The 72089-nt window shown below is 31.4% G+C and overlaps 6 protein-coding genes across 7 annotated transcripts; 4 read left to right on the forward strand and 2 right to left on the reverse strand.

Moving 5' to 3' along the window:
• Positions 1-11166: 11166 nt before the first annotated feature.
• Positions 11167-14366, forward strand: LOC129311978 (metal transporter Nramp3-like). Its single transcript, XM_054954509.1, has 4 exons — positions 11167-11933; positions 12327-12463; positions 12579-13231; positions 13850-14366. The coding sequence occupies exons 1-4, from the start codon at positions 11413-11415 to the stop codon at positions 14075-14077; spliced, it is 1539 nt and encodes a 512-aa protein (XP_054810484.1). The 5' UTR covers positions 11167-11412; the 3' UTR covers positions 14078-14366.
• Positions 14367-18981: 4615 nt separating this feature from the next.
• LOC129310442 (FRIGIDA-like protein 3) lies at positions 18982-22489 on the forward strand. Its single transcript, XM_054952281.1, has 4 exons — positions 18982-19170; positions 19959-20997; positions 21240-21409; positions 21529-22489. Exons 2-4 carry the CDS (start codon positions 19977-19979, stop codon positions 22021-22023), a joined length of 1686 nt encoding a protein of 561 aa, XP_054808256.1. The 5' UTR covers positions 18982-19170; positions 19959-19976; the 3' UTR covers positions 22024-22489.
• A 7339-nt stretch (positions 22490-29828) lies between these two features.
• Positions 29829-37634, forward strand: LOC129311305 (aspartic proteinase 36-like). The gene is made up of 12 exons (XM_054953525.1): positions 29829-30312; positions 30391-30511; positions 31290-31717; positions 31826-31982; positions 32881-32963; positions 33047-33143; positions 33255-33327; positions 33692-33901; positions 34101-34225; positions 34455-34556; positions 34627-34724; positions 37176-37634. The coding sequence occupies exons 1-12, from the start codon at positions 30026-30028 to the stop codon at positions 37345-37347; spliced, it is 1953 nt and encodes a 650-aa protein (XP_054809500.1). The 5' UTR covers positions 29829-30025; the 3' UTR covers positions 37348-37634.
• On the reverse strand, positions 37456-40888 carry LOC129311473 (zinc finger BED domain-containing protein RICESLEEPER 2-like). Its single transcript, XM_054953798.1, has 3 exons — positions 38704-40888; positions 38543-38580; positions 37456-37542 (listed from the first exon to the last, which is right to left on the reverse strand). The coding sequence occupies exons 1-3, from the start codon at positions 40886-40888 to the stop codon at positions 37456-37458; spliced, it is 2310 nt and encodes a 769-aa protein (XP_054809773.1).
• A 4762-nt stretch (positions 40889-45650) lies between these two features.
• LOC129311661 (lysine-rich arabinogalactan protein 18-like) lies at positions 45651-47008 on the reverse strand. Its single transcript, XM_054954056.1, has 2 exons — positions 46364-47008; positions 45651-45880 (listed from the first exon to the last, which is right to left on the reverse strand). Exons 1-2 carry the CDS (start codon positions 46949-46951, stop codon positions 45797-45799), a joined length of 672 nt encoding a protein of 223 aa, XP_054810031.1. The 5' UTR covers positions 46952-47008; the 3' UTR covers positions 45651-45796.
• Positions 47009-51304: 4296 nt separating this feature from the next.
• Positions 51305-54317, forward strand: LOC129311662 (uncharacterized). 2 transcript variants are annotated; one of them, XM_054954058.1, is made up of 2 exons: positions 51305-53765; positions 53961-54317. In XM_054954058.1, exons 1-2 carry the CDS (start codon positions 51971-51973, stop codon positions 54014-54016), a joined length of 1851 nt encoding a protein of 616 aa, XP_054810033.1. In that variant the 5' UTR covers positions 51305-51970; the 3' UTR covers positions 54017-54317. The 2 variants fall into 2 exon arrangements, with proteins under 2 accessions (XP_054810033.1, XP_054810032.1); XM_054954057.1 differs by having other exon boundaries at positions 51305-53761.
• The last annotated feature ends 17772 nt before the right edge of the window (positions 54318-72089 follow it).

Here is a 72089-nt window from a genome sequence, read left to right on the forward strand (position 1 = left end):
CACGGCAGCTGGAACTCGCGCGAGCAAGCATCAAAAGCCACAACGCGCATGGTGGTGTATGTTAATACTTAATATACCCCAACCATTGGTGGTCTGATGCCCACGACTATCATTGCTTCTTTTAATTATTATTATTATTCCAACTTATTTATTAGTTGTATTGTGCTTTTTTATAATTTATTTATTTATATTTTAATTATTTTTTCCTTTTTAAACTCTAAAATGAAATATAAGATGCTGCTTAAATTTATATATTTTTCTTAAATAAAAAAATTTCTAATATTTAAATAATAATTTAAATTGAAAATCTATTTTAAATGCTTATTTAATTCTACCTACTCTCATAATTTTATTTTTCAAAAAATTATATGTCCAATTTTTTTGAGTAAATTATCTTTAATCAAATAATTACACAGTAAATTCTAAGTACTATGAAATCTCATCTCAATATTATTAAAATTTTTAAAATAAAAAAGACTTGGATGTTGTATAGGCACCGATTAGTTTTCCTCTAACAATGACTAAAAAAAATGATAAATTTTGTTCTACAAATTTTTTAATCATTGATTCATTTCTTTTTATTATTTTAAGTTGGGACATTATAAACATTCCATAAAATATATTAATATCATAAAGGTCTTAAGAGACTTGACAATAATTATTAGATTTTTTGAGATTTTATTATTATTTGTATATTGTAGAAATATTTTTCTATTATTATAACTCAACTTTAATTGGTAAAAATAAACTTTTTTTTTTTTTAAAAAAAAAGGGCGAAGCGTGTCGAATTCTTTTACTGGGCCTGTCTTGTACAAGGATCCAGCGGTTCGTTAATAGACAGGGGCTCACAAGCATTAAAGAATCAGTTGAAGTTAAGGTGTTGGGCTTTTTTAAGTAGCTTCATGTGCTTGAGGCCTGCTACCTAATGGGCCATGCAAAGATGATCTGATGAATGATACATCAATACATTTTACGCTGCCAATCAACAATGAGAATGCAAGATAATGTCATCGTCGCAGGCTTGGTTAACTCAAGCAAGATAATCATCAAGAGAGTTGTCCTATTTTAACTTGAGATCCCGAGTCTGACCTTCGAGAATGTAATAACATTTGTGGGCAATTTTCTACCCGAAAGGATCTTGTTCTAACTCAATCGAGGTTAGCGACCCCCGTTAAAGTCCTATATTCGACTTAAGTGAATTTAAGATACTAGGTTTTTTTTTTTAACAAAAAAAAGATATATTATTAAGGGGGAATGACAGATAGGTGATCAATTAATTTAGATTAAGTTCTAAAGTATCAAACTTCATGAATTTGCAAATTCAATTTTTAATTTTACAACTTTATTATAATAAATTTGCAGCTTCTTTTTTAAATTTTAATATGGTTAAAAATTAAATAAATTTATTTTTTTTATTAAAATTAAGAATATAAAGTACAAATTTATCACAATGAAATTATAAAATTAAAATTCAAACTTATAAATTTTTAAAATTTAATATTTTAAAATTTAATTTAAATTAATTGATTATCGTATAACCTATTTGTTATTCTCTGTATTATTAATTTAGGGGAATAGATAATTAGCAAGAGATGGGAAGAAAGGCTTAGAAGCAGGAACGGATCAAGAAACAATTGTGGGAGGCCACAATGAAAAATTACATAACAGGGGGACCACAGATTAATTTAACATTTTTTGCATGCGAAAACCAAATAATTTGTGCAAAAATTTTGCGACATGTTTCTTAAAACCCCCCCCCCAAAAAAAAAAAAAACCCTAAATCCGTCCCTGTTTAGGAGGATTCTTCTTCATTCAAATGGGCCCCGCAATCACCACTAGCCGAACTTTTCCTGGGGTTTCTTTCAAAAGTAGCTGTATTTATCTCTTTTGAACGGTTTTCATTTTTCATAAAATTGAATTATCAAAATGAATTCCAAACAACTTAAAAGGACGGGCTATAAAAGAACAGGAGAGCATCTCGTCAATTGCTCCAAAAGTGAAAATGGGATTTTTTTTTATATTTATATTTTCCAAATTTTTTAAATTAGAAATAAAATAAGAATACCACAATATTAAAAATTAAATATTTAAAAAATTGTCAACTACAAGAATGGCATTACGGAGATGATTTTTTTTGTTTTTATTTACAAGTTACTTTTAACATATTTTATCATTATAAAAAAATTTAAATTTTATTAACTCTATCTAAACATTTAATAAATTTTTAATTTTATCCCTATTAAATATATATACTTTAACAACATATTTTTTCTGTCTTTATATATAAGTTATTTTTTAAAAGTTTATTTTGTTCAAAAAGAGTAAAAGATGTCTTGATAGATTTAAGTAATTAGATAATTTTATCATTATCTTAAAAATAAAAAAGAGATATAATTGAGTGTTTTATGTACCATCACTGTGATATTAATTAATATTATTAGGGAAAGAATTAGAAAATTATTGTAAATAAATGTAATTTTAACTAAATAACAAATTTCTATAAATATGTTGAATTTATTAAAAATAACTTATATATATAAAAATAGATAGAGTATTTGCTATCTCAAATAGTTAATAAAGAGTAAAAAAATGTAAAATAAAAATTTAATTATATAACTTATAAATAAAAATAAAAGAATTGTTCATTCTTTATCCTGTAAATACAGTTGAAAAGATAGATAATTAGATGTGGTGAGGGGACATGGGAAAGTGCGAGGAATCCTAGACATGTTGTCGCCAGGGACGTTTATATTTAACGTGCGTTGGATGCGAGGGTGTCGACAGAGTGTTGTCACTGTTTCCACATTCTCTTGCCGTGAAATTGTTGTGTTGTGTTTGGGCTGTTGCCATGGATGAGGCCTGACGCCGCCACCACTGTCCACTGCTGCGAAGCTACCCAAATTTGGATGTGTTCTTTCACAGGCTGGGATCAATTTTTTTTTTTTTAAATGATTATAACTCAAGAGTTCTATATCTTTTATCAAAGCCGAAGGTTATAGTTGATAAAAGTTTTCTTCGTTTTTTTTTTTGGTTGTTTTACTTTGTGCTTTGTACTGTTTATAGTTTTGATTGAATTTTCGTTTTCATTTTTACTACAAAAAACGACCATAATAATTTTATCAACACTTAGCAATGCATTTGAATTATTCTCTCCCTTATTTTTTAAGGAGTTGAATATTAAAAAATATAAAATATTTTTAATTTTTTAAAATATAATCATTATTTTTTTTGAAAAAAATACTTCTATTAAATAGATCACCTTATATTTTTTTAGGGGTGAAATATCTTATTAAATAAAAATAAATATGAAAAGATAAAGTTAATTTATAGATAAGTAATTATTTTATTAACTTATGTATTATATTTTTGAATGGAGCGAGTATATAATAACATTGACAAATAAAAATATAATTTGCAAATTAAATTTTAGTAGATAGATTCAGGATTTCAGTTTTGCATCACTTTTAAAATTTTGAAATCACCCCAATGAAATCCATTAGCTAGACAGGATTGTTTAATTAGTTAGCTAGGAGGCTATTTCATTGATTAGAGAATATCAACATTTAAAGAAAATTAATACTTTTAGTATATGATTTTACATTAGACACAACTAGAATTTTATTATAATAAAGATAGCATGGAACAACTTCTTAAATGGTATTTAAATTTTTAGAGGAATTACTTTTATGGCTGCTGGCTGTACAGATATCCTGAAGGAAAAAAAAAGATAGCATGGAACAAAAATGAAAAAAATATTATGTATATTTTTTATAATTTATTTTATTTTAATTGAACTTTTATATTTTAACCTGTTAAATTTGTTAATATCTGAATTTTATTCTTTAAAAAATGAAATTAAACACTTTTATATTTTAATTTTAGTAAAAGATTCTATAACTTTAGAATTAATTACGTAATTTTTATATTTCAAAACTAATTTTTTAAAAAAGAACATATTGAAAATAGGACTTCTATTCTTAAACCTTGCAATAATATTCCTTCACAGAGTTGCAAAAAAATAGACTGAAATGAAAAACTAAATAAATAAATAAATATCATATTCTCTAATTATAATGGGGGGAAGTAAGACAGAGTATTCATAAAAAGTTAATAACAAATGAAAAACATTGTATTGGATATAATTTCCCTTACTCTGTTTTGGTCAAAAGTATTAAATCAAAATTTTTATATACTTCAAAAGTACTTTTGTTTCGAAAAATTACTTTCATTAATGATTTTAACTTTCATGGATTAGCATATTAAACTATAAGAACTGAATTTAAATAAAATAAATTATAAAAACATAATTTAAAAATCAAGAAATAATAGGGACATGAAGGTTTATTTTTCCAAAAAATTATATGAAATTTGAAAGAGAAACATATGGCTCTATGGAAATATTCAATACTAACAAAATTCAACAAGATCATGGAAAGAATTTTTTTTTATAATTACTTTTGGGTATTCTGATATTAAAAGTAGTATTAATTGAAGTGTGATTGGACACTCAATGCAGGTACATCCTTCAATAAAAATTCAAATATTAATTTATCATATTGTGAAAGATTAATCCTTTACTAAACACAATTCTCATCGGTTATGAAAAAAATTTTAATTAGAGTTAAATGTGTAATAATAGCTAGGCTTGTACGTTTACGTTTTGCATTATTATGATGGGTGGTTTGGTTCAATTTAGTGGACTTTTATGAGGAGTGACTTGCACGAAATTAACTTCCCCATGAGTGCGGAAATGATTGTATATTTTATTTCATGAGGGGTCTAATGAATTGTTAAATGAATATAATATTTCTAATGTTAAAAGTTATAAAAAAAAACTTCAAAAATTATTTTAAAAAACAAGACCAATAAAATTTATTATGCGCTTGATGCGAGGGTGTCGGTAGAGTGTTGTCACTCTTTCCACATTCTCTTGCTGTGAAGTTGTTGTGTTGTGTTTCGGCGCTTTGCCATGGACGAGGCCTAATGCCGCCGCCACTGCCCACTGCCGCGAGGCTACCCCAATTTGGATGTGTTCTTTCATGGGCTGAGTTCATTTTTTCCAAAATGATTATATCAACTCTCGCCTCTTATTTTTGAAGACAATAGTTGATAAAAGTTTTTTTTTTATTGTTTTGCTTTATGCTTTAGTTATAACTTTGCTTGAATTTTAATTTTCATTTCTACTAAAAAAAATGATTATGACAATTTTCCCAACACTGGGATTGCATCTAAATTATTTTCTCCATTAAAAAATATAAGGTATTTTTTGATAAGTTAAATGTTAAAAAATATAAAATATTTTTAATTTTTTAAAGTGTAATTATTAATTTTTTTCAAAAGTATCTCAATTGAATATATCATTTTATATTTATTTAGGGTGAAAAATCCTATTAAATAAGAGTAAATATGAAAAGATAGAGTTAGTTTAAAGATAAATAATTACTTTATTGAAGGATAAAAATTTAATTAAAAATACATTATATTTTTAAATGAAGGGAGTATATAATGCCATTGACAAATAAAAATGTAATTTGCAAATTAAATTTTAGTAGGCAGACTCAGGATTTCAGTTTCGCATCACTTTTAAAATTTTGAAATCACCCCAATGAAATCCAATAGCTAGACAGGATTGTTTAATTAGCTACTCAGGAGGCTATTTCATTAATTAGAGAATATCAATATTTAAAGAGAAATAATACTTTTAGTAGATGATTTTACATCAGACACAACTATAATTGTCTTATAATAAAGATAGCATGAAATAACTTCTTAAATGATATTTAAATTTTTAAAGAAATTAATTTTATGGTTACCAGCTATAGAGATATTTTGAAGAGAAAAAAAAAAGATAGCATGGAACAAAAATAACAAAAATTATTATTACTTGAACCTTTATATTTTTTGAATTTATTTTATTTTAATTGAATCTTTATATTTTAACCTGTTAAATTTGTTAATCTCTGAATTTTATTTTTAAAAAATTAAATTAAGAACTTTTATATTTTAATTTTAGTAAAAGATTGTATAATCTAGAATAAAAAATTGATTATTTGGTCCTTATAGCTTTAAACTAATTGTAACTCAATCCTTTAACTTTAACTTATTATAACTTAATCCTTGAAGTTTTGACTCGGTTCTAAATTAGCTTCTAAATTTTATCTCTTGCAATTTAATCTTTAAACTTTTAACATCTTAAATATTGGTCTCTCTATTTTAAAAACAAAATTATAAAGATTAAAGATATTTTAAACTTTTAATATTTATAATATTTATAAAGATTAAAAGGGTTTAATAATTTAAAATATTAGTAATAAATTTTAAAATATTTTGAATCTGTAAAATTTATTTTTAAAATATATGATTAATATTTAAGAGATTAAAACTTTAGGGATTAAATTATAAAAGGCAAAGTTCAGAAATTGATCTACACCTGAGTTAAAATTTTAGGGATTGACTTACAACTACGTCAAAATTATAATGACCAAATGATTAATTTTTTTAAAATTAATTACATAATTTTATAATTCAAAATTAATTTTAAAAAAAGAACATGTTGGAAATAGGACTTCTGCGATAATAGTCTTTCAAAAAGTTGCAAAAAAATATACTGAAATGCAAAACCAAATAAATAAATATCATATTCTCTAATTATGATGGGGTGAAGTAAGACAGTGTTCATAAAAAGTTGATAAAAAATAAAAAAAAAAGTATTGGATATAATTTCCCTTTCTCTGTTTTGGCCAAAAGCATTAAATCAAAATTTTTATAAACTTCAAAATTTTTTTTATTTTGAAAAATTAATATTTTATTAATGATTAACTTTCATGGATTAACATATTAAACTATAAGAACTGAATTTAAATAAAATAAATTGTGAGAACATAATTTAAAACTCAAGAAATAATAAGGACATGAAGGTTAATTTTTCCTAAAAATTATATGAAATTTGAAAGAGAAACATATGGCTCTATGGAAAAATTCAATCATAAGAAAATTCAACAAGATCATGGAAAAAATCTTTTTTTTTTTTTAAACTTACGGGCATTCTCATGTTAAAAGTAATATTGTCTAAGGTATTGATTGGACACTCAATGTAGGTAGGTCCTTCAACAAAAATTTAAACATTAATTTATTATGTTGTGATAGACTAATTGATGTGAAATGAAAAAGGAAGAAGAAATAGAAAGAAAAGAATGAAGAGGGGAGGAGAAAGAAGGAGAGAAGATTAAAACTATCAAAAACTCTTATTCAATAATGTCTATATGTTGAATATAAAGAAAAGATTAGCTCTAGTTATAGAGCTCTAAAATAATAATAATATAATTTAAATTTAAATCTCAAATCTTAAATTTGAATATAATTTTAAAGATATTAATATCCAAGATAACAATAAAATAAATAATTAAAGTTAATCTAATGAATCAATATCCTTATTTAAATATCTCTATTAAATAATTTTAATATTTTAAATTAAATTTAATTATATTTTGTCCTCTATTACACCATTAATCCTTCGACAAAATCCAATTCTCATTGGTTATGAAAAGAAATTTTAATAAGACTGATATGTGTAACAATAGCTAGATTTGTATGTTCATGTTTTGCATTATGACGGGTGGTTTGGTTCAATTTAGTGGACTTTTTATGAGGAGTGAACTTGCACGAAATTAACTTCTCCATGACCGCGGAAATGATTGTATATTTTATTTTATGACAAGTCTAATCAATTGTTAAATAAATATAATATTTCTAATGCTGAAAACTATTAAAAAAACTTCAAATTTTTTTTTTAAAAAGGACCAATAAAATTTGCTAACAATAAATAACACAAATCTGATGAGTAAATAAGAATCCGACAATAACGATTCTCTAAGCTCAAAAGGACATAAATAATATTTTTTTATCGCAATAATTATAGAAACCCATAATTTTGATATTTTTAGTAATTATTATTTTAAAAAGGTTCAATTTTTTTTTAAAACTTTTGTAAATATAATTCATATTATAGGAACAAATTAAGTAAATATTTTAATATTTATTATATTTTACATTATGATTGATTTATTATATTTGTCAATGATATATTGTTGTATATTAATGATAAATTATTTATAAATTTTTAAATTTTAATAATAAACTCTTTATATATCAATATAACCAGTCATACTTTTAAATTTTTAAAAATGAAATCTATATTTTTGGGGCATAAGATTTTTTGGGGTCCTTGGCTAATTTATCTTATTTTTTTAACCTTCAACCTGTGTATGTGTAATAAGTTCCTTCAAAACAAGTAATGTGATAAGAAATTTAAAATTTGACAATAATAATAATTCTCAAAGTCGAGGACAAAAGTAAACTCTTTTTATAAAAAAAAAAAAAAAGACTCAAATTGTCTCCTATCATTCATGATAAAAATTTTAATTCTTTAGCCTCAGTCCTCAGACTTGATGGGACTGACCTGAATTCGTAATATATAGTCAATAGCTTGCCAACCATAACCATTGTTTTATTGGAAAAAGTTAGCTTGATTGTGAATGAACTTTTTATAATATATATTTTTTCAAAAAAAAATATAAAATAATTCTATGATATCTATTAGAGCGTGACACATGTAAATATTTGATGATGATTAGAATGTTGAATCTTATAACATAACATTTGCCGGAAAAAAAAAATCTTATAACATAACATTATTAAATTTGATCACTGTTATCATCTTACTTATACGATGGTTAGTCCAATTGCGTACCCTGAAAGAAGATAAGTACGAGACAATGTCAACACATTTCTTTTCAGTGAATTATTATATTATATTTTTAATTTTCCTGTACACGTGACACAGGATAAACAATAGGATTTATTGGAATCTGGCAATTGAAGTAATAAAATCCAGAAATAGATTAGCTTAAATTTAAAGCATGGGTGTCCCATTCCAAAATTCAGAAATGTCCAGACATAAAAAAGCATAGATGTAATAGCAAAACGAAGAGTGATGTTAAATGATGGAAGCCACATTTGAGAGCACATGTTTGGTAATTTATTGATTATTGATTAGAGATGTCCATCTATTAACTTTATCATAATCCATGAGCAATTTATACTGATTTTTCTACCCGATTTTACTTCAGATTTTTAGGTTTTTCTATTTATAAAAATAATTATACTTCTGATAAAACAGAATAGGAATAGACAATTTGATGCAAATCATATTTAATTTGATTTAGGATTTATTTTATGAGTTTTGATTCAGTATCTAGGGCTTAATTTATTTAATTTAGCATTTAGTTTTATTCATTTTAAATAAAATAAGATATCTAGGTAAATTCAGATTATCTTTGTTATTTTTTAAGCATTATCAAATGAAATATGATATCTAGACTAACTAGATATCTTATTATATTTTATTAATTTTAGGTATATTTACATTATTATTTTATTATTATTTTTTAATTTTAGGACTCTATAAATAAAGTTGGAGTTTCTTTTATAAATAGTTTTGGCATGTGAACAGTAATTATACATTTTTTTCTTTCTCTTTTATTTCTTCCCATCTCCTCTTTTTTGTTTCACATCATAGTTATCTTTAAAATTGGCTAAATTTCACATTTCATTCTCTAATTTTATATAAATTTTCAATTTAATCATTTAATTTTATAAAATATCTTTCAATCATTTAACTCCAATACCATTAATTTTAAATAATTATTTTTCATGTCAGTAACTATTATTTAAAAAAAATTAAATTCAATATATCAATATTTAATAATATTTTTTAATATTTAAAAATTTAATGTAAATTTTTTTTGTGATGAAATTAACAATGTGAGAGTTAAATAATTAAAAAAATACTTTATAAATTTAAAAGATCAAAATGAAATCTTTTATTATAAGATCAAAAAACTAAATGCATGCTTTAACTTATAAATTTTATTAAAATTTCATGCTAATTATTTGTTGCACGTTTAATGTTGCAAGTGGTTGGGATTCAAAACCACTCTTATATATGTGTGATAATTTAATTAAAAAATGTTTATCCATTATTCTTAGTATTTTAGGAGAGATATTTATTTACTATTATTGAGCCTATTCATTTTACTTACTGAAAAGATACTAAATACTGCATTAAATAAAAAATAGTTTAAATTTATATTAAATAATAATAATATATTAATATTTATTAAATTTCTATTAAATGTATTATTTATTATTATTATTATCATTATTAAGTGGAAGTGTCGTGTGAAAGGAATCAACTTTAATAGAAAGGAATCAACTTTTTACTTTTTATTTCGTGGCGGTCCTTCCTATGAATGTATCCTCATTTTTTAAAAGTACTTTTCTCTGAGAAAGAAACTGCTTTGTAATGTTTATTTTAAAAAAAAAACCAACGAAAAATGGTTCTAAGCGCCAAGATGTATTTACTCTTAAAGTTTTTGATCAAATAATAAAAATATTTCTAAATTTTAAAAAAGTGAAGAACAATGTGAGAAAAAATTATAAATACTTAAACTATTTTAATCATTTACTAAGTTGAATTTTAAAATTAAAGTTGTGAATAAAAACATTTTGTTGGGCTTTGCTAATTAAAAAAAAAATAACTTTCGGATCCCATACTTTCTTCTGTTTTGTTATTGATTTACATATTTTTTTGATATTTTTAATTCATATACTTTTATTTTTTTATTATCTTAAATTCTTCTATAAATAAAATATAGAAACTTTAGAAAAACTTAAAATAATAAAAAATAAAAATACAATAATCAATAATAAAATACGAACAAAGTATAGGAATTTAAAATTATACTTTTTAAAAAAAAAGTGAGAGAAAATTATAAATACCTAAATTATTTTAATTATTTTACTATATCAGAGTTGTTAATTTCATAATCAAAGTCATAAATGACAAAAAAAATTTGTTGCATTTTGTTGATGGAAGAAAAAAGATAAAAAAAAAAGTTGTTAAAATCTAAACTATTTTAATTATTTGTTGAATTAGAACTAAAGTCATAGAAAAAACGATTTTTATTTTTTTAATTAAAAATTATTTTTATTATTTTATTAAAAATTTTAATAACATTTAAATTCTTAAAACTTGAAAATTAAGTTGTTATGTATGTATGTATATATATGTGTGTGTATATACATATGCACACACATGTGGGATGACCCTACTTCGACCGGGGAAAAAATGTTTTGCCCAAAAAAAATAAAGAAAATTGTACAACAGCCGCAGTGGCAGGTTTCAGTACATTAGTAGTTTATCCGGCGACGATGTTGCCGGACACCTCTTCATTCCACGAATTGAAAGCTTGAAGCTCTGTGGACTCCATCACTTGCCAAACTTGCACTCCTCTGTCACTGAGGCCTTTGCTGACGTGACCACCACGCTACTCCTCCTCTCTCTCCCTCTCCATGTCTACCCAGGATCAACCACTCCTTGGCTTGCGCGAGGAGGAGGCGCTGGAAACTGCCTATGATTCATCGGAGAAGATCGTGGTTGTCGGGGTTGATGACTCCGACGCCGATAATTTTGGTAAAGCGCCGCCGTTCTCATGGAAGAAGCTCTGGCTCTTCACTGGCCCTGGGTTTCTCATGAGCATCGCGTTTCTCGATCCTGGGAATTTGGAGGGTGATCTTCAGGCTGGTGCTATTGCTGGCTACTCACTTCTATGGCTCCTCATGTGGGCGACGGCTATGGGGCTTCTCGTTCAGCTCTTGTCTGCTCGCCTCGGCGTCGCCACCGGAAGGCATTTGGCTGAGCTCTGCAGGGAGGAGTACCCCACGTGGGCCAGGATGGTGCTGTGGGTTATGGCAGAGTTAGCTCTAATTGGGGCCGACATTCAAGAGGTCATTGGAAGCGCTATTGCTATTAGGATTCTAAGTAACGGATTTGTGCCGCTTTGGGCTGGGGTCGTCATCACAGCTTTTGATTGGTAATTATTCTCTGTTCTTCCTTGCACTTGCGGTATTCTCTTTTTTCACTTGGTTTTGTTGCTATTGCCTCTTTCTTTCTACTTTTAAAAACAATCGATGCTCTCGGATTAATTTTAATTGAACTTCTTCTGAGGAACTATACTCTTTGTAATTTATAATGTTTAATGTTTACGTTCTTCAAAAGTTCTACGAATTTCATGTAAAATTGCTTCCTCGTTAAGCTCTTGGAAAAGTTTGTGGATTACCTTCCTTGGCGCTTCTACAAAAAGAAAATCTCGCGTAAACTCCGGAAAGAAGAGTTAGAGGGAGACCATTGCTATTAGATCCGGAGAAGAAATTATATACGAGGACCATGACGAGTATTTTAAACGATTCATTTATTGGCTTTGCAGTTTTATTTTTCTATTTCTGGAGAACTATGGTGTGAGGAAACTGGAAGCACTTTTTGCGGTTCTCATTGGTATAATGGCACTTTCATTTGCGTGGATGTTTGGCGAAGCAAAGCCTGATGGCTTAGATATTCTTCTCGGTAACTAGAAGATTATTTATGTGATTTGGAATTTTGGATTTGTGCTGATTTTCCTCGTTACAGCAATTTCTTGGTTGTTGTTTTCTATCTCATAGAGTCTGGTTTATCTGTGTAGGCCTTTTGGTTCCAAAACTTAGCTCGAAAACGATACAGCAGGCTGTTGCTGTTGTAGGTTGCATTATCATGCCTCACAATGTGTTCTTGCACTCTGCACTTGTTCAATCGAGACAGATTGACTTAACCAAGAAAGGACGAGTTCAAGAAGCTCTTAATTATTATTCTATTGAATCCGCTGTTGCACTTGCGGTCTCTTTAGTCATTAACATATTTGTTACAACTGTGTTTGCCAAGGGTTTCTATGGTACTGAGCTAGCAAATAGCATTGGTCTTGAAAATGCGGGGCAGTATCTTCAGCAGAAGTATGGCGGCGGACTTTTCCCGATCTTATATATATGGGGTATTGGGTTATTAGCAGCCGGCCAAAGTAGCACCATTACTGGCACTTATGCCGGACAATTTATCATGGGTGGTTTTCTGAATTTAAGGTTGAAAAAATGGATGAGGGCTTTAATCACGCGAAGTTTTGCTATCATCCCAACCATAATAGTTGCACTTGTCTTTGATACCTCTGAGGACTCATTAGATGTCCTGAACGAATGGCTCAATGTTCTCCAGTCAGTTCAAATCCCTTTTGCTCTTATTCCCTTGCTTTGCTTGGTGTCAAAAGAGCAGTTGATGGGGACTTTCAGGATTGGCGTTGTCCTCAAGGTATATTGTTTTTCATCAGCATTTTGGTCACATTTGTCACCTACCAGGTGATTTATTTGCTGAAGGACTTAAAATGCCAATAATTCACTTGATTTGAAGGTTATCCGAGGGAATAATTCATTATTGATTTGATGTTTCCCTAGTTTGTTTTGTTATTAAGAGTTAGATTTGACTAAACTGAATTGGTGTTTTGGCTTTACTGTAGTCTTGAGTATTGAAAGGAGGTAGAACGGTGTCTATGGAGCTAGCATAGCCACTTTTTCTTTATTAATTATGATGAGGGTATTTTGGCGTCTAATATGCATGTAGAATTTGGGGACGTTCTGCGTTGAATATCTGTATTTTGTGGTCTCTCGAGTTTTCTTGTTCTTATGCTTATTCACTACCTTTGCCATAACTGACTCTGTGACTTCACTAGTAAATACATGAGCACACTAGTCCCTCATCTGTGATGAATTCTGGATTTCGTGTTGTCTAAAGACTGTAGCTTCTTCTTTCAAGTCTTCATAGGGTTTGATTATAAATTCAATGCTTTGATTTATTGGTAATTGTATTGTTTTTAGTTGCTTGTTCTAATTACATGGATAAAAAGTTGAGTGGTCTCTGAAATGGATACAGATTATTTCCTGGTCTGTGGCTGCTTTAGTGATAATCATTAACGGCTATCTGTTGGTGGAATTCTTCTCCTCTGAAGTGAATGGGCCAGTGATTGGCACCATAGTGTTTGCATTTACAGTCCTGTATGTTGCATTCATAATCTACCTTGCTTCACGAATGATCACCTTTTTGCCGTGGCAAAGACTTTCGCAAACCAAGACAAACACTAACGCAGAACTGACGAGTTGATTCCCAGATCAAGATCAATTGCGGGAGCCTTGAAATGTTACTGAAGGCATTTCAAGATTTATCTTGCCCTGTATTCTTTTTAGCCAAATTGATGCTTTTCTTGTGTTGTAGTAGAAGTTTATGCGGGGCAATGGCAGTGTAGATTTTTTTTTCCTTTTGGTTGCTTTAAGGATAGATACATGACATGCATTGGAGATACTTCTTGTATTGCGATAGTTATAATTGGTTGTGTAAATTATCTGAAAATTGAAGCTTGCCTTGAAAACTTACGTCATGCAAAGTTGTAGTATGTAACTCCTTCCTGCATTTTCAATTCTTGCTGGGAATTTTTAATTAGAAAGTATGCATTATAATCAAGCAAGGCTTCGTCTTTTGTTAACGATGTAAATGATTTTTCAGATATATATTCTTTGCTTAATGTTTAAGCTGATGAGTCAACAAAATATATTCTTCAAGATTGCTCGTCTTGCCAGGATTTTTTTTTTTTTTGAAAAAGGACAAAGTAGATATCTGAGGCCATTTTTTTTTTTTTTTTAAGTTCGGTGACCTTTACAATCCATGCAAGATATTTCTATTTCCTCCGTCACTTTCATTCCTCTGGTTTATTTATATCCTTTAGTGGTTGAGAATCCAAGCTTTGGCAAGGTGGAAGAGACAATTATATTAATTATATCTGGACTTGCCCAATTAATTAGTAAAGAGAAAAAGACAAAAACAAATTATTTTTTCGTTTTCCTTAATTTAGACATTTAGTGCACTATATTTAAATTTGTGATTTTAAATTTTTAAATGATTCATACTCATACAAATTTGCAAATTTTATGTTGAGAGAACCTAATTCATGGATTGTACTGAGCAATTATAAACTGATTTGTACAAGATGTAGTTTCTAAGAGGCTTCTGATTTTTTTTCTTTTAAATATCTAGCTTGAATAATACATGTACGGATGTGAAAATGTAAATCTATTTCTCGTGATTCTTTTAATTATTTTACATTAAAATTAAGATTAAGACTGAAAGTAAGAGTATATTTAAAATTACTTTTCTTTTCCCCAAAAAATACAGTGCATTCCACTAGTTTGGATAGAGTTGGGTTTGCTCCTCCCATCTTTTGCTCCGTTGCAAAGAGGAGGATATATGGACCATCCAGATTAATGTAAATGGTTTAAGTTTAATATTTTTATTTTTATTTCATATTTGTTAAAATAAAATATTTATGAAAGTTATAAAATTTTTTAATAAATCTCACCACTAATATGGATACTTTATATTTGTATTACGAAATAAATATCATAAAAAACTTTAATATTAAATCCACACTATTCATAATATATATGGATGATTAATATATAAAAATTATAAAAAAATTTTATATTAAATTAAAAATTTCAAATTAAATTTTTACTATTTAGATTGATAATAAACATATTTATTAAATTTTTTATAAATTTTTATTTTGATAATATAAATGTAAACTATTTAGATTAGTGATCAGATTTGTTAATTTTTTTATAATTTTTATAAATAATTTATTTTAATAAATATGCAATAAAAATAAAAAATAAAATATTAAATCTGGACCATCCAGATTAATCTAGATGGTCCAGATGACACACGTACATACATCCTCAAGGCAAATAATGAATTTTTTGGACCAACAAATATTCATAATATATATGGATGATCAATTTATAAAATTATAAAAAATTTTAATATTAAATTAAACTATTCAGATTAAATTTTTATTGTTTAGAGTGATAATAAACAGATTTATTAAATTTTTTAAAAATTTTTATTTTGACAATATAAATGTAAACTGTTTAGATCTCAAAGACATTGAATAAAAATTGAAAATAATATCCTAAGTAGTTAGACTAAGAAAAAGTTTGATCAATGCTCATAATTAATGAATATTCGCTTTTGATATCAATTACAGGAAACCATCCACTAAAAGATTAACTTTTCACTTGCCCAACTAACAAAATGTCATATTTGATGATGATGATGAACTATTAGATTTAGTTGTTAATCACAATACAGGAAAGACTACAATGCTTGAGGCATGATTTAATGCTAATGATGATAAGGATGATGATGAGGCTAAGGGCTTAACACATCCTGAATTCTCAACTAAATTTGTTTATAAGAAAGATTTATGTGAGTGGCAATCTAGGAAGTAGGGTTTCTCAATTGAAAGATTATAATATACCCCTCCAGGTAGTGGTGAATTGTATTATTTGCATACCTTACTAACTATCGTGAAAGGCTGTACTTCATATGAGAGTATATGCACCATTGATAGAGTCGTCTACTTTACTTTTAGATATGCCTGTTATGCACTAAGATTATTAGACAATGATAAAGAATATATTGATGGCATTATAGAAGCAAGCTAATGGGCATCTGAACAATTTCTAAGAAGGCTGTTATGCACTGCTCTTGTCTGTAATTCTTTCTCTCGAGCAGAGGTCGTATGGGATAGTACATGGGTTTTCTTATTAGATGATATTGTGTACAAGCAAAGAAATATTACTGGACACCATGGCATGTAGTAATTACATTTGCATTCTTTAATTTTTTTTCTACAATCTAATAATATTAATAGAGTTTATATAAATTATCGTACAATATTGCTGATGTAACAACATTATTTTCACAGGATTACAGTTAGATGATGTTGATTTATGCAACTTTACATTAATTGAGATTGAGAAAATATTTCAATCTAATGGGAAAAGTCTCACAGATTATGAGCCTATGCCTTTACTTGACATGTCAAGCTCGGATTGAGAATAGGCTAAAAAGAAACGAACTAAATTATGATAGGGTTACATTGTCTACTGAATTGGCAAGGTTGCTGCAGACGCTAACACTTGAGCAAAAGATAATTTATGATAAAATCATCAGTGCTATTGCATCTAACAAAGGAGGAGTTTTTTTCCTCTATGGATATGGTGGTACTGGAAAGACGTATATTTGGAAGACATTGTCTGCTTCATTAAGATCTAGAGATAAAATTGTTCTTAATGTAGCATCAAGCGGGATAGCTTCTTTATTGCTTTCAAGAGGACGAATAGGTCACTTAAAATTCTATATTTGTGATAGAAGACACTATATATAGCATAAAATAAGGAATTAACTTAGTTGAATTATTAGTTCACACGTCATTAATTATATGGGATGAGGCTTCAATGGCATATAAGTTTTGTTTTGAAACTCTTGATAAATACTTAAAAGATATTTTAAAGTTTAGTAACCCATTGGTTGCAATTTTTCATTTAGAGGAAAAGTTGTCGTGTTTGGCGGAAACTTTAGGCAAATCATTCCTGTTATTCTAGGTGGATCCAGAGAAGAGATTGATTTTGCTACTATTAACTCTTCATACATATGGGATAATTGTTAACTTCTTACACTAACAAGAAACATGAGACTTATGGCAACAAATAATAAGGCATCTAATAATTATATTCAAGATTTTACTAATTAGATTATCTTAATTGGTAATGAGACTGTTGCTGGAGTTAACAAAGGATTCGTGGACATTAAGATTCCAACTAATTTGTTATTGGATGATTTAAAAAATTTAATAAAGTTTATTATTGATTCAACTTTCCCAAATTTCCTTAACAATGTCAATAATTTTCATATTTTAGAGATAGAGCTATCTTAGCCCTTACATTGGTTGTGGTTAAAAAAGTAAACAAGTACATGTTATCCATGATTTCTGAAGAGGAAGTTGTATACTTGAGTTTTGATAGTGTTGTAAAAGATGATGGAGACATAAATTAACTCAATGATTTGCACTTTATAGATTTTCTAAATTAAATTATGATATTAGGACTTTTGAATCATGAAATAAGATTGAAAATCAGTGCCCCAATTAATTATTTTGATGCGAAACATTGAAAAGTCTATGGGGTTGTTTAATGGTACACGTCTCATACTTGCAAAAACTGAAAAATATGTTATTGAAGCTCAAGAAATGTCTAAGTCAACTACATGGATAAAAGTATGTATATCTCGTATTGCTATGTGTCCATCTGATTCTAGATTTCCATTTACTATGAAAAGGAGGCAATTTCTTATGATACTGGCTTTTGCAATGACCATTAATAAAAGCCAAGGTTAGAGCCTGTATAATGTCGGTTTGTACTTGCCTCGTTTTGTTTTCACGCACGGCCAGTTATATGTTATTATTTCTCATCTTTGAAACAAGGAATGTTTAAGAATATTGGTTCTTGATATTTTAATGTTTATAGGAAAGTTTTCGATAATTTAGTCTAATTAATTATAAATTTTTATTAATATGCTTATTATATTCATTCACATTGTGTTCATTTAATTTTTACATTGACTTAATATTAATGTGCATATTTAACATTAAAAATAATAATTACATGGCCCCACTATATTCAGGATGATATGAAGTATTAGAGATGACATACTACACGTTATTCTTTTGAAAAAATTTTTTCTACAAAATTAACACTTAATTGTAAAAACTTTAGTTTGTCATAAATGATAGATATTTCACTTATTAAAAAAATTATTATATATAGTCCATGCATCACACAGGTACTTTATTAGTTTTAATATTAAATTAAACTGTTCAAATTAAATTTTTATTTATTAGATTGATAATAAATAAATTTATTAAATTTTTTATAAATTTTCATTTTGATAATATAAATGTAAATTGTTTAAATTAGTGATCAGATTTGTTAGATTTTTTAATAATTTTTATAAATAATTTATTATATTAAATATAAAATAAAAATAAAAAATAAGATATTAAATCTGGACCTTCCATATTAAGCTGGACGGTCCAGATGACACACGTACATGCATCCTCGAGGCAAATAATGAATTTTCTGGACCAACAAATAACGATTTTTTTTTTTTAGTGAATTAATTTTGTCTTACAGTTATCTTCGATTAACCGGACAAAAGCATCAGAGGTGAACTGAATCCATGAGGCTGACCTATCAACTTGCAGTTGAAATTTACGGATTCTAATCGTTTCGGATCCCTCTGCTTCGGTTTCAATAGCCGTCTAGGGTTTTGATGTCGTGTAACTGCTTACTGTGGTCGAGGTATGCTTTTCTATTCTAACATTTGCTTCACTCCATTAATCCATCAACAGGTCTTTCCTCTCCCGTTCTTTTCTTGTGAAACTGCAGTTTCAGAGTGTTCATCCGTTTGTGGTTTGTTTGTTTCCCTCTTGCTGGATTCAGATTGTTTGCTTCTGCAGCCAAAAAAAACACACACACACACACACACACACACACACAAATGTAACACTTAAATGATGTCTCGTGAATGAAAATCTCGTTAAGCACGTATGTCATTGGGTATGTTCTGTTTGGGCTGCAAGAAAACTTGAGATAAAGTAGCCTTTACTGTCGGGGTTTATGTTTACTGCATTAATTATTAAATTATATATTTGTTTTTTTAATGAGATTTTTAGAAGTTATTTTTTTTTATTCTCGTTGACAATCATTTGTTTCTCTTTCTTGATGAATCTATTTGTATAGTTTATTTTATATACTGACTTATAAAATAGGATGGTTACATCTGATAGACTAAAACTGTTAATCAGATTCGAAAAAAATCAAGCTCAATTGGCTGCAAGAATATGCATACTGTTAGGAGTGGTACCTTCTAACTGATATTACTGGAAGTACGTTAAGATGTTATATTAAACACAGGGTCACACTGGAGAATGATGTAACTCATTAAAAAAAGAATAGAAAGAAAATTCAATGCTAAGGAAGTAGTGGTGAGGTTTTTCTTTCGGTCAATTCATCAGAAATTATTGTTAGTCTGATGCTCCCATTATCATTTCTAATGGATCTAATTATTAAATTGAACTTTATTCAAGTTCTGCTGGCCACGTTTGATGAATGCTGTCATGGAGCAAGGCAAGGAAAATGACGCATCATCTCTGATAGAGCAGCTTGGTCGTGCATTTCTTGAACTAGAAGCTCGCAAGGATGCTTTGGAGGGTAACATTCAGTGGGATGAAATTAAGCAGCATTTCCATGGTCTTGAGATTGCTTTGAAGAAGAAACTTGAAGAGCTTGAATCTAAGGAGAGGGATTATGAAAAGAAAGAAGGAGAAGTGCGTACACAGCTTGCAGAGAGAGAGGAAGAGGTTGCTTCTAAAGAACAAGACCTTTTAGATCGGGTGCAGGAGCTAAAAGACACTGCTGTTGCTGCCATTGTAGAGGCTCGTGGAAGTCACCAGGCAACATCATTGGAGTCTGTAGATGAAGGGGAGAACAAAGATAACAAGGTAAGAAGTTCTTTTGGTGATGAAAATTCCCAAGAGGATGATTTTCCGTGTAGATTGGGTGAGAATGAGGTTAAGCCACGTCCAGAGCTGACACATTTTTGTGAGCAAATGGATGCAAGAGGTCTTCTGAATTATATTGTGGACAATAAAAAAAATATTTCTGTCTTTCGTGAAGAACTGTCTATTGCACTTGAAAGTGCAACTGAACCAGCCCACATGGTGCTGGATTCACTGGAGGGGTTTTACCCCACCAATGAAACCACCCAACTAGGAGATAAAATGGATGCTGCCCTTCAGGGCATGCGCAAATCCTTTATTATAATTATGGAAGCCTTGGCCACCTTATTGGCAAGGGCTGAGCCAGATACTGATCACCTTCTGAACCCTCAAACCAAGCAGCAAGCCAAGGCAATTGCTGATGAGTGGAAGCCTAAGTTGGCTAAAGTCACTGATGCTGCCAATAGAAATTCATTGGAGGCAGAGGCATTCTTGCAGCTTCTTGCGACTTTTAGGATTGCCTCAGAGTTTGATGAAGAAGAACTCTGCAAGCTTGTTCTTGCAATTGCTCAACACAGGCGGGCTCCTGAGCTCTGCCGTTCTCTTGGGTTAACTCACAAAGTGCCAGGTTGGTGTTCTTTCAATTAACTGGCCTGTGAAGTCTGCAATGAAGGATTATCCCATCAGATGTCGTCCTTAACACTGGCTCTAGATAACTAGTTTCATTTAGAGTAACGTAGCTAATTAGATTTCCTGAACAAGCATAGACATGTGCAACGTATGCTGATTTAGGTGAAATTTCTACGAGCTAAGAGATGTTAATATGATTGTCAGATGTTGATTTTTTTTCCCCATCCTTTGTTTATGCAGATTTAGTGGAATTACTAATCACTGATGGGAAACAAATCGCAGCTGTACATTTTATTCAAGCCTTCCAGCTTAAGGAAAGATTTGCCCCTGTGCCCCTCTTGAAGGCATACCTTAAGGACCTGAGGAGAAATTCACAAGGAAAGGTCGGAGGTAGCGTTGCTGGTGAGAAGGTATGCTTTGATGGGCAATTGTAGTTTAAAATGATTGAGTGAACGTATGAAGTTCTCTTGTAGTTCTTGTTCCTAATCACTTACTATAAGGTTAAATGTAATTTGTCATTTACATGCAGGATGACGCTAATGCTCAAGAGCTTGCGGCCCTTAAAGCTGTAATCAAGTGCGTCGAAGAATACAACCTTGAATCCGACTACCCACTTGATCCACTTCAGAGGAGAGTTGCTCAGCTAGATAAATTGAAGACAGATAGAAAGAGAGGTGGAGAATCCAGCAAACGTCAGCAACCAAAGAAGCCAAAGGCCAATGGAGGATATTTCACATTCCGTCCATCAGCTGCTGGCAGCGCTGCAGCATCTACCATTTTAGGTAGGCGGCTTCCGCCTGTTAGAGGAGCGTATTCAGGGATTCCGGGCCAGTATCCTCATGCAAGCGCTATTACGTATGGATATGATTATCAAGTTCCTGGCCAATCCATATACTCGCAGCAGGTAAATGACCAAAGATTGCCCTTTTATCCTCATGATGATAGGGTCGCTGCTCCTTCTAATTATGGTAGCTACATGGGTGGTAGCAGTGGTGTCCAATCATCTCACCAACCTTATATGTAATTTCGAGTTTCAAGCTTTGTGCGAACTGGGAAGGAAAGCCAGGAGAGATGGGAGGTTGAGCCTTTGGTTGTTTAACATCTTTCGGCCGTGTGCCTTCTCTGCTCTAACATCTTTCTGGGTTTCTAATGTTTATTTACTTTAGGAAAAATATTTTCTTGGCCTGTGCTTTTATATCTACTCTCATGGTAAGAGATAACGCTGTTATGCCCATAATAGTATGAAGTTAAGAGTGAAAGTTTCCGGTAGGAACTACTGAAGCGTTGGTTTTGGGAGGGGGGGGGGGATCTTAGATATAGGTATTTACTATTTTTCATTTATATTCTACCTATTTAGACAAATTCGAAGACTGGAGTTTAGAATTACATCACCCTTACCTCTCTGTCTCATCTTCTCTTCATCAAGACACTATTTGCTATCATGTTTCACCTATATTTTAATAGAGATACATAATTCATGGACTCTAGCATATTAATAGAGGTATGTGTGTATATAAAGTGTATTTTGATTCTTTAATTTTACATAAAGTTTCAATTTAATTTCTTAATTTTATAAAATATTTTTTTAGTCTTTTAATTCTAGCACTCTTAATTTCAAATAATCTTTTCCATATCAATTATTGTTATTTTAAGAAAGGTCAACTTAATATATCAAAATTTGAAAATAGTTTGTCAATATTTTAAAATTCTTATAAAATTTTTTTATGATGAAATTAATAGTATTAAAATTAAAGGTTTGTATCTTATAAAATTAAAGTACTAAATTAAAACTTTAAGTAAAAGTAAAGGATTAAACGTATATTTTAACTTAAATATCAAATTATAATTTGACAAAGATAATATGATATGAATGTAGTCAAAAAGAAAAATAAAAATTTTAACTATAATCTTGAGGAAGAATTGGTGAAAAATATTTGTTTGGAAAGAAAATTGTACCTAAAAATTAAGCATTAAACTCATAATAATATTAAAAAGATGGAATAAATGAACTAAAATAGCCCTCATCCATTCAACATTGCTCTTCGTTTGCATTCCAAGCTCCCGCCTTCATCTGTTGCCATCCCCTATCACTCACTTCATCGTCTCCAATGTTGGCCTACCATTTTCCACCTACGTGGCTCATCTTTTCACCAAGCTTGCCCATTGTTCATTTTGATTATGTCTTCCCCCAATCTATTTCACTCATTCTTCCTTCAACTATCATTGATTGTGTTTCTCTATCAATTCAACGTCTTTTCCTCATTACTAAACTCCATCCACTGTTGAGTTTCTATAGGATGGGTTTTTTTCAGAGCTGAAAGCCTCTCTCTGTTAGATGCTTTGTTGATTTTTCATCTTTTGCTTTTTATGAACTTCAATTTCGATGCCAAGGTTTTTTGGAAGAATTTAAATAGGAGCAAGAACTATAATTAATAATTAGAAAGGGTTTAGGCACAAGGAAGTGACACTCGAACTTTATGAATCGTGAATACACTAGTATGTTTCGCAAGATGGAATTCAATATGTTTGTGATTATATTGTTGCCACATAATTAGTTGTAAATGTCCCACTAAATAAATATTTAATCCCTAAAATACACCATTTTCAACAAAATTGAGAACATCTTTAAAAGGAATTGCTATTATATGTTGCTTGTATATTCATATTGTATGGATAAGGAGTAGTTTATTGAGTTTTTGGATGTTAATACAAGTGGTACCACACATCATATATACCGTAAAAAAAATTAGATTTAATTAGTTGCTATAATTCCTGTGGATGGGAAGAAAGGACTAGCTGGTGTTTGTATGATTGAGCTTGGACGCATCGTGGGTAAGAATTTTTGTGAATTAGATATGTTTCTTTTTCATCCATGTTATCTTGGTTAATTCATCACATGGGAGTATTTTTTTTTTTCGCTTTTACAAGTGACATTAAATATATTGAGGCTTTAAAACAATTGACCTTTTCTTAGTTATGTAAAGAACATTTGGCAAGTATTTTTGGTTCTTTTTTTTTTCAACTAATTTTGTTGTTTGGTCATCTATTTTTGGGATCTTAATATAACTTTCTTGCTTCATAGTTTCACAATTTTATAAATATTATTGTGTAGTTATTGGCCACTTTTTTGATAGCATTATTCTTTGTTGTTGATTAACCTTCATATGGTTTTGATTCTGGTTCTTAATTGGTTCAACAATCATGATATAATTGTAAACCATATATTTCTAATATAATTGTAAATCATCTATTTTTGATATAATTGTCATATGTTTTTATTGTCTGGAGCAAAACTAAAAGCAAATCGTACAATGGAAATTGCTTTAGCTGACACAATTTATCAAATTGTGTTGAGAAAATATTATTTGATTTACAATATGAAGTTCAAGGTAATGGTTTAGGAACTAAAAAATCTTCTAATATATTGTTTAAACATTAGAAGAATGGTTTGATTATTAAATATAGCCACTTATAAAATTTAGCACTTTGAGGCGTAGTCTATGTAAAATTTCAGTTGTTATTGCACTCTTATTTTCTAGTTTTTATATGAAATCCTAAAAAGTTATTTTACTGCTAAATGTTTCTTGTATTTTTGTACAACTTTTGTTGAAAATTAGGAAAGAAGCAGAAGCAGGATCTTTACCTTCTAATGTTGTTCCTGGAATGGAAGAATTGTACAAGAACTATAAAAGTATAGTATGTACGTTTTTGTTGATCTTGTTTATTCAAATAAATCTGTGCTATATTTCAGATGCCTGGTTTTAAAATATATGTGAGCTTTCCATTTTGTCATATGCATACAAAATACAATCATTTTGTTTGAAATCACTTTATTTTGCAATAAATATAATGTCAATGAAATACTTGACCATGATCTTTTTGACTAAATCATTCCTAACATTATAATTATAATAAAATCATTTGCTAATGTTGGAGATGGATCAAGTTTTGGAATTTCAAATGTTACAACTTATCATGCTTCTCATACTTAAGTGTTTCAAAAATAACAATAATAACTTTTGATGAGACATTTGATGCACGTTTTATATTTTTTTAAACCTTTGCAATTATAATGCAGGATTTTCAAGATGATTATACAAGTGTAAATGATTTTTTTTTAGGATAAGTGTAAAGTCTAAACTAGAGAATTATTTAGATGAATCAATACTCAAGCCTTGTAATTGGATAATGATACTTGGATGATGTTATTATAGATTTGTTGTGGATTTACTTAAATATATTTTTCTAAACTTAATTTTATATCTAATAGTTTTTTATTATAAAAATATTTATTAAGTATTTAATTTTTTTTAAAAAAATACTATGGTTGAGGCTAGCAGGGCCAGCCTTTTAACCTGAAGGGTTAAGGTAGAGTTTCAAAAAATATAATTTTAAAGTATTTTTGGGCATTTTAAATTTAATTTTTTTATGTCCTACTTTTTTAAAAGCAAATTTTATAAGGTCGGGTTAACCTTAACTCATGATTTTATTAAAAAAGGTTGAAAAGTCAAAGTTGGCATGTCACCAAGTGTTATTAGAAAGGGTTGGCAGTTTCCACATCCACACGTGTCTACTTAGTATAGACTCTTGACATTGGTGCAAGTGAACTTGGAGTCATTTTCTTGCTGATGTGTTTTATGGCAAGTGAACTTTGACATTTCGACATGTTTTAGTTATGAGAAAGATATTTCTTGCTGATTAAATGTGAATGAAGATATTTGGACCGACTTTTGATCTATTTTGATAGAGGGTTATAAATCATACAATTATTATTTATATCCCTATAGTATTTTTTTAGTTTTTGCAATGGTTGTTTTTCCATGTGAAAATTGTCCAACTTAACTATAATATTAATGTATTTGTGTGTAATATTTCTTGCTTTATGCGTCAACTTACAATTTAAAACTAAAATTTCATCCCAAACATCTCTCATACCATCGCTTTAGATATATCCTAATTTATTGTTATATACTTTATTTGGGCCACATAAATCTTACCTAAGGGTGTTTAATTTATATCCATCTTAATTAGTCAAATTTTGGTCTTGATCATATCGAGACGAGTCTCGTTCCGACTTAAAAACAATCGAGACGAAATTTTACGAGATGAGATGAGAAAAGGATTCAGGAGAGGACGAGACATAGGATTACCCTGTCCCATCTTGTCCCCTTTTGAATATTATATAATTATATATTATTTTTTATTTTAAAAATATATATTAAATATATCAATTATATATTTATATTAATTATAATTTTAATTCGTGTTATTCTTATTTAAAACTAAAATTTTTTCCCATTAATAATTTTAATGGCACAAAGTAAGCAGTACAAGATAACATCCTTTTTTTTACAATATATTAACCATATTAATACAATTTATTTTTATATCTACCTATTTAATAACTTTTATTTATATTGTATTTTTTGTATTATTTTCAGAAGAGTTACTAGCTTAACATATTTCAACTAAAAAAGAAGAACAATGACTTGATGTTGTATCCGACTTGTCTATTGTTGTTGCTTTTATAATTTAGAAATTACTTGTAATTGCTATTATAAGGTATTGTGTCTCATGCATACTTGACTTTAAGTTATACACTTGTAGTTATGATTGATGTAATTCAATAATTACTATAATTTATGTGCTCATATTGTTTTGATTTTAACCTCACTATGTTATATAATTTAAAATTTTAATTAATAAATGTTATTATTCAGGCATTTCTCTCACATTGTCTACTTTATCTAGACGGCAGAACGTCCCAAACTCATCTCGATCTAATTTTGATTTCTAATAGGATGGAACGATTTTCATGACAAGATGGAACGAGAGACAAAAAATTCAATTCCAATTATTTTTCATTCTAGTCCCATCTTGTAAACACCTATAATCTTACCCAATCAAAAACATAGAGCATTAAGGATATGTTTGGTGTACCTCTTAATTGATTGAGGTTGGAATGGGTAAAAAACTCATTAACATCTTGTTTAGATAACCAAAAAAAAAAAAAAAACTAAACAAGCGGTGGCCTGGTGGGACTCAAATGAGCGTTCATTCTAAAGTAATCAAAGGGAGCTTTCATTCCAACAAGCTGTCAATTTTTTTCTCTCTTTTGTTTATCTTCACCACCTTCGCCTTCCGTGAATTTTTTGTTTCTTTCACACGTTACCTTCCTCTCTCTTCCTTCACATATATGGCTCTTCGCCAACCCACTCAAAGAATCACAGCTTCTTCATCTTTTGAGAATCCACTTAATATCCTCTCTAGCACTCCTTGGTTGGGATCAGATGCAAACAACTTGGGTGCAGTGACAATGCTAAAAATGGAGAGTGATTGTTTCAAAAAACCAATTACAAACTCATTCTTCATAAAGAGAACCAAAAAAAAAAAAAAATCTTAGACAAGCCCAGTGAATAGAAAGGAATAAAACTTGAGTGAATATAGAGAGAAATAAAAGTCGATGGAGAAAGAGGAGAGAAATGCTAGGTGAGGATCCGAGGCAAGATGAGGATGATGAGGAAATAGGGAACTAGAAGGATAAGAAGATTTTTATTTTTAATCTACTTTTTTCAAAAAAATTATAATTTTAAATTTAATATTTTTTTTCTAAAAAATATCAAATTAATCACAAAAATATATACAAAAAATTCATATTTATTTTTGTCATTATATATTTCAACTATCTTTTAAATCAAATCATTGAAACAAATTTCAATTTGTTAAATTGACTTTTGAAAAAAAAAATCCAAACATAAATTATTTTAAAATCACATATTTTTTTTTATAATTTTAATTTACTAATCTCAGCTAATTTCAAACATCAGTTGTAAATTTTTCAATCTAAATATACACTAAATAGTTTTTATCATTATTTTTCTAATTACCCTCTCACCGTTTAAAAATATAACGCATTTTTATATGATAATATGTTTAAAAATATAAGATATTTTGGTCTTTCAATATGCAATTAGTGATGATTTTTCAAAAATTTTCTTAATTAATGGGTGTAATTAATAAGATTTCTCATTAAAATACCATATTAAATAAAGATAAATATAAAAATAATGTGTAACTAACTCTTTTGGGTTATAATTAGAATATTTAATGAAGATATAATTAGAAAAATGTAAGATTTTTTTAACAGATTAAGGTTTTAATTAACTTTTTTTTTATAACTGTAAAATTGTTGCAAACGTCTTATATTGTGATTTAGTATGTCCTAATTATGAGACTCGGCCTCATATTCTTTAACACAAAATCCTTTATAAATAATGAAACTATCATCTTTTTTTAAATTAATGGAAAATTACAATTTCTTTCATATTTAATCAACCTTCTTTATGCGTGTAAAATATTTCATCCGGCCCCCTATTATATGACACCTCATAGAAGCATTGCTTTTTGTCTTTAATACAAGGCATACTATTGCGTAGTAATTATGTTTTTTCATTGTTACTCTTATTTAAAATTAACTGTGAGAGTAATGTAATGTAAGTTTAAAATTTTTTCATTATTTAAGTAGGAGTAAAGTTAAAAATTTATTACAGTTTCAAATTAATATTTTTTAATTTTAGTAAGGTAATTGAAAATGTCTTGTTAAAGGATAGGAAGAGATCTGTAGGTAACAATTCTTTATAATATCAACTGAAGAGAGTTTATTAAACAGGACAATTCAAAAAAAGGACAATTTTAACTATAAGATCAAAGATGTGACTTAATTATAAGTGGATCAAAAAAAAATTTTAAAATTTCAGTTTAATTTAGAAGGATTGAAGTGAAAATGATTTTAATGATAAAAAAATTAAAGTTTTCTTCACTTGTTAATTTCATCCAAGATGTAAAATCATTAATAATTAATTTTTTTTATTTTATTTATTAATTTATTAATATAAATTATAAATTACATCATTTTATCAGCAGTAACATCAATTATTAATTTTCAGCTTTATTTATTAATTTATTAATAACATCAATTGTAAATTACAATACTTATTAATAATTTACAACTGATGTTGGTAAATTAACAAATAAAATTAATAATCTAATAACTGATACTGTTGATTGTGATTGAACAACTGATATTCCAGTTTTATATTGGTAAATTAACAAGTAAAGTAAGAAAATTAATAATTAATAATTTTGCATTTCGAACAAAAATAAAGAGTGAAAGATATTTTAATTTTTTAACCATTAAAATTATTTTTACTTCAATCCTCTTGAACTAAATTTAGGTTTCAGATTTTTTTTGAAACAAACTAGTAATTAAGTCAGATTTCTCTAATCTAAGTTGAAATTCTCCCTCAAAGGAACTTGCCTAACAATGCTGATTTTTCTTTTCTAATTAAAAGGGGCTGAGAAGATAAAGTTCAAGTTTCCAACACATCACATAGGTTTACACAAAACCGAGGGCGAGGGGAAGTAAAATATGAAGAATGTCTTTGTAAATTATGATTCGACGCCTACAATTTTGAATAAAATTAAATTGCTGGGGGAATTAACCTGACATATTATGGAATTTTGAAACCCAAAACGCATGTTTGTCCATTCTCTACTCCAACTACCTTTCCTTTCCTTTCCTTTTTTGCTTTTAGCATTTATTTGATAGCCTCTTTCTTTTACTTACTGTCAAGCAGCAATTCAACTTATTTCTTTTCTTGAGATTGTTTAGCTTAATTTTCAGGTAAAGTGTCCTCATATCGGAAATTTCATTTCATTCTCGTTTCGTGTTGTCTGTTTTCGTTCGTTGTTTCCGTCGTTGGTCTTTTTTTTTTCCCCCGACGAAAAAAAAAAAGATAAAGAAATAAAATGAGTTATCGTCGTCAACACTTCATTCATTAAGCACCCGCTGACTTGACTTCCCTCCTCCTGTTCCCACCTTCGCTATATTAACGAAACATAGGTTCTGAATCTTCCATTATCATCTTATCAAATTCTCTCTTCCTTTTTTGTTCTGATCTACGTTACTGTGCGGAGCTTCGCTCGGTTGGATTAGATTACGTTGGCCCAGACCGAACCAGTGACTCATGTTACGAGAATGGACTCAGCTCGTATCCGCCGCCTGCTTATTCCTGTACCTTTCCGAGTTCGGTCCTTGGATCGCGCTTGCCGTCTCCGGCGATGGCGGTGACATTTTACTCTCACAGAATCGCCACCAAGGCTCTCGGCCTGCCATGATATTGCCGCTCTATCGCTCTGATCCTGATTCCTCCGTATCCGCCATCAATCCCCATCGCAAACTCCAGAGATCTGCCGAGTCGCAGCGCCATTCAAATGCTCGCATGAGGCTTTATGACGATCTCCTTCTCCATGGGTAAATATTTTTGCTCAATACGAATCCCTCCCTACATGAACGGTTTCTGTCAATCTTATTGGGAATTCGATGGTGTAGGTACTATACTACGAGACTTTGGATCGGGACTCCTCCGCAGAGGTTTGCTCTTATTGTTGATACGGGGAGTACTGTGACGTATGTCCCGTGCTCTACTTGCGAACATTGTGGCAGGCACCAGGTTAAATTCTCTACACTTACATTTAGTTCATGTATAATTTTAATTTGGTTCACCAGCTTTGTTCAGGTGAATACTTAACAGTATTCCTGCAAACCTTTTTGGAGGGGAAAGGCGTCATTTTCCAATACAACATGGCCATATCGAATAAAAAAACAATATACGTGATGAAAGTATAAACCTTTTTTTTTGGACCATGAAAGTAGAATCTCAAGATCTTGTTACTTTACTGTGTGTATTCATCATTGTATATTAATTTTTATAAACTGACGTAAAATTTCTAGCTTTGAGTATCTGGCACAAGTGAACGCGGGTCTCTCGAGTATACATCAACATTGACTGAAGAGATGCTATTGAGTTGTGGACAGATATCATGACTCATGCTTATGATGATAGCCCGTCTAAGGAAATTATAGGATAATTTAGCTTTTGTCTGCCGTTGTGCGCACTGTGTGCTTTACAGGAGTGAAAATGGGAAGGTGGAAATTGGATGATTGAAATTTAGGGGGTGATTAGAAACAATAGTATAACTGTAGATGCATTTTCACCTTTTCTTCCTTCCCATTTTACTCATGCAAAGCACACCCTCGAATTGGTGTAATGGACTAATCAAGCCTCTCATGTTCCAGTGTGATCTTGAATATGATTATTCATTAGATTCATTTTAAAACAAAGTTGCAAGAGATGACTTTATTAGGCCCTTCTTGTACCTTTGCTTGCATTTCCCATTTAATTTATTTTAAGTAGTTTAAATATGTTTTTACCTGTTCCGTTTTATCAGGATCCAAAATTCCAGCCGGACTTGTCAAGCACCTATGAACCTCTCAAATGCTCATCAAATTGCAACTGTGACAATGACAGGATGCAGTGTGTGTATGAGAGACAGTATGCTGAAATGAGCACTAGCAGTGGTGTCCTTGGCAAGGATGTCATAGCTTTTGGAAATCAGAGTGAGCTTACCCCCCAACGTGCTGTTTTTGGCTGTGAAAATGCTGAGACTGGTGATCTTTATAGTCAGCATGCTGATGGCATCATCGGTTTGGGCCGTGGGGATCTCAGTATTGTTGATCAGCTGGTTGAGAAAAATGTAATTGGTGATTCTTTCTCATTATGTTATGGTGGAATGGATATTGGTGGGGGTGCAATGGTTCTTGGTGGCATATCCCCCCCATCAGGCATGGTTTATGCATATTCTGATCCTGGGCGCAGGTATGTCTATTATGTTTCTTTCCATATGGATATGAGATGTCATGCATTTTCATGAGAAATGCATTTGATTGATCTCACACATTTACTCTAGTTTCGGGATGGCAACAGTCCATATTACAATATTGATTTGAAGGAGATACATGTTGCGGGAAAGCGATTGCCTCTAAAACCATCAGTTTTTGATGGAAAGCATGGAACTGTCTTGGATAGTGGTACAACTTATGCATACCTACCAGAAGCAGCATTTCATGCATTTAAAGATGCTGTAAGTCTGTCAGAGCATTATTATAAATAGTTGTTGCATGTCGCATTCTGAGATTCACCTTATGTTTTCTATACATTTTAAATCGTTTTCCCCATTGTGACCTTCATTTTAGTGGTGGCAATTCATGTCTGTAGTACAAATATTATGCTTGACATAATGTAGCTATAATGATGGTAGCCTTGCTAAGTGGCAAATGTAGTTGGAGAATATATATACCTTGAATTGTTCTCCAAATATGTTTGGCAAGTTCTGTCACCTGTAATGCATTGGTACATTGCTTATAAATTTTCAACATAATAATAAAATCCATTGCATGTAAAACTGAACGAATATCTGGTAATATTTTAGATAGTTGTTCTGAAAATTTGGATTGGATTTTGATGTCATGCTGCCTAAGGATATTTAAGCACTCTACAATTTCTAAATACTTTGATGATGCTCCCGTTTGTGCTTCTTCATTATCTTGGGCTTAGATATTCTTCAATGAATTCCATATCAGCAAGCATTGCAATAGTTGGATTAACTATCAAATATGATTAAAAAGGTCTAGTGGTGTGCAGATGTAGTCAAATATGTATCACAATGATAATGGATTTCTGCTTACCAAATTTGTGTAAAATGACTTGTTTAGAATTAATTCTATTTCTATTGGCCAAAAAATAGTTTTGCTTCTTCTAAAATATGTAATTTTCTGCCTAAGATAAATATAAAATTATGTGCTTGAAACCTTCAGTTCTTGGTATCTTTCCCTTCCAGAGAGCTTTGATATATTTTCTTTTCGCTGGTTCTCGCAAATTAAGATTTTCTGTATTTCTTTTCTGAGAGGTTGTCCTAACTTGTTTCTCCATGTCAAGGTCATAGTGCCGATGATTCTGATCATGTGTTTTTCTGTTTGCAGATTAAGAAAGAACTTCATACTTTAAAGCAAATCAATGGCCCTGATCCAAATTATCATGATATATGTTTTTCTGGTGCTGGAAAGTATGTCTATATTTATATTAAAGAGTGAACCTACACTCCACTGTTGTAGTTTGACTGACATTTTAAATCTAATTGTATTTCAGTGCTGTCTCTCAACTCTCCAAAAGCTTTCCTGCAGTTGACATGGTATTTGGAAATGGTGATAAATTGTCACTGTCACCTGAAAATTACCTGTTCCGGGTGTGTTATCTATAAAGATCATTATTTTCTTTAACTGAATTTAAAGTCTCTTGCTATGGTTTATTGAATAGTTTCTGGCTGATACATTTCATGTTGCTGTTGTTTGTTAAGCATTCAAAAGTGCGAGGAGCTTACTGTCTTGGGATCTTTAAGAATGGAAAGGATCCGACTACTCTTTTAGGAGGTATTTTTTTTTTTTTTTTACTTGCGTGATCCTTTTGCCATTTCATGCTTTACCCTCAAGTGAAAAATTGGTATTTCTTGTTATGTTAGATAGCTAGCTTAAGTTGCTGCGATACCTGTGGCCAGTTTGGTATCCATTTGGAATGGGAGTCCATTTCTAGCGTACAAAAACAAGACATTATGTTTTTCATATCCTTGTGATCATTATTCACTAGTGTATGCCCCTTTTTATTACTTCTTTTTATAACTAGAGGCAGAAAGGTCTTTTTTTTTTTTAACTCCCTTTCCCTTCCCATAACTAGTGTTCCATGCACCAGATGGCTCTATTAGTTTATCAATCCTATTAATATTTCTTATTGCTCCAGGTATCATTGTCCGTAACATTCTTGTAATGTATGATCGTGAGCATACAAAAATTGGTTTCTGGAAAACTAATTGTTCTGAGTTATGGGAAAGATCACTTGTATCTGGCGCCCCACCACCAATGCCCCCAAATTTGGAAGGAACAAATAGAACTGAAGCATCAGAACCTCCTGTTGCTGCCCCATCGACATCACATCATGACTTACATCTAAGTATTAGAAATTACTGACCTCCAGTATAAATTTAGCTATGTATTGAGACAAATATTTTAAGAAGGATGAGATGTTGCAATATGCATGCTTCATTTGTTATAAACTTAGTTTTCTGTGGAATTTTTTTTTTTTCAGAAACTAGTTTCATCCCATTGCAAGTTTTATGCTTCCTGATGTGTTTTATTACCCTAATGCACAGGTGGGCTCCAAATTGCACGAGTAACTTTTGTTATTTCATTTAACACTAGCTACTCAGATGTGATGCCTCATATTACAGAACTGACTGAACTCATAGCTCATGAGTTGGATGTTAATACTTCACAGGTTAGAAAATGGTTTACACAGTTGCTTCTCCAACCTGCTATTTAATCAACAATATAAATTTTCAGTCCTTTTATTGTTAAGGTGGGTGGGTGGGGGAGCTGGGTAGGTTGCCTTGATTCATCTTGGGGCAACTCCTGTCCAGTGTATACCAAAAAATAATAGTTAACCTTTCAGATTGATCTGCATGGTTATTTTAAGAATAATAACTTTCTTGGATGGATTTGCACAGGTTCTCTTGATGAATTTTACTTCTGTTGGGAATGGTTCCCTCTCTAGTTGGGCTATAACGCCAGGCTCATCTGCTGATTACATGTCTAGCACAACTGCAATGGTGAGGTGATGAATGTGCATTTGCATTTTTGTGAAGAATGCCCATTTAATTCTGACTTTTTATGTGACAGAGAATGATTGCTCGGCTAACTAAACACCACTTGCAACTCCCTAGCACCTTTGGAAGTTATAAATTGGTTGATTGGAACGCTGAGGCTCCATCAAAACGGTAGCATTTTATTTTATGTTTTTTTAAAGGGTTAAGGGGGAAAAAATGTCCTGGAAGTTTTCTGAAAGGAGCATGGGGTGCCCTTACTTTTTAGTTGGAGCAATTTTACCTTGAAACTTTAAAAAATGGAGTAATTTTACCTTGCTGTTAATCTCTACAAACTTTGACCATTAAATGTTACATTTTGACCAAAAAAGACTGACTTCTCATCTTGCCCTCTCTCTTCCACTCGCCCACCTCCTCTTCCTCCTAAGATCTCGCTTGTCGTCTTCTTCATCTTCATCCCTTTCCATCTCCCTTGCTGTTTCAGGTTGCTGCTGCCACTGCAGCACCTCCTCCTCTTTCTCTTACTGGAAACTTTCTGGTCATTATGGTCGGAGACGAGAATCCCACATTCTTGGCCACCCCTGTTTGCTCCAAGTCATCATTTCTTGGAGAAGGAATCAGCAAGATTGGGGTCGACAATCATGACAGCTTTGAGAAACCAGAGAAGGAGACAGGGAGCTAAAACCACCATGGTGACTGAGACAAGCAACAAAAAAACCATCGGTGAAGATGGTTGTGTTTTAGATAATAGATTTAAGCACGAGGGAGTGTGAGAAATTGAGAATCACATTTGTCTAATTTTTGTGACCATTTTTACTTCTCCTCCTTGTCTTATTTTGCCTCAAAGTCGAGCAGGCTATGGATGCTCTCAACTCTGCCGTCTCCCACCTCATTTCCCATCCTCCAGCATCATCTCCTACATTCTCTGCTCTTCAATCCTGGAGAGTAATTGTTAAAATAAAATTGCTCAGCTCATTTGTGTTATTTATAATATATTTTCCCTGCAAATCAATCCACTGGATCCAAAATCAGTGCTCTTTCTCGAAGGTAATACTGATACTGATGTTTCTCTTACTCACAATGGTCCAAAAATCTGGCTTCTTTTTTTCGTGGTTGAGAAGCTAATTTCCTTAGTTATATTGGTCTTTCCGATTTTTCTAGCTGGGATTTTTTATCATCAGTTCGCCACCATTTTTTTTTTTTTTGTGGGATTTTTTGTGGTTCAGCTTCGACACCAGGAGGGACTTTTCTTCTTATTGATGATGATGATAGTTGATCTTGGGAGAAAGAGGAGAGAGTAGTGAGGAGGATGTTCATCATCGTTGATCTCTCTGGGTTTTCTGATTTGGAGCCTGAGGATGAAGATTAAGAGAGAGAATAGGTAGCAAGAGGAAGGAAAAGGCTACCTGTGTAAATTTGTTAGTCAAAAATAAAATTTAACGGTCAACAGTTAGTTAGGTTAATGGTGGGGCAAAATTGCTCTGATTTTTAAACTTGAGGTAAAATTGCTCCAAATAAAAAGTAAGGATACCCAGTGCTCTTTCCAAAAAACATTAGAGGCATTTTTGTTCTTTAACCTTTTGTTAAAACGCATTAGCTGGAAAATTATTTTCCTCTTTCTTTCCCGCTTCATTTATGGTGCTTGTAATACTGAGGTGATTCAAGTCACCCATCCAGGCTGGTTGAAGCCTAATTTTGCCTGATAGTAAGTTTAAGAAACTCATGCAACCAAATTTTCCAGGCTTCCTACGTTATGTGTTCCTTTGCACGTCTGATTGTTAATCTGATGCTGTGATTGATGCGTTGCAGAATGTTTGCTCTGCTGAACCTGATATTGTAACATGCCACTTAGAATTTTTAGGTTTCTTTATTAATAGCCAAGTTTTATATTGGGTTTGAATAATTGTCTTTGGAAAGAGCATAAAACATGAGATCATAGCGGTAATTATGTAAAAAAGTAGTGGAGATGGTGGTGGAGCCATGAAGCACTGAACAGTTCAAGAAAGTAGCCATGTCCCTGTTTAATGTGTTGTGAATCTTGATCGACGCCCCCACACTTAAGACTTAGCAATTTAAATTATAAAATTCTTAATATTTGAAACTTGTGTATTTTCAAAATGTTCTAATACGTGTTGGAACTTTTAAATGTCCGTTATTTTCATTATTATTAAACGTGCATATAAATATATAGATACATGAATGCATATTTTCTGATATATTTGTCCATGCCCTATCTGGTATCTGGTCTTTATATTTCAGATTTTGTGTTTGTGTCATGACTTGTAGATACTTGGGAGATAAAATGGAGTTTAATTAGAGGGAAATATCAATGTACTTAATTTTTTTACTTGGTCCAAGAAATATTTGAGTGAGATAACAGATATGTTGAGACTTACGAAATAAAATTGATGATGGAAAACTGCCTCCCACTTAGCCTTTATTCTGTTTAACCTTTAACCTGATATTTACAACTGCTAACTATTGTTATTTCTCCATTTACTTATCGCAGTTACAGAATTTGTTGATAATTTACCATCATGTTTGTCTACCTACTTTACTGAATATAGGTCAGTGCCTGTCAAAAGTAACTTCTGATATTTTCATATTTACCTAAAAATGATCCAGGACTTGGTGGCAACAATACTATATGGTACTGGCTTTAGCTGCTATGCTTGCATTGCTTCTTGGATTATTAGCTTCTGCAATGTTCTTGATTTGGAAAAGCAGACAGCAAACCTTGAACTCATACAAGCCTGTTGATGAGGCTGTTCCAGAGCAGGAACTCCAGCCTTTGTGAGCTATATTTATGTTCTTGATGTTTTGCCTGGACAGTGCCATTCTTACGTTCAACTTCTAAAGCAAGAACAGTTCATTGAAGCATAGCCATTCATCAGATCAAGATTTTTCAGAGAAACTGCAGTTCCCAGGATTTCTGGTAGCCATCATTAAACCCTGCTATTGGTACAGAAAGAATCTTCTGATATTGTATCATCTGTGAACACGATTCTGTTTGTGAATATTGTAACATACAAGTGAATCAAATATTGGCAGCATAAGAATAAAGTACAATTTCTTTTTGTTGTAGGTTTGCATTTATGTTGAGCCGTCTCTTTCTTGGCTTAGTTTTTTCTTGCTCGGCTTGTTTCTCTGTTCTTATTCTGTATTAAAGTCTACAGAGTGCAGACCTTTGTTTACTAAGAATTTCTTGGAGATCGGAGATCCTTAGGGATAGAATGAGTCTACCAAAAATAGGTGGTTTAAGCTCTTTTTCTTCAAGTGATTTTTATTAGGGCTGCACAAATACTGAACTGGACCGGGTTGGATGCCAACCCGAAGTCTAGTCTGAATGGAGATCGGGCTAGAATTTTCAGTCCAAGGACTGGTCCAGTCTTGTTGGACCCGGGACCTGGACCGGGTTGGACTTGGTCCACCGGGTTACTGGACCAGTCCGGTTTCTTGAATCCAACTCTCTCAAAAAAAAAAAGCCCTTATATCCTCTTCCCTATAATCACTTGCATTAATATCATAGGCTTTTTTTTATATCCCCTTTCTTTTTTTATATTGTTTAATATTTTTGCTGTCTACGTATGGCATGAAAACACAATAGAACATATATGCTTTGCATATGTTTCTTTTTTCCAAGTCTTGAGCTAAAGAGGAATGAGAGCATGCATGAGAGTGACGCAAATACATAAACTCATTAATATATTCATATTCAGAATATATACATCTCACTATAGTCTACTTAGTCAACAATTCAACATTTCATTGTCAAGCTCTATAGTCTATCCAAAAAAATGACTATCCACATATTCTAGCCAACCACATGATATAGCTAGCTAGCCAAAAAAATAAGCATTAGCCTATCAAACTATCATCATGCTTCTTCACATAACAAAAAGTTAGTGAGATGTGCTCAAAATATATCCAAAATATCTGAAAGTTTAAAAGTTAACAAACATAAGCGCCATACAACATCAAATGATGCTCACACAACCATCCTCTCCAACATCAGTAACACTGGAAAGATCTGAAAAAATATATAAAATATAAATAGTCAATAGCATTACATCACAAATAAAAAAAATACAACTGAAACATATAATAATTCATATAAAATATAAATAGTCAATATCATCATTGCAACACATACCAGTCTTCACCACACCCTCGGTTTCTTGAAAATTATCAAATTCTTGAAGCATGGATGCAAATTCAGAGATGGATTGTCCAGGAAGCAGCCAATTTTGAGCACATATAAGTGCTTCAGTCATCTTTGGTGATAATGAACTCCTATAAGAGTCCACTACACGTCCTCCTGTGCTGAAGGCTGATTCAGAGGCCACTGTAGACACTGGAACAGCCAAGACATCACGTGCCATCATAGAAAGAACCTTGTATTTGCTAGAATTGGCTCTCCACCATGCTAATATATCAAAATCATCATCAACAGGGGTATCATCAGCAGAATTAGATGAAAGATATTTATCTAATTCTGATTGTGGGTCTAATGAGGTTTTTTCTTTTTGAGATGCTAACCACCTGCGACCTGGATCTATACCCCCTTGGCCTTCAAGCATTGAACATGTTGATGATCCTGGAAGTGTAGAAGAAGAAGCATTGCTTGGGGTACTAGTCCCTAGTCCTTTAGAATACTCATCAAACATACGGTACAAGACATCTTTGATCTTAATTTTCATGGCCATGCAAACTTCAAGATCAAGAAAAAGGTGCTCAAATATATGATTCACATAAGCAAGCTTGTACCGAGGATCCAAAATCACTGCTACAATGAGTAAAGGATTCATATTTTCTGTTTGACCCCAATATTTTTCATACTTGCTTCTCATACTTAGGGACATTTCCATAAGCAAAGGATCAACATTCACAATGTTCTCTTCCAACAACTCATGAATAAGAGCAATTTGATAGAAACAAGTGTTAGAAGTAACATTTAGTGAACTTGAAAACATCAAAGTTATGTCATAGAATACCTTCAAAAATTTGAGAAAGACACGTGCCTTGTTCCAATCACTAGCTTTAGGAGGGCCTTCACGCTTAGTGCCTCCAATGAATTGCCCCATATAATCTTCATCTTCATCTTCTAGGCGTTCAAAAGCCTTTTGAAACTTTAAAGCGGATTCCAACATCAAGTAAGTTGAATTCCACCGAGTATTGACATCAAGGCAAACAAGGCTAGTAGTGTCCAATTTCTCCAACTCAGCAACACTTTTAAACTTTTGGAGACGAGCAGGAGAAGAACGAACATATTTAATTGCATTGCGAATTGCATCAAAGCTGTTCTTCAACTCCTTCAACCCATCATTAACCACCAAGTTAAGAATATGTGCACAACATCTCAATTGAAGGTAATCACCCCCACAAACCATGCCCTTCCAATTCCTAAGCCTTCTTTTCAAATAAGACAAAGCCGTGTCATTAGACGATGCATTATCCATTGTTATGGTAAACACCCTCTCAATTCCCCATTCTAATAGACACTTCTCAATTGTCTTTCCAATTGTGTCACCCCTATGATTCTCAATCATGCAGAAATTTAATATCCTCTTGTGCAACTTCCACTCAGGATCAATGAAATGACAAGTAAGGCATAAGTAATTGAAATTTTGAGTAGATGTCCAGCAATCAGTTGTCAAGCAAACACGATTTGCAGACTTCTTCAACACTTGCTTCAATATCTTGATTTCTCCAAGGTATAGTTGCCAACAATCTCTAGCAACTGTTGTTCGCGAAGGGATTCGAAATCTTGGTTCTAGCTCTCTCACAAAATTTCTAAACCCATACTTCTCAACTATCCTGAATGGCATCTCATCACAAATAATAAATTCAGCCAATGCCCTTCTACATCGTTTTTGGTTGAAAACATGAGAGACTAAGCCCCCTCCTTGTCCACTTGGCGTCACGTAGTTCAACATTGATTGCTTTGGTATTGTGGTAGCCTTATGTGGGTTTTTAGGACATTTTGGAAAGTGCCTTTTCAATGATGTTGTCCCATGCTTGTTTGGGTCACAAGCATAAGTTGCATGACAGTATTTGCAAGAAGCTCTAACCTCTCCATTTGTTTCTTCCAAAGGTAACTTTACAAAATGCTCCCAAACTTGTGATTGTTTACTCTTTTTTGCAGGCTCTTTTCTCTTTCTGCTCACATTCTCTGGACCACAATCTTGTGCAAGGTTAGAGGCAGGATCAATAGCTACAAGAGGAGGAGTTGGTGGAGTTGGTCCAATAAGAGGTGGCATTTCATTTTGACTAGAATCAATTAATTGTGATGGCAAGGGTTGGTCAATACTAGCAGATGCAGAAGTTTCGTCCACCATGTTTCTAATATGAAAAACAAGACACAATGTTAACTTATAAAATCACAAACACAAGTATAGAGTCAGACTTTTCTCAAAGAAGTATGACATATACAGAGGCACAGAGCCACTTCTCTGTCATGATCACCAACAAACCAAATCCAACAATTAATATTATAAGCACAGGTAATCTAATTGTTGTAGAAATTTATCCTTAAAATACTGATATAAGGTTCAAATATCAGAATAGCAACCTCACCAAAAATAGAATAAATATCAGATTATATCAACCAAAAATAAGGAATGATCCTCCAAAACCGAAGCCATCTATAGCAAGTTAGCAACAAAAGATCAGTCATCAGTCTATAGCAGCAATAGAAGCGTCTCTCGCCAAAAGGGTAGAAATGTGAACCTTTGAAAATGGCAACAATAGTACATCTCTCACCGTAGCAGCCTCAACGAAAAGCAAACAAAACCAGAAAGAGAGAAGTAACAGAACAGAAGCATGCGAAAATGGAACAGAAATTGTCGAAGAAGCCAGAAACAAAGCAAGAAAAACCAGAAACCAAGCAAGAAAAACCAGAATGCAAAAACAGAGCAACGGAAAAACCATAAAATAGAGCGAGCAAAACTAGAAGAAAAACCATAAAATACGAATACCTTTCAGCTGCCGATGCTGTCGCTGGAGAAGAAGGAGGAAAATGCACGATGAATCGAAAGGCTGAGTGAAGTAGTCAAGCGATCGTGATGTTCTTCTTCATCGGCATGCTTGAGGAAAAACAGAGCAACGGCCGACCAAGGAAAGGCAGAGAGATGAGTGAAACCAGAGAGTTACAGCTAGGGCAACGAGAGAAATGACAAATGAGGTACTGAGCTCAGAGCCTCGGACAGATACTCAGACTTCACGGACCGAATCCGAGGCATGCGTGTGAGGAACTGTAACTGAGGGCGGCGTGAGACGTGAAGGTGAGGCTCAGAGTCAGCGAGTCAGTCTGTCAGCGTGAGATTTTTTCATTTTTTGTGTGTAAATAATATAATTATTTAATATTTAATATTAAAAAAATAACCTGGACCGGGCCAGACTAATTGGTCCAAAAGATCAGTCTCTAGTCTGGTCTAACCCGTATGTGTAGTCTGACCCGTTTAGTCCAGTCTTTTATTCGGGTTGATTTTTTTAAGACCGGGTCAGACCGGGTCAAACCAAACAGACCGGGTTTTAAATTTTTTTGCACAGCCCTAATTTTTATAAATTAAACATGAAACAAACATCACTTTGATTTGGTGAATTTTTTTTTTTTTTTCCTCATGAGCTAGTCTAAGTAGACATATGGAAATGGCCTGACGATTCTGTGAAGTTATCAGATATTTTATCAAAAATCAAAGTTACCCTGCAAGGTTGTTTACTGTACTGTCTATCCAAGCATGGTAGGTTTCCACAAAAGTTTCATATAAGTTCATTGGGAAATGACATTAATACCCTTGTCACTCCCACAAAAGACTCGCTTCGCCGTGCTTCTGTGTCCGAGTCCGACCCTCTGCTTTGCACTCAGTCATTCATAACCGATCACCTTCGTCGTTCGTCCTTGAATTTGATAGGATAACAAGAAACAGAAAGTACATTGGTGGTTATTAGTTACTCTCTGGTTTTGGTCCAAAATATAATCCACTGAGTAGTGTTTATAAATTTTTTTAACTATATCTCTATTTTATTTATTACTGCTTTAAGAAATGATCGATTAAACTTTTGATTTTTTATTATTTATGTAATTGTATAATAATTTAATTAAGGTATAATTAAAAAGATTAATTTTTTTAAAAAGAGTACAACTTTAACTAATTTTTTTTTATAACCGTGAATTTGTTATCGATATTTTACATTATGGATACGAGGAAATATTTTATTGTAAATTGGACAAGTTATTAGGAATCTGAGGGGGAGAAAAACTAATGAAAGATTGAAGAATGCACCAAAATGCATGGCGGTCGTTTCTTATTGAGCTTCTCATGGAGCTCAAAGTGGAAGGACATAAAGGGAAAATACGTCCTCATCAAGCTCCTCGTCGCATATGCACAAGTACAAATATCTGTCTTCCTTCACTGACCAAACGCGATTCATAGTTATTCCTTTCCTTTTCATTTCACTTCTCTAATAATGCTTTTAACAATCAAATCAAATACCCTTTCCATCTTAAATTATAAAATATTTTTAAATAAAATTTTACATATCAATAAATTTCATTAACTGCACTTAATAACCTTATTTTTTTAAAATAAAAATATAAACTTTTAAAAATACCTATTATTTAATATATTAAAAAGAGAATGAATGAAATTTAATTATATAGAGAGAAAGGGTAATATTAAAATTGGTATATTTAATGAAATCTTAATTTACTTAAAATGTCTTATACTTTGAGACAAAGAAACTCCTTCAAGACTCCTTCAAAATTTTTCTTTAGACATTTTGTTATTAATTTCATGACATCATATTGAAAATTTGATAAATATTGTGTTGTACATTCATAAACATTCTGTTGTTAATTCCTCTTATGCAACCTGTTCATTTCAAGTTAAATTATTTCTATTAAAATAATTGTATAATATAAGATATTATGTTGAGAATTTATAAACATTATGTTATGAATTTAGGAAAAGATGGTAAATATATCTTTTTTTATTAAAATATATTTTTACTTAAAGCTCTAGCGGTCCTATGTGCGATTCTCCCAATAATATATTAAAATTTGGACAGGTCATTCAAGTATTGATTTGAGGATTAATGATGAATGCCCTGAATTTCAATACTATACAAGATATTAAAAAAACAAAAAAGGTGTAGACGTGAAGAAGCAAACGAATGAGTGAAATATTCCAGTTTACTGAGAAGCAAAAAGAAAAAGGGCAGTGGTAAAAGCTGAGATATACTACAAATTTCTTGCGTGCAGTGCTAAATAAGTTGTGCTCTTTCTTTGAACTGAACAAGTGACACTTGCACGTGAATGACCAATGTCAAAAATTTAAAGTGAAATCGCACTAAAGGGCCCTTAGAGATTGACAATAACATTAAAAGATCATAAGAATGTGAAATTTCACTACATACCTAAAGGATGTAGAGGAAATTATATTTGATTGAAAATGGACCAGATTACCTTCTAGCATGTGGCACCTTCCTCATCATCATTTTAACTATGTGGTTGTTAAAACACGTATGGTGCTTATTAATTTAATATGGTGGCTTGTCAAAAATAATAACCATTTGCTAATATAATATTTACACTCGTCCAATTTTTAATGAAAAGATGTCACTTTAAACTTGTTAAAACACTCATGAGTGCTTGTTAATTTCAGAATATGCCATATTATATTATAATATGATTTTTTGGCAATCAAATATAATTTTATGTAGATTTTAAGGGTGTGCAGTGAAATTTCAGAATCCTAAAATCCTTAAGGTTCTCTAGTGCGATTTGCCCAAATTTAAAAGCGATTCTCACAATGGAGGCTATGGCCTAAGGCTATGCTTGGGGTAGCCTCAGCCTTCTAAAGAAGTGAAGAGGCAACGAATAAAAGGAGTGAACGTGGCTTTGTCATTTGCTAAGCGCCAGCTATCTCTGATGGCGATGGAGAAAATATCTTCTGCAGTCCTCTACATAAAATTGAAAAAAAAAAAATTAATGATTCATATTTTATGTAAAATAATTTATAAAAAATCTTTTGTTTTTAGAAAATAATTCATATATAGGTTTAGAGGGAGAGGGAATAATCCATCCTCTGTCCAATTTAATTACCTTTAATTTTCTTAGCTTTTGAAAATCTATATTTATAATAGGAATATACTATGTATGGCTTGGACATAACCTAATTTTTGTCATATGAATCAATTATTAATATATATTAATATATCAAAATGAATAGGATATATATTGTATAGATTTTTCTTTTTTTTATGGAATACAATACAGATATAGAGTGGTGGGCATAACATGTTTCTTTTAAACTAATATTTTTATTTTAAAATAGTATAAACGAGTACATTAACTTTTAATAAGCTTAAAAGCATTTAAGATCTTAAATTTTATTTTTTTTATAATTTTTTTTAACTTTTAAAAATTGACAATATAACTTTTGTTATTAACATAAATTTAATTTAAGTTAGTTAATTAAAAAATAATAAAAAAATTTTAAAAAACCTAAAAATTATAATAATTGACCTAAAAATTACATACAATCTAAAAAATTATAAAAAAAACTAAGAAATTTTTTTTGAATACCTTTTATATTTTTTAATTAACTTATAATTAAAACTAATTTTTATTAATAACAGGAGTCAAATTATATTGCTTTCAAAAGTTAATAAAAAATATATTTTACAAAAGATAAATTTAAAATGTCTAAACTTATAATTTAAGCACTAATTTATTTATTTTTTAACAAAAGTTGAAAGAAAAACTAATGCTAGATCCATGAAACCAGTATGGGTCGTTTAATTTTTTTTTTTGGTACAATGGGTCTTTTAAATCTTTTTTTTTTTATTTTAACCTGACGTTTTATTTTATATTTGGACTGGGCATAGACTTTATCCTGTTACACGGAACGCCGTCCAATGCCCCCCTTTTTTTTTTTGTGGGTAAGCAGCCCACTAAGGCCAGCAATGCACTGGTAATTCAGCTTTCTTTCTTCTACCCGTGATAATATTACCTTATAACTATACAAAAGATCCAATTCTGAGGATGCCACATTATCACAGCACAGGCTAAGAAGCCCAAAGCATCAGAAGTAAGAATAGGAACAAACAACAATAATGGTAATATGATAGAATAACCAGGTTTGGAGAAACAATGATAATAAATTAAATGTGAACCCGTGATCACAGCGCAAAGAAGAAGAAAAATACAAGACTATCACAGATGTAGAAGTCTCTCTCTGTCCCTAGAAGATCAAAACAAGGCTCGCCCAGGCCATTGCCAAGCATCCCAATGCCTTCTTCAAGCACCTGATTGTATCTGCTCCATTCTGCAATGACAAAATTAAATAAATAAATCCAGTAATTATAATCCTAAAAATACACTCATGTACTGATATTTTCCGAGAGTGCCGAGTGCGTGACCCCTGCACGATCTCAGTGAATTTCTGACGTTCACGGGTATTTCATCACTATTACCATGTGAGGCATTCTCCACATCTTTAGCCTCAACGAAACCAAACCGTTTGCCATGGATCACGCGCTCTAAATATACGCGAGTATTCACCACGATTGAGCAAGAAGCTTACTCAGGTTCAGACATGAACGAGAGAACAAGACGAACTTCTCAAGTTCCGATCATGTTTCCGAAACCTTAACTATACTGCTTCTGATGGCGCCAAGTAAACTTTGGAGCTAAAACAAGATGGACTGCCCAGCCTATGCTCCAGATCTATTGCGCCTTGTAGTGTCCGGCGTACTTTAAAGGAAAGCGAGAAGAAAAAAGCAGATAAGGACAAATTGAGAGAACGTACCTCAACGTTCTCGGAAGAGGTTGGGCCAGGAGAGGAGGCAGCCTCACTGGGTCCCGGAGCTCCTGTCGGTGGTGCAGGAGGACTCATCAATGACGGCGACGGTGCTGGTGCATTGTGCTTCTTAACCTTCTTCTTTGACTTGCTCGGAGCAGGCGCCGGAACCTCCACTGCCGGAGCCGGGGGAGAACTCACGGGAGGAGCTGTCGGCGTTGGGGCAGGAGGAGAGCTCGCTGGAACAGGAGCAGGAGGAGAGCTCGCTGGAACCGGTGCCGGCGGCGTCGAGCTCGCGGGAGTCGCTGCCGGAGGTGACGATGCTGGAGTTTTACTCACCGGAGCCGGCGCCGCAGCCTTCGATGGAGATGCAGCTGGCGATGAAGCTTTAGGAGATGAAGCAGGAGGCGCAGATTTGGGGGAAGCAGCCGGAGCTGGTGATTTGGTTTTCGATGGCGGTTCCGCTGGTGACGCGGCGGGTGTCGTAGCAGCCGGCGTGGATGGTGACTTGGATGGCGCAGCTGCCGGAGATTGACCTCCGACTACGGCGACTACAATGCAGATCAATGCGAGAGACAGTATACTTTTCCGGTCCATTTTCTCGAGTTTCGTGTGCAAGAGAGAGAAACGAGCGTGGAGAAAAGTAGCCGAAGGTTGATATATAGACGATGAGGTTGTCACCAGCAAGAAGCAAGAACAAAACGGACTAGTGCCGGTTCATCTGGACCGCCGATGTAAAGTGGATCCGACAGACATATGGGTCACCACTAGCCGTTGGATCACGTTTTTTTGGGGGCCACGCACTAAGATCCAAACAAAAGTACTGTAGCCTGTCTTTGGGCCCTTACGGCCCATTAGGAGCATGTGATGAGGTAGAATTCACCAGTAGATGGACACGTCAGCTAACACGATTTCATTTCGGCCCTCACTGCCCGTTAGCACTGTCTTGCTTGTGGAGCTTTCTAGCGCTGATTTGGTGTTTTGCGGCCTCAGGAGCAGTTGATGCTGTTGATACAGCTGGATTTCCAAGATGAGGCACCACTGCATGATAATCCAATCACCGTCCGCCACGAGAGCAAGCCAAAATAATTGCGGGAAACTTGTGGGCCACTCCACCACCCTCTTGGGGGCCCCTTAATGCTTCCTTAATTACCGTGCCTTTTATGTTACTCTCCAAATATTTTAAATTTGACTCAGTTAAGTTAATATTAAGTTCATGAATTTTAACCGTTTCAGCTCATACTTTTTTTTTTTGTTAAAAAAGGGATGAGGATATGACGCCCAATAGCATAGAATGCCTCCCTCAAATTACTAACAACTCTAACTAAATTATTACATATGTGTGTGTAAAGGTTTGAATTTAAATTCACGAAACCCTCAACTGCTTGCTTAATTAAATAATGAGGGTATTTATTACTCATGTTTATTTTAGTTAATATATAATTTAAATTTTAAATTTTAATTTGATATATTTTAGTGCTAGGGGTAGAGGAAAGGGGAACTAACAAGGGTCATGGTTCCCCAAAATTTTTTATATTGTTTTAACATTATATATATATATGTACATGTATATATATATTGTTAGTGGTGGCATTACATTGGGGTTCAGCTTTCCTCCACTACGTTTTCCCTCTACTCCTCTACTCCAATTTAAATCTTTTGAATTAAATCTATGCTTTAAAAAATTATTAAATATAAATTATCAAATTTAATTTAATGGTCTATATCTGCAATGTCCCCTCCTTTGTAGAGGAGGAAATCCAACTCCAATGTAGTGAGGGGTGCATTTCATTTTGGAAAAAAAATTATAAGTATTATATGTAAATTTTATCACTTTATATGTCCTATTCTTAATATTTTATACTCTCTTGACTAAATAAAAAATAATTATATTCAAAAACTTATTAAATATATAATATTTTAATGATTGAGATAAATTATAAAAAGTATATTTTCATAAAAGATCATACCAATTTATTCAATATAATTTTTTTAAAAAAAGAATTATGATCAATATACTTATATTATTACAATTTTAATCCTAGTGTATTTATTATTTTTAAAAAAGTTATTCATTTTTAAATTGAATTATCTTGCATATCTTAGCTTCTGGTTCTAACTTTGCCATTGGAGCTTCCAAATTTATAAGAGTTTTTTTTTTTACTTGAAAAATTTATCAATGTTATAAAATTAAACAACTAGAAAATAAAGGTATTGGGAGAAAAGGTAGAGACAAGAGAATGAGATAATTTCTTCAAAATTATTGTGCCTTTTAATACAAGTAATGTACCCTATTTATAAGCATAGTTTTACACATTAAAAGTTATATAAATGATAAACACAAATAAATGATAATTAACACTCATGAAAGTGAGAGTTTCATGGGAGGAGATGAAGATGAAGTGGTGAGAAAGATAGACATCTACTTTTCTTTTAATATTCATAGCAATAAAAGTTTTGTCGTATAAATATTTTTTAATCTTGATCTTTTTGTAGTTAAATCTTAATTTCATTTCTCGATTTTTATAGTTTTAATCATTTATAATATTGGCTCTTATACAACAACAACACACCTTATCTCATTAGATGGGGTTAACTATATAAATTGAACGATATTATTATGTTCTATCATTAACAAAGCTTTTAATGATACTATTAATCAAGGGATCTCATTCAATGACTTTCATTAATGTTCTATTTAAAAATCATAAAAGATAAAGTTATGCCTTTTATTAAAAATATATGAATTTTGCATTGTAAATCAGTAGCGGTGGGCGAGAAGATACAGCAGAGAGGGCTCGGAGGGGCAATATTTGTAGTTGTACCAGGGAGATGCTGTGATGAAGAAATGCCCAAAGCTTAAGATTTCCTTTCAGTTTTTTTAATGAACATCAAGCTTAAGCTTGTGTTGTGTGGATACTTTCCTTTATACTTTGAAGGTTTGTCCTCTCTTATTACAACTTTTGTTTTGCCCCACAAGCCACATCATAAAAGGCCAACATTCACCCACCACCCACAACTTTAGTTTTTCTTAATAAAAAGAAATTCTATGTAGCATTGCTTTCTCTCTTCCCCTTTTCCCCCCAATAAAATTATCATTCTGATGGGACTGCTGTTCTTTACTTGGTTTAGAAGGGAAATCTTATGTGTCCTTCATATAGCAACTCCTTCGTTTCATTTTTCTTTATTTGGGACAGTAACACAAAATTATTCCCGATCCACCTTTTTTCCCCTTGTTTAATTTGCCTTTGCTTTCATCTTTTTCGCGTATGTTTTGATGTTGTTAATCATCATTAATATGTGAAGAGATTCCTACTTCAAGACTAAGGAAGATGAAACCCCAAGAGTTGCTCAAGGAACAAATTATTTTCTTTATTCTGATGCTTCAAATGCTCGAATTTTTAAACGATTCAAAGCTCAAACCAACACTATTCTTTATTCATATCCCAAACCAAAAAAAAAAAAAAAGAACCAACACTTCGATCATCCCACTAAGCTTTTCTCTGTTTTTTTTTTTTTTCCCTTTCCCAATCCATTTGTTTTCTTCCCCGGGAAAGAAGAAAATTTCTTTCCAGAACTCGCCACAAAAGAGAAAAGAGGCCTGATCCTTGGACCTTAACGTCCTGTGTTAGAAGTCTGAGAATCTCTTTCTTCAAGAAGTTCTCATGTTAACGGAAAAAAGAATGAGCTGGATCGATTGAGTTGTCACTACCCCAAGGCCAATGTACCAAGCTCAATTTCACCGAAGCCTGACGGAACCTCATGTGAGGCCCATCCCCAGACGGGCTTGAAGCCGACAAGGAAAGTCACTAGGCCTGTACACAGCTTAACCAGATTTCCAAAAAACAAAAAGTGAGATTACCACTTTGCCCTTGGACTCTTCCCATGAGAATTTTCAAGGAGCTTTTCAAATATGAGTTTATGCTTCAGTTGTTCAAAATAACTTCAACTTGCAAACATAATGTTCAATGCAAGCAGGATTATTCTTTCTGAGATAGTTGTCATTCTGTTTCATATGGGATCTGTAATTTTCCTAGCTGGCCAAAGGATTTGCCAAACTAAACTAACAAAAGCAACTTTCCATGGAGAAAGCTGTTGAATTTTAATGCTCCAGAAAAGCCTGAACTTAAAATTTAAATAAAAGGACTTTCTTGAACCACGTTAAGCTGCCGCTGTAGTAGAAGACCACGTGCCCACAAATCTGAAGACCCTGCACGCTTATCTCTTATTCATCACTATCCATGACATTCCAAATCAACGAACTCACGTCATAAAGCTTCCCCAAATACACCCCTAATCATGGCTTATCACACGTTGCCAAATGCATCACTCTAACCAAACCACCAGGTGCTTGAATGAACTGGTAAGGGGGCCGGTTAAAAATTTTGAGATCGAATAGCAACGATTAAATTCTCGATATAAAGTATACCTTTCTAAGAGATATCCATAAGTTGCTAATTAAATTAATTTAGGTCAAAAAAATGAGATACTAAAGCTTACTTAAAAAAAAAAAATGCATTCGGTGCTCAGCCTTTGATATGAGAACTACATAGTATACTTCCTTTGTCTTTTTAGCTATAGGACCCTTTTTTAGTCATTTCAATTCATTCAAGTTTTCTGAGAATTATCAAGCCTTTTCTCTTGCATAATATTTTTCCATTACAACGATAAAAAGTCAAAATGTACCTCAGCCTTTTCCCTCTCAATTTAAATTGGGCTAAAACATAATATCTCATTTTGAATGTGATACAGATAAAATCTTTTTGCAAAGGACAATTCTAGTAGAGCATAGTCAAAGTTCATTAGCGGGTAACTTCATTTTGAAAAGCTCATGCATATGCACATCTCATGTTTTAGGCTAAATTTACACTCTACAAACAAAAACAATGGTAGCCGCATTTCCTTGAGACATGCCCACTTGTACTTGCCTTAGTATTATATTTCAGAGTGAGTCACTTTTTGAGTTGGAAACCAGATGATAAGGAAGCTTGTAGAACTTGTTTATGGAGGGGACCAGATTCAGCCCTTATTATATACTTCATACCCAAGAGATCTAAATCCATAGCCATCATTGCAACCTTGTTGATCTTTTAGTCTCATTGCTTCCCTCTTCTTTTCCAAACTTGAAACTTCAGCCTTTTCAAATCTTCTTGTATATCTCATCTCAGAATATATGCAAATGTCCATTAAAAGTTCTGGATAGATTCGCGGTCCATCCTCCAGTTTAAAGCTAACAGAGAAAGAAGGGTCTAGCTATACATGATGCTGTTTAGAGATTTTCCTTTTTGGGGTAAGTAGAATAAAACGTGCTGTTTAGGGCTTTGTTTGTTCATCAACTCATTGCTCTCTGGATGCTAGCATAGCATAATCATCATTTTCATGGAAGCAGTCCTTTCATATATGTTTTGAGCTTTTACGGTTCTTTTTCCTCATCTCTATCTGATTTACTTCGAGCTTGGATCTATTGCTTGAAGCAATCATGCTCCCCGTGTACAGAATCAGTGACACACACGATCTGTACAGTACTGTCGAACTAGTAGGTAACTTAATCTTTATATTTTAGTGCCTCATAGGCCCAAAGGACCCAAAAAACATTTCACCTCGTATCAGTCAGCCATGGAATCTCAAATCCCAGAGATTTCAAACTCCAAGAGAATTCAGAAACTTCTACCTTCTACGCCTACATGCACAGACTGTTCTTGTTTCTTCTGCACCATGTCTGAAACAGACCCTTTGGTCAGAAGAGCTAAAATTTCTCATTGCCTCAAACAAATGCCTCTTAGGGATGACCAAGAACATGTCTTGGCCTTGAGCAGCCTTTGGAAAATCGCCATGACTAAGCCAAACGACCCAGAATTTCCATGTTTGGGCATATTCAGATGCATGGCCAAACTCATCCATAAGGGCCTCAGAAACAAGGGCTGGCTTCTAAATTCCCAGAACATATACATCCCATATTATGCAGCACATATCATCGGCTCCTATACCATGAACAAAGCTAAGTTTGCTGAAAAAGCAGTTAAGTCCAACGTTGTCGGGCCATTAATAGAACTCCTACGAGGTAAGATCAGTTGGGTTGAACAGAGAGTATCACTTCGAGCATTGGGTCACTTGGCAAGACACGAAGCAACTTTTGAAGCCGTAGCAGAACATGAGGAAGAAATCATAGAACTAGCCATTCACATAGCTTCCACGTGCCTGCACGAGGTACACGATAAATTTGTCGGCTTAGAGGAATCCCAGAGATTGGAGTATCATAGGAATTTGCTGACAAGAGGGCTTGGAGGGCTGGAATTAGAGAACAGAAAGGCAGAGGAATGGGCAAGTCAAGTTCAATGTTGGTCCTTGTATCTCCTAGACTGCTTTGCATGCAAAGAAAGATCTCTCAGATTAATCTGCAAGAAAAAATTCTTGAAGGATATTTGCGCAATGTGGGGTGGATTGGCGAACCCAAAATCTCCTTCTGGAATAGGACTTGTTCGAACTCTGTGTCACACAAAAATAGGAAGAGAAAGTATAGCAGACGTCGAGGAAGTAGTAGAGAATCTTTGTATTGTCTCAAGATCTTCTGATGATAGACAACACCTGGCTATTGACAGTCTTCTACAACTTCTCAAAGACTCAATCACAAGATATAAAGTAATTGACACTGTAGCTGCAGTTCTTGCTGATTTGGTTGAACTCAAAGGAGTTCGTGGGAAATTGAAAGTAGGAGAATCAATAGTGCGTACGCTGCTCCAAGATTACCATAAAATCAAGTACTGTGAACTGAGATTGAAGAGCGAGAAAGCAGAGAAAGCCTTGAGGGAAATATGGGACTTGAAAGTGGACAGAGTGAAGAGAGAGAGTCTAATGAGAGAGCAAGAAATCAGAGAGAAAGAGACACTGGCACGTGTTCTGAAACAAGAAGGGAATAAGAGGTTTAGGTCAGGGAAGATTGAAGAAGCTGCGATGAAGTATTCAGAAGCCATTGATGTGTGTCCAGTAAAAGCAAGGAAAGAGAGGATAGTGCTTCACAGCAACAGAGCTCAGTGTTATTTGGTTCTTAGAGATGCAGATGCAGCCATTAGCGATGCCACTCGAGCTCTGAGTCTGTCACACGGGTCATGTCCTCATGGTAAGAGCTTGTGGAGAAGATCACAAGCTTTTGACATGAAAGGCCACGCCAAGGAAAGCTTGATGGATTGTTTAGCATTCATCAGGAGTCGCTTCAGGTCTCAGAAGACGAAGAGGTTCAAGATCCCATACTACGCAGCACGAATGCTTAACAAGCAGATGAGCGCCACGTGGCTTTTTGCTTCTGCCAAGTCAAAGAGGAGTATCAAACACGTAGATGAACTTGACGAAGTCAAGGGCCACTATCAGGTTGATGTAAGAAACATGAGGAAGGTGACGAGTAGAAAGAAGGTAGGTAGGTTTATCTCTTTTTCCAACTTAATATCTAAATTAACTGAAAAATACCATAAACTATCAAATTAAACTCTGCTGATATGATACAAAATAATGTAATTGTGCATGACTCTCATTTTACGATATAGCCTAACACATCCGTGGCTAATATTGGAAGAGTTTAATTAAGTTTTATCTGTTTTTCCCCCCTTTACAGGCAGGAAAAGAAAGTCAGATGGGACAAGAACAAAAGTCAATCAACAGAGATCATGAATGAAGAAAAAGAAAGTTGATATATATATATATATATATAGATATAGATATAGATATGGCATCTCAACAAATTTTGGGTGAAGGTAGGATTTTGGATTGTGAATCTTTGTGATGTCAAGTTGTTCTTTGGTATATTAATTATTTATTTAGTCAGTTGATGAGCCGGAAATATTATATTAGATATCTCCATTAATTTTCAGTGCCATGCATGCAAATTGAATTTTCTTTTCTAGCCAGTTAAAGATAAGCAAGACTTAGCACTGCTGATTCTGTTTATCAATCAATATCGGATCTAGGAATATTTTTTGGGACCAAAATTTCTTCTTCTACTTATGGAGGGGAGCACTTAAGTGAACCTTTTAAAAAAAAATTATTTGTAAAGCATGACTTCAAATCCGTCACTGGTTACATATAGTGTGTGTGTGTGTGTGTGATATATATAAGAAAATGAAATTAAAAACTACTAGTTATGGTATAATTAATGCAATTTCGTTACAAAGTTTACGTAAAAGGATACACAGTAATCTCGTGAAATGATACCGAGCCATATCACAGGCCAACGTTGCTAGGGGAAGTTGGAAAATCTAATCAGCTTTATGTCTTTTCTTACTTAAAGTGTGACGTATAAAGAGATTAATTAAACAATTAAATATATTTTCACAACAAATCGACAAAAGTGGGCTTTAAAATCGTTGACATTCGGGCATCGAAGATCAATCACGCGTGGGATTATATGGTTGTTTGAATGTTGTGGTATATATGCAAGATATCCAAAATTATTCATCCAGGGAATTTTGGGGAGGAAAAAGTAGAAGAAGAAAGAATCGAGAGACGAAGCGAATAAGCTACCCATTTATTCGTCTAACATGGTAATTAAGAAGAGATTTTACTAACAGAAGTGCCTATACTATGGCTCAAGAGGGGTTTGGTTTTAAGTTTGAATCCTGTATGTGCAATTACAAGTTTTGAGTATACAATTATATTAAATATTTGTTAAAAGAGATTTACCGTCAAAATTCAATGTGTTACATTAAACATTTTGTTTTTATACTTAGAGTTAGATTAAGCATTTTCAGCCCAATCTTGATTAGTCAAAATTCGATTTAGCTTCTAGGTATAGAATAGCTAGTTGATTTGGGGGGGAAAAAACAATAAGACCAAGATCCAAGATATATTGTTCATGGGTTCCTTAAGAAACAAACAAAAATTTAAATTACTTTATTCTCTTTATCTTATCAAACATACTCATTAAGAATATAATATATATCATCTTGTTTTCCTGTATTTTTAAATAATTTTATAATTAATTTTTACTCTTTAAACGAATATGGTTATAATTTCTCTCCACACGCCCTCACGCAGAACATATGCAGTGTTACATATCTTCTCTTTCTTAAATGGTAAAGTTACGTACAAAAATTTATTTATAAATAAATTTTACAAAATATAGAAATCACAACAAGATTTTTTAAAACTTGAATGTAATTTAAAATTGAGGTATAAAAATAATAATGTCTCTATTAAAAATATATTTCATGAATTAAATAATTTACAACTACTTCATTTATAATTTATAATTATTATTTTAATTTTTTACAACTATAATTTCATATATCTAATAATTAAATTAATTATGCATTATAAATTTAATACTAATTGTATATAACTATCTCATTAGAAATTTACAATTATCACTTTAATATTTTACGACTTTATATATCTAATAGTTAAATTAACCATGAATTATTAATAAAGTTTAATACTAATTATTTATAATTATTTTATCAATAATTTATGACTATTACTTTAATTATTTTGTAGCTATAAATTCAATATTTTTAATAGAGGCAGTATTGCTTATATACCTCAATTTCAAATTATACCCATGTCCTAAGAAAATTGTCCTGAGGAATTTAACTGTAATTTTTAAATTTTATAAGACTTATTTATTTATATATATTCTACAAGACCTATGCATAATTTTTCCTTCTTAAATTGAGTAGCAGGTATAGAGATATGACAATACCATTCCATTTTATATAAATTACATATCATATAAAAATATTTCAACTAATACTGTATTGTATTAATTTTTTTGGTTTGGCCAAAACAAATAAGTTTTATTTTTTTGTAGATATAGTGTATAAATTTATCTATACAATATAATTAAATATATATAGGTAATAGGACCTCCTTTAGTCATTATTAAAACGTCAAATTCATTGTAAATCATTTTATATCATAATTTAACAGTCAATGGAGTTTAACTTGAAACGTAAAACTTGTCCGCAACCATCATTCAAATTCGCACAGTAATTAAAATAAATATATTTATAGGCATTTTAAATATCCCATAATTTGCTATGAATTTTTTTACATGTATATTGACCTATTGGTGGCTGTTTTTTTTTTCAAGGGTTAGTTTCAATAAGGGTCCCACCCTCTAACATGATTCAAACCGTATTAATTAATTTAAAATTTAAAATTTAAAATGTTGATGAGACCATATAATTGATATTTAATTATGTTTCAGTGCATTGAGCTCTTTTTTATTTTTAATCGATAAATTTATTTAAATAATATATTTTGATTGAACCATAAAGTCATAGTAACATATAAAAAGTGAAATAAAAGAGAACATTCCTGCACCATACATAATATATTAAAATATTAAGAGAATTAGAGGGGCATGCATTGTGTGTTTACATGAATTCAAAAGGTAGTCTTAATCCCTCTTGTGAATGGTATGTTTTCTATTTTTTTTATTGTTTTATATTGACGGTGTTTTGAAAAACATTAAATAGAATTTGTTCAAATTTGAAAGATTTACATGATATGATATATAATTATGAGGTTCATTTATCATAATATTTTCTGTTTGGGACCTTTGCCTGCACCGCACTGACGAACTAATGGTTTGATTTGAATCTTTGAATATCCATAACGTCAGCAATACTTTTAAAAGCTTAAAGCACAACTAGAAACTGCCAAAATAGAAAAATAATTCCGTCTTCAAAAATATCTTAATTAAATTTATTTGTAGACGTATATTTCCTACAGGTGATTCTTTTTATGCCACTGATGGGTAAAATTTGTCGTACTGGCCCACTATCGAACGTGACTATTTTATACGAAAGCATTTAAAAAAAAATGGATTGGAAACTTTTATTACAAAACCTTTAACTAAGTATATTTTTAAGACTTATTTTTACTCTTAAATTTTTTGTATAGGATATGCAGATATTTTAAACTTAATTTTAAATCATTTTTATCCTTAAATCTTTAAAATTGGATATCTCATTAATGCATTACTTGTTAACTATTATTTGTTGCACTGAATGTGTTTCGTTCAGTCACAGGGTATTTAAGTGAATTTTTTAATCAAGATTTAAAAAGACTACTTTTGCCTTTAAAATATTTGCCTAGGTATACTTGATATTCTGAATTTGGTTTTTGGAGTCATTTTTCCCTTAAACTTTAAAAACCTAACTAGAAATCCCCTAAAACGTGTCCACTTGCATGCCCTATGGCTGAAAAAGAAAGGAAACAAGCTGTATTCATTTGAATAGATAATGGTAGAGGACAACAAAGTGTCAAATTTTTATAATTCAAGCATAAAAATAATCTAAAATCAAGTTTATGATACCCTAAACTCTACATGAAAAGTTCAATTTAAAAAATAAACCTTAAAGTTGACAAAGATTTGTTTGGGCAACAAAGATAGATTTACTTCACCTGCCCTGACTTGTTTGGTTTTACGTGCGCACTGAATAATAAAATAATAGTGCAAGTAGACAATACAAATAAAACAATCATATAAAAATGTGGAAAATATATCAATCATGGACTTGCACCTAACCGTGAGACATGACCTATAAAAGACAAATAGACAATACAAAGAATAAAAGAAAAGAGAAAGGGTCAGGAAAGGAAAGGAAGGCTTTTTGTTATTTGTCTTCTTCTTCTTGTTTTTGTTTTGCTTTGTTTTGTTTTGCCAATATGATCGTTATAGGCTCGGACGTACATATCCTCTTAACTCAACACACACTAAAAACACTAACTGTTTATGGCTTTTCGTCTACAAATTCATTAGTCTAACTTCCAATAAAATGATGCCAAGAACAATAACAAGACATTTTCTCACGTTGGCAAGCAAATGCGCTTTTTTATTCATTTATTATTTATTACTTTGGGTAAAGCAGGATCGGTCTCGTGAATATTTTGTTTTTTGGTTTATAAGTTTGGATCGCTAATTCTAGACCGATTAAAATGCATCTTTTGGTCAATTTTGGATCCTCAGCACATACATGTTGGCCCAATAAAAATTTTGGTTGGAGTAACTATACATGTTGGCCCAAAAACATTTCATGGTCCATTTTAGAATAGTTTGAATATCCTTTCTAACATCTCAACCACAGGAAGAAATTCAGTTCACTTGAATTTTGACTCCTACTTAAAATATATATCTAAATGAAAGTTCAAAAGTAAAACAATGTCTAATGCAGAAAAATTCAGCTTCCTTCAAACTACATAACTCTCTTGTGCTTTGTTTAGAAATTTCTATCAATTCTATGATAAACACAAGAAAATTCAAGGCCTCCCATGTCAATATAGGAGGAGGGAGAAGAGAAACGTAATGAGAGAAGGGAAAGACAGAAGAGGAAGATGAAGAGAAAGAGAGAGGAAGAGGAGAGGAGGAGGAAGAGATCAAAATCAAACCCTAGTTAGTTTTGGGAGGGGCAAATGTGCATCTAAGACCCTTGGTTTTGCAAAATAAATTTAGAATGCATTGGGCATTAATTGTAAATTCTCTGCCTTGATGTCCTAGATGCCATTCTTCTTTTTCATAACTCTACTCATTTGGATTTGAATTAGCTGAAATTTGATGTCACTTTTGAGTGAATGCTATAGGTGGTTTGATTAGCATAATATAAAAATTTAGATTACCCTACCTAATTGAAATGATAAACTATTAAATCAGTATCTTAATTAATTTAATAAAATATTTTATTTATAACTGTTAAGTATAAGGCATTTCATTTGGTTTTGTTTATAATAGTACTTTAAATAGTTTAATGATCGGTCCATTTTTCCTTACTTTATAATTGAGAGAAAAAATAATTACGCATGCAATATGGTTGGTTGTGCCTGTGCATATATATGACGTATGGTATGTGAGTGTATCATCTATGACTTTGCTTCTAGCCAGGAAGCAACATGCAGAAGTTTTTATTTTATATTTTAATGATATGGTGGGGGGAACTTCAAATTTAGTTTTTTTTTTTTAAACTAATTATAGTTTGTTTCATAACTTGAACACTTGCTCATTAGTAATTTACTGGAATCAAGTGAATCCTATGGGCCGACGTTGGTTGCGCTTTCTGTGTTAGTGTTTGATAAAGATAGGTATTAGACTTGTTATACTGTGGATTGATTCAGCAATTGGTTCTATCAAGATTGGATTCGTAAGGTGTGAAACTTTCATTTAATAAAAAGAATATAACATACCAACATGATTGAATTTAGTAGAAGAACTGATTCCTTATCACATAACCAAAAAAGATTCAAATTTTTATTGAAAAATGTACTCACATTTAGTATTCGATAATGCCTCAAACATAATTACCTCTAATAAAAAAATATTTGCAAGTAACAAACAAAAAAATAACATCAATAATAAGAAGTTTCATCCTACTAAATATATAAAATAGAGCCGATAATTTAGGTCAGTCCAAACCTGCCTGAAAAAGTTAGAGTTTAGATTGGCTATATGGACTTTTTTAAGAAGGTAAGATGCTTTAAGCCATATCTAAATAAGCCCTACCACTGAAATTTTTAACTTTAAATGTATGTAGAGTTGGCAATTGTGGCCAAGCCCGAAAGGCTAGAATGAACTCAACCAAAAAAAGTTAGGATTGAGCTTGGCTATATAAATTTTTTTAAGAGAGTAGAATACTTCAAACTCGATCCAAATAAACTCAGTTGAAATTGAGTCTGACCTGAATAAACTTGACCTGCCTAAATTACTGACTCTAATATAAAGTCAGCTTTGTGAATTACATAATACAATTTTTCTCTATTATTAATTAACTAAATTTTTAGAGATATCATTCATCAAAATATCTTGTTTGATTACTTTTTTAAGTGTCACTCTTGTCTCCTTTTATGTCTTTTTATTAAGCTAAAAGACTAAAAACCATGCACATGCTATTAATGAGGTTAAATCTAGCTAAAAAGGTTACTTTTTCATAATACGGTGAATCAAGATATGAATCCTTATTAAAAGAGGTGTCAATATTTAATGCTCGACTGTGCTTCAAATATAATTATATCCAATAAAATATATCGATAAGCAATAAAGAAAAAAAGACCATATATATGCTCAACTCTTCTAATTTGGCATCATAATCGCCATTCATCATACATACCTAAATTACCTTAAAATTTTTATTATTATTATTTTCTCTTCAAGAAATATGCCATGCCAACTATTTTAATTTTTTTTTTCATATACAATAGTGATGAATCTAGGCCCCCCTACTTTCATATTTTGCTATTATTTCCATGTTTTTTACTTTTAAAATAATATGGAAGGATCTTTAGCCCCCCCAGATCCCTATCTTATTTTTCCATTCTTGCCCCCCCAAGTAACTCATCATGAATTCGTCCCTGTATACAATTATTATGAATTTTATCTCTTTTTTTTTATATGTCCATGCATCCATTTCAATATTCTTTGCTTGGAGTTAGGCATGAATCAAAAGATACAACTTCAATTAAAAGACTAATGCCAAATAACTCTTACAATTAATTCCGTATTTAAAATCACTACTTCAATTTTGATGTGAATAAATTTTTTTATGTGATTTATACGGACAATTAGAGTTAGCGTACGTAGGTGAAGTGATCAATATACCGAAGCACATAAAAGGAAAAGGAGCAGAACAAATGTTGTTCTGTAGAAAAATTATGAGTGAAAAATGAAAATTGAGAAAGATATGGCATTGGCAAAGCAACAAACAAACATTGATAAGTGTGTGAAAGTAGATTTTACAACCATGGATATTGTGTGATGTAAGGTTGTTATTGTCTAGTCTTTAAGGTTCCCTTTGGTTGTTGTATAAAACATCACGGCACGAGTTAATTATAATATAGTATTTTATTGGGAAAATTTCAGTTTAGGCCTACTAACAAAACATAATGGAAAAAAAAAATTCGTTAAACCCTGAAAATTCACTGCCGACCAAAGGCACTGAAGTAAAATTAAAATATTGAATAAAATGACAAAATTAATCCTCTTTCAGTTCTAAAATTCCACAATGTTGACCAGGAGGAGGAGGAAAAGTAGTCGCCTACAATTCTGACCGGAAAAGACGAAGAGGACATGATGTTAAGAGATAGCTGAGAGACGATCGTCTGCCATTCAAACTTCAAAGTCTGTTGTTAATTTGGTTAAAGTCTGTTGTTAATTTTGGTTAATTTATAAACTGACTTGTACTTGAAAATGCCAAGGCCACTCGCTATTTTGCTCAACTTGTGGTCCATTATTAACATATGTATATGTTCTTTGACAGGATGACAGCAAAGAAAGGAACCAGAGGGAAATTTGGATGATAAATTTGGGGATTCTTGAGTGCTTCCTGGTGGTAGAGATCCATGTCAGGTTGAAATTCCTCCATTAATTGTGGCACCTTGTCCTTCTCAACATGTAAACAAGTTCAGAGATTCAGAATGGGAAGTCTTTCATTAGTGAAGAAGGACAAGTTATTTTTTAGAAATAAATAATTGCAACAGGGAAATAAACAACTTTTATATGAAAAATTTACAAATTCATTTATTATGACAACAACAATTTGAATAAAAATAAATGAAGCTATATACATGAACAACTTATGTAAGAAAATTAATCGCTTCAATATGAGAAATGAACAATTTTGGTATGGAGAATTTAAAACTCTTTTTACTATAATAATAGTACTAAATAAAATCAAGTGACACTATATGCACACAAACAACTCTTATCAGAAAAATAACCACTCTAGTACAGACAATGAACAAATACAGAGTAGGAAATTTGCATTTCTTTTTACCATGATAATAACATTAAATAAAGTTATTCATTTTTCATATTGAAGTGATTAATTTTGCTACAAAAGTTATTTATGCACATAGTTTCACTTGATTTTATTCTTAGTGTTGTCATTATGGGAAAAAGAGTTGTAAATTCTCCATCCTGAAATAGTTAATTTTGTTACAGAAGTTGTTTATGTAGATAGCTTCACTTGACTTTATTCTTTGTATTATTATTATGATAAAAAGGGTTGCAAATTTTTCATACTATAATTGATTATTGCCCATATTGAAGTGATTATTTTTCCTACAAATGTTGTTTATGCGCATAGCTTCACTTGATTTTATTTGTAGTGTTGTTATCATAGGAAAAAATTACAAATTTTTCATATTGAAGTTATTCATTTTCAATATCGAAGTGACTAATTTTTCCACAAGAGTTATTTGTGGGCATAGTTTCACCTGATTTAATTCTTAGTATTGTTGTTATGGTTAAAAAAGTTGTAAATTCACCATATTGTAATTATTCATTGCCCATAAAGTTGTTATTTTTTTTTAACAAAAGTTGTTTGTACACATAGTTTTACTTAATTTTATTCTTAATATTGTTACCATGGTAAAAATAGTTACAAATTCTTCATACTGAAGTTATTCATTTCCTATACCAAATTTGTTAATTTTCACGCAGAACTTGTTGTTGTTGGTGTACATAACTTCACTTATTTTTATTCAAACTATTGTTATAATAGTAAATGAAGTTGTAAATTCTTCATATTAAAATTGTTTATTTTCTTACATTTTTTTGGTAGGTTTAGCCCAATCTTTCTCTAGGAGTTGGTTTCCAAATTCAAGTCTTCCATAATTGAAATAACTATCTTTTTTTTTTCTTTTCATTTCAAAACAAGAAGTTAATACATACAAAGTGTGTGTTTAAAAGTCAGTTTGTCAAAAATTCATTTGACAAAAATTAATTTAATAAAAATCAGTTGTTGTAATTAAATTTATGATTTGGTATATCTTTTTAAAAGTTAGTTTGGATAAATAAGTTTTGCTTTTTGTAAGTTTCAAAAGTAAGAAAATTCTAAGTTGGTCAAAAACAAATTCAACTATATCTGGAAAAGACTTTTTAAATGGACTTCTTGAAAAAAAAAATTAGAAACTAAACAATATTTGAATCCAAAATTCATTTCAAAATTCTTTTTAGAGATCCCAATTGAAAAGCAAACGAACCCTTGAAGTCATTGTCTTATCGCTGTAGAATGGAGATCCCACTTTTGGTGATTTGGTAAACAATTTATGGGTAAGAGCACTGACCTAGGCAGGTACAATTTACATAGACTATAAAATTGAATAACATGAGTATGATGAGTACAACAAAACCCTACCACATGCTACCTTTATACAATTACTTGCTAAGGCAATAAAAACAAAAACATAGTGCCATAGGCTAAATTGTTCTCAGGATTCTTGCCATTGGGGTAGAAGTAGGTTGCCTATTGATGCCCTCCCACTGTGAACAAAATTGCTTCCAATGTACTTTCGAAGTCCTATCCCTTTTGCTGATAAATACCCTTGAATCATGAATTTATGCGACCCATTCACTGTCTTCATCACCGACCTCAAGATCGTCAATGATAAGAAAGGACTCTTCTCTAACGTTAAAGGTTTCAACCATGGTGTTAGTTGTAGCGAAAAATTAAAGATTTTTTTTTAAATTTTAGTTGTAGTGAAGAATTGAGAAGAATTTTTTTTTAATTTAAAAGGGGGTTAATTTTATCAATTTTTTAATATTTTAATTGTATTTTACTACCCTCGATAAGAAATGAAGTTTCAGAATTTAAATTATGTTTGGTTAAAGGGTCTAAAATAAAAGTTTTCCTATTTTGTAACTTCAAGGTGCATATGATAAGGGCTAGGTTGGGTAGGACCTTGCCCGATCCCCACCCGAAGAATAAATGGGCTACAAAATACAGCCCAATGCCCAGCCCTGCCGGCGACATGCCCTATTAGTTTGGGCTAGGCTGGGCAGGTTGGGCAATTTTAGGCCGCCTAGCCTATCAAATAATCGCCCTACCATAAAATCACAACCTTTATCATCATTTTAAAATAAAACTATCATAAATCAACAATAATAACCCTATATATCAACTCAAAATAGTATTCATAAAGCCATAAACTATAAATCCACAATAATAGCCATAATATCCAATTATTCATAATTCAATATCTAACTTGAAAAATAAAACTACCACAAGTTTTGACACAACATCAAATTATCCATAATTCATTTTAAAATAATAGCTACAATCCAAAATAACAAAAGCTTGGAGCATCATATGAGAAACAATAACTTCAAAGAGTAGGCTCCAATTCACAAAAAGGTTGTTCCTAATTCTCAACTTGCATGAATGGAAGAGAAAAAATATGTCATAACTAGACAGAAAAATTGCAAGAACATATATGAAAATTGAAGAAAAATGAAAACCAAAATATGAGAGAATTAACGACAATAATATATGAGTTTGTCAAAAAATTGGCAAGAAATCATAGAAAAGTTAGAAAGAAACTAACAGAAAAATTAGCAAAAAATTTACTTATAAAGGAACACTGCAATCAGCATTAGCAGCTGCATTCTCCCCTCTAAGTGTTGCATCTAAAGATAAAAAAATAATTACATTAATATAAAAACTAAAGTAAGGGGTGTACATGTACATGTGTGAATTATTGAATTTTAGAAAAAAATATTACTTGTAAGCTGAATGATATTTTCTGTCTCATTAAAGTTATCAAACTCTTGAAGCTTATCAACCAACTCAAAGAGAGATTGCCCACTTTGTAGCCAATTTTGCCTACAAATCAGTGCTTTTATCATTTTAGGAGATAGAAAGCTCCTATATTGATCAACTACACATCCACTAGTATTAAACGCAGACTTAGAAGTCATTGTAGAAACTGGCATAGCCAATACATCTCGTGCCATGTGGGAAAGAATTTTATATTTTTTAGAATTTGCTTTCCACCATAATAGTATGTCAAACTCAAAATCAAATGATGAGATTTCAGCTTTAAAATCAATTGCAAGATATCTATCTAGCTTATTTTGTGGATCCATTGAAGTTCTTTGTTTCAAAGACTCTAACCACATTGCACCTAGATCTTCAATGTCATTATCATCATCATCAAGAATGGGCAATGAACTTGTAGATGCATTACTTGCATGAGTAGGCCCTGATTCAGTAGAAATCCTAATAGAATACTCTGCAAACAATCGATACAAATAAGTTTTGACCTTATCCATTATGAGTGCACATTCTTGAGTGTTACTAAAAAGGAGTTCAAACATGTGATTTACATAAACTAATTTACACCAAGGATTCAAAATCGTATTATCTGCCTGACCCCAATACTTATCAAACTTCAAATGCATCTTAAAGCTCATATCTCCAAAAAAGTATTACCATTATTTCCAATATGCTTTTTACAACATTTGCTGAACATGAGCAATTTGGTGGAAACAATCATTTGATATTACAACAAGGGAGCTTGAAAATTTCAAAGTTATGTCATAAAAGAACTTCAAGAATTTGATAAAGACTTTAGCACTTTTCTAATCAAAAAGAATAGGGCTAGAGAAAATATATGTTGATGGCAATACTTGCAGGTTGCTTTATACTCCCTATTAGTTTCTTCTATAAGTAACCTAATAAAATAATCCCACACCTTTGATGTATGCTTAGGTTCCTTTTCTTTCCTTTTTTGACCCCTCCTCTCAGCATTTACTACTTGTGTGACATGTTCTATGGGTGTTTGGGATGGAGGAGCATGAGGGGGAAGAAAGGGAGGTGGAGGGGGATGGGTTGATGTTTGTGTAGGTACAATATTGGTTGGGGTTTATGTAAGTCCAATAAGGGTTGGTGAATGGGAAGGTCCAATAGGAGTTAGTGTGTGAAATGTTTCAAAGGGTGATGCAACAGAAGCTTGATCCTCCATACTAGCATAAAAAAATTACAAAACAAAAAAGTTATTACTTTAGAAGGATCTAATCCAAGTCTAACAATAAGAGAGAGAGAAAGGGAGAGAAGAGGCTGGAAAACAAGAACTCTTATTAATCAATACTTAAAAACTAAATACAAATGAAAACCTCTAACTCTATATATAAACCCTTAAAATAATAAAATAATAATTTAAATTCAAATCTTAAATTCTAAATCTAAATCAAATTTTAAAGATATTGATATCTAATATAACAATAAAATAAATAATTAAAGTTGATTATAATGGATAAATATCTTTATTTATATATCTCTATTGGATAATTTCAATATCCTAAATTAAACTTAATTATACTTTATCCCATGTTATACTATTTCTCTCCTACTTAAAGAACTCTGTTCCTTGCGAGTTAAAATTAAGGCATAAATTCGGGAAGGAAAGGGTGGGATAAATTTCATTGAAGTGCTCGAATCTATAAATCCTTTTTAATAGGTGAGATATTGAAGAAGCAAGATCTGGAAAGAGCAAGCAACCTGATATAAGCAAGCATTTGGGAATCCATTCTAACAAATTAAGTAGCAAAAGAACAAGCCCTGACAAGAGTGAATAGTTTGACCATGTAAAATCTTTGGAAAACCTTTTTAATAGACAGGGTATTATTGGATTTGATCATTAAGCAATGGAGTGACCCTAGGAGATATTGCCTACATATGAGAAATAGTCATAGCATGATGAGATTGATCCTTATTATGAACAATTTGAGAAGGAGCCACTTGTACTAGTGTATAATGGACAACTTGATCATTGTTTGGAGAATCTTCAACTGGCAAGAAGGAGTTTCTACCAATGTTGGCTCACTTGATATTTCTATTTCTCTATTTGTTTCCTTAATTCATCGACTATCCTTTTAATCTCATAGGTTGCCTTCTTATCTTCACCACAACCCCTCCTAATCTTATCAAAATAACAATTCTATTTTTGCTGAAAGCTATCTAGTTTAACTATAATTTAGTCTATGTCCTCCTGAAAGTCAACATATTCATATTGGCAACAAGTGCTATCCTTGTATTAATAAACATAATCATGTTGATGGCTATTAAGATACTCATATTGTCGTTGCTTAATGTACTCATGCTGGTATTGGTCTTTATGCTCATATCGCTTATGATTAGCGTATTTTGATTGGAAATAGCGATACTCATAATTGTCACAATAAGACTACTCATGTTGACAGCTTGTGTACTCATATTATTGCTCTTCATGACCATGCTAATGGCTCTCTTGCCAATAAATATCTTGTGACGAATAGGCATACTGTTGTTGATATTCATTACATGTGTACTGTTGAGCATAATCTTCTCACTGTAGAGCATATTATAGTGGATCAACATATTCATTCCAATAGTCTAACTATGTGTATATTCTATAACTCATGTTGTAAACTAAGCGTCATAACAAATTTTTTTTACTTTTTTCCTTTTCTTCTTCCTTTTTTCCTTTTTCATTTTTTGCTTCTTTTTTTCCTCCTTCAAGATCCAACAGAGAACATAATGATTTTGTTATACCTTGTTTGGATCTTTGAATGAAAATCTTGCTCTGATACCAATTGATATAAAATAAGAAGGGGAGGGAGGGAAGAGAGATAAGAGAAAGGGAAAAGAGGGGGGCGAGAGAGAGAAAGGGAGAGAGGAGGTCGGAAAACAAGAACTTTTATAATTCAACACTCAAAAATTGAATACAAATAAAAACTTCTAACTCTATTTATAGAGCCTTAAAATAATAATAATTTAAATTTAAATATAAAATCTTAAATTTAAATCAAATTTTAAAGATACCGATAGTTAAGTGACAATAAAAAAAATCAAAAGCTGATTCTAATAAATAAATATTTTATTTAAATATTTCTATTAGATAATCATAATATCCTAAATTAAACATAATTATATTTTATTTTATATTACACCAATAAGCTTATATGTCAAGATGGCTGATGCATTTAATTATCATGTATATATTTAATCAATTGCACCGTTTTAATTGAATAAACCGCTGCTTGTCACTTTTTGTGTTGATTTTTTATCTTGTTCTTTTGGTCCTCTGGACTTGGGATTAATCATACTTTGAGCTTTTTATTTTTTTAAAAAAATATAGCTTGGCACTCATTAGATTTGCATTTTTAATTTGTTTTAGTCTTGGTCGTGTTCTTATGTCATCCGTACGAGTCTCTTTGGATCAAAAGCCCATTGGAATTTTTATAGTGGCGTGGAGTCCCAACCCAGCTGGGCCTCATGTTAGTTTCGTTTATTGCTTTACTCATTACTAATAATTATAATAATTCATGTTGTATGAAAAAAGAAATAATTATTCATGCCTTACCCACATGCATGTAGTTCAACTAGCAAAATATTGTGTTGATTTAATTACTAGCTTTCTCGAATTTGAACTCTAAATATGTAGTTGTATTAAAAACTGATTAGAAGCTTTGACATTTTCTAGGTTTTAATTGACAAGGCTTGATAGGCCATTGGGAGGGTTTTGTTATCCTTATAAGCGACTGTTTGGACAGGCCAGTGTAATCAATTCTACCCACTAAAACCATGGTTTTGCTACATAAAACCCAAACACCTCATTTTTTTAATAATCGATTTTCTTTCTAGAACTCTGTTTTCCCATGAACAATCTGTAGCTACTTTTTATAATCAATTACAGCATTAGACTCCATCATTATTTGTCAAAATTTGTAATCTACCAAAGACGCCCTTAGTCTTTAGCGAAGGATGGCACACTTTATATTACTTGAAGACGGTGGTGTTCAAACAAGATTTTCGAAGATTTTGGTCAACAAGGTAAATATATGCATAGAAAAATAAAATTATGGGATCATGAAATCAAAACATATATAGCAGATTATGATGAAGACTGATATGGGAAAAAGTCTCATCAATATTATAATATAATTTAAAATCTTATAAAAGATTCTTCTATTTTTAATATGATTTGCAAATATAATTTTCATAATTAATAATATATATGTTAAATATTCTATAAATATTAATTAAATCATTATTATACATATTTTTATTCGTTAAATATAATTTAACGGATTTAATAATATCATATACAATTATATTAATATGTGTATCTTAAAAGACAATGTCTTTGAACATCTAAAGTTAATTCTAATTAAAATCATTCAAACATCTTTAATTATATCAAAATTAATTTTAAGAAAAGAATATCTAAAAACGATGAAGTTATAACATAATTAATTATAATAAAAATAAATTATCTTAATTAATTTTTTTATAATCAATTATACTTAATTAAAATTTAAACAGGTTTTGGGTTATAATCAGCCCCAGCTCAACTTGAATTTGTTGAAGTCTAATCTCAGTTCTAGATGGACACTGTGTGGTTTGATATAAAAATAATAATTAAGCATTCCTTGGTTAGTTGTTCAAATGACACATGGACTATGACTTTGCTTCTGGCCGGGAAGCAGCAAATAATAGATGTTTCATTTAATAATATATTGATGATGGCGACGGTGGTGAGAATTTCAAATTTAATTTTATATCAATTATAGTTTACTAAAATTAGATGATGAATACTAAGCATAGTATTAAAATTCGGGCCACTCCCATCAATTAAATTGCCAAGTCATTGAACTAGTATTTTCTAACCGATTTAATAAAATAATTTATTTATAACTAATTTGATCACAATTCAACTATTACAATTTTAACCAATTAATTTTTAAATTAATATCTTAACCAATTTAATACTTGATTCAATTTTCTATAGCAGATGTTAATAGTCAATATTGGTGACGCAAAATTATTACTTATTTTTTCTTTTTATTTATAAGTGAAATCACATATCTCAACAAGTATTTATTATAATTTTTTTGAATTATTCTTCATAAATTTATAATTTTTATTCACAATAAAGAATTAATGCATCTTTATTTTGATTACATATAAATATATTTTAGTTTAATTTTTTTATTTCCAAATACAATGATTATCATTAATCAATTTTCTTGGACATAATTTTCTTAAACATAATGATAGGATTCTGTTTTTTAAAAAAAAAAAAAACTTAATGGCACGATTATTTTCTTTTATATATGGAAAGGGTTGTTTGTGATTTGAGTTCCGTGTTAGAGTTTGATAACAGAGACGGAAGAGTGATGAGAAGATAACAATATCAAATTGGCATTGTATGCAAGTTGTTGTGGTCCCTACCTTGCGAATCCTCGCCATTCCTCGGTTTTTCACCAGACAAAGTGTAGACTGCATCTTCCGCCAACCTTTGCATTTCTTTTTCACTTACCTTGTTTTCATCTAACAGTACTATGTGATACAACTTGGTCTACTTGTTAATTCGTGATTGATTATATACAAGAGATGTAGAAAATTTTAAGTGTTGAAAACTTGTAATCTTTCTTTTATACGAAAGTTTCCTTGATTGTTTCTGAGTTTTCAACATTACTGCTTGTCATGGGCCTCCCCTCCTGGCGACATCCATGATTGTGATAGGGTGCTAAAAAAAAAGGTAGGTAAAATGCGATTCTATATATGTATGCATGTTTGACCAGCTTCTTTATGATTTTAATTTATTATTTATTTCTGTTACTTCTTCTCTCGTCATTGATTCCTTCATCCTCTACTTAAAAATATAAAGCTGAATTACACCACACCCACTAAGTTAATTAATTTTTTTTAAACTAATATTATATTTTTATGTTTGTTTTTATTTAATATAGGATATCTTACTTAAAAGTGAAGGGTAGAGTGATTTAGTTATAAAGTACTCAGCAAAATAAAAAAAGTCTTATATTTTTTAATGGAAGAAGTATTATAGTGCATTCTCATCTTACTTTTAAATATATGTTATATTCACATAAATAGATATATTTTTTATTTTATAAAAATTTTAAAAAATAGTTATACTATTTATGACTCCTATTCCTTCTGTTAAAAATTATAAGGTATTTTTTTTAAGTTAGATGCTAAAAAATATAAAGCATTTTTAGTCTTTCAAGGTGTAATCATTACCTTTTTTTAAAAGTGTCTCTACTGATAGTGACTTTATATTTATTGTAGAGTGTTTAATTAGGGTAAATATGAAAAGATAGGGTTAACTTGAAAGTAGGTAATCACTTTATTGGGAGTGAAATTCGGTTAAAAATACCTTATATTTTTAAATGGAGAGAGTATATAGTAGTATAATTTTTTATAAGTTTAATACAAATTGATGATATGATGGCATGCAATTTTTGTGGAAAATAAATTTATATTACTTTTTAAATACAAAAATAAGATGATATTTCTAAAAAAAATATTTAATTTTGGCTTTGGCGTGCCATTAAAGTTGACTATAAAGACATTAATTTATAATAGTGGAGTGATTCAGCGTGTGGCTCTATCAAGAAAGGGTATATTGTTGGGGATGTGATATCATCGAATTGGGATGTATTTCACCGGGGTGTGATGATATAAAGGTTAATAAGTAAAATAAGATCCTGAAATTTTATTTGAAAATAGTCTTGAACTCTGATCTCTCAAAATATATAAAATAAATATTACATTTTTAATTTTATAGTATAATAAACTCTGATTGTTAACTTTTTAAAACCATTATTATTCATGCAAATATTATTCAGGATTTTTTTTATAAATTTAACCTTGACTGCTATAGTATCCATGTAAACAATGATGGTGTTAAACAATTAGTGATCAGAGTTTATTTTATTATAAATTTAGAAACTTATAATTTATTTTTTATATTTTAAGAGATTAAAATTTAAAATAATTTTTAAGTAAAAATTTAAGATTGTAGTCACTTGTTAACTCATGATATAGTATATCATTAGATTGGGACACCTTCTAACTTCTAAATAATTGACCTGCATGTTGCTGCCTTGTTAGTTGGCCAATGGAATGAATCCGTGCGTGCTTCCGTATAAATATGTTTGGGCTGTGGGTCCCATTTCACGTCACCGTCT

Source organism: Prosopis cineraria, unplaced genomic scaffold (assembly GCF_029017545.1).
Source record: "Prosopis cineraria cultivar Desert tree isolate PC_DT_omini unplaced genomic scaffold, ASM2901754v1 PC5, whole genome shotgun sequence".
In the NCBI taxonomy this organism is placed as follows: domain Eukaryota; kingdom Viridiplantae; phylum Streptophyta; class Magnoliopsida; order Fabales; family Fabaceae; genus Prosopis; species Prosopis cineraria.

What these genes read in the sequence shown, in the direction of transcription:
- LOC129311978 (XM_054954509.1), top strand. Translation starts at nt 11,413, where the DNA reads ATGTCTACCCAGGATCAACCACTCCTTGGCTTGCGCGAGGAGGAGGCG. An exon ending in GTCATCACAGCTTTTGATTG is followed by an intron (nt 11,934 to 12,326) that starts GTAATTATTCTC and finishes TTGGCTTTGCAG; the next exon opens with TTTTATTTTTCTATTTCTGG. An exon ending in TGGCTTAGATATTCTTCTCG is followed by an intron (nt 12,464 to 12,578) that starts GTAACTAGAAGA and finishes TTATCTGTGTAG; the next exon opens with GCCTTTTGGTTCCAAAACTT.
- LOC129310442 (XM_054952281.1), top strand. Translation starts at nt 19,977, where the DNA reads ATGAATGCTGTCATGGAGCAAGGCAAGGAAAATGACGCATCATCTCTG. An exon ending in GTTAACTCACAAAGTGCCAG is followed by an intron (nt 20,998 to 21,239) that starts GTTGGTGTTCTT and finishes TTGTTTATGCAG; the next exon opens with ATTTAGTGGAATTACTAATC. An exon ending in GTAGCGTTGCTGGTGAGAAG is followed by an intron (nt 21,410 to 21,528) that starts GTATGCTTTGAT and finishes ATTTACATGCAG; the next exon opens with GATGACGCTAATGCTCAAGA.
- LOC129311305 (XM_054953525.1), top strand. Translation starts at nt 30,026, where the DNA reads ATGTTACGAGAATGGACTCAGCTCGTATCCGCCGCCTGCTTATTCCTG. An exon ending in AACATTGTGGCAGGCACCAG is followed by an intron (nt 30,512 to 31,289) that starts GTTAAATTCTCT and finishes CCGTTTTATCAG; the next exon opens with GATCCAAAATTCCAGCCGGA. An exon ending in TGGATGTTAATACTTCACAG is followed by an intron (nt 34,226 to 34,454) that starts GTTAGAAAATGG and finishes GGATTTGCACAG; the next exon opens with GTTCTCTTGATGAATTTTAC.
- LOC129311473 (XM_054953798.1), bottom strand. Translation starts at nt 40,888, where the DNA reads ATGGTGGACGAAACTTCTGCATCTGCTAGTATTGACCAACCCTTGCCA. An exon ending in CGAGGGTGTGGTGAAGACTG is followed by an intron (nt 38,581 to 38,703) that starts GTATGTGTTGCA and finishes ATATTTTTTCAG; the next exon opens with ATCTTTCCAGTGTTACTGAT. An exon ending in ATGTTGGAGAGGATGGTTGT is followed by an intron (nt 37,543 to 38,542) that starts GTGAGCATCATT and finishes TCGTGTTCACAG; the next exon opens with ATGATACAATATCAGAAGAT.
- LOC129311661 (XM_054954056.1), bottom strand. Translation starts at nt 46,951, where the DNA reads ATGGACCGGAAAAGTATACTGTCTCTCGCATTGATCTGCATTGTAGTC. An exon ending in CCTCTTCCGAGAACGTTGAG is followed by an intron (nt 45,881 to 46,363) that starts GTACGTTCTCTC and finishes TTGTCATTGCAG; the next exon opens with AATGGAGCAGATACAATCAG.
- LOC129311662 (XM_054954058.1), top strand. Translation starts at nt 51,971, where the DNA reads ATGGAATCTCAAATCCCAGAGATTTCAAACTCCAAGAGAATTCAGAAA. An exon ending in GACGAGTAGAAAGAAGGTAG is followed by an intron (nt 53,766 to 53,960) that starts GTAGGTTTATCT and finishes CCCCCTTTACAG; the next exon opens with GCAGGAAAAGAAAGTCAGAT.